Source organism: Misgurnus anguillicaudatus, chromosome 13 (assembly GCF_027580225.2).
Source record: "Misgurnus anguillicaudatus chromosome 13, ASM2758022v2, whole genome shotgun sequence".
Taxonomy (NCBI): domain Eukaryota; kingdom Metazoa; phylum Chordata; class Actinopteri; order Cypriniformes; family Cobitidae; genus Misgurnus; species Misgurnus anguillicaudatus.
The window spans coordinates 17,570,096-17,642,184 of NC_073349.2; the positions used below are offsets into that span (position 1 = coordinate 17,570,096).

The 72,089-nt window shown below is 37.3% G+C and overlaps 2 protein-coding genes and 1 long non-coding RNA gene across 11 annotated transcripts in view; 1 reads left to right on the forward strand and 2 right to left on the reverse strand.

Annotated features, from left to right (window-relative positions):
* Nucleotides 1-9,925: 9,925 nt before the first annotated feature.
* Nucleotides 9,926-11,759, reverse strand: her9 (hairy-related 9). Its single transcript, XM_055189160.2, has 4 exons — nt 11,339-11,759; nt 11,131-11,226; nt 10,929-11,016; nt 9,926-10,818 (listed from the first exon to the last, which is right to left on the reverse strand). The coding sequence occupies exons 1-4, from the start codon at nt 11,444-11,446 to the stop codon at nt 10,235-10,237; spliced, it is 876 nt and encodes a 291-aa protein (XP_055045135.1). The 5' UTR covers nt 11,447-11,759; the 3' UTR covers nt 9,926-10,234.
* Nucleotides 11,760-13,315: 1,556 nt separating this feature from the next.
* Nucleotides 13,316-37,821, reverse strand: LOC129430280 (uncharacterized). Its single transcript, XR_008639484.2, has 3 exons — nt 37,569-37,821; nt 29,306-29,389; nt 13,316-13,774 (listed from the first exon to the last, which is right to left on the reverse strand). It is a non-coding gene; the product is annotated as an uncharacterized lncRNA (long non-coding RNA).
* Nucleotides 37,822-71,366: 33,545 nt separating this feature from the next.
* agrn (agrin) overlaps nt 71,367-72,089 on the forward strand; it is a 329,502-nt gene continuing 328,779 nt past the window's right edge. For 4 of the 9 annotated variants that reach the window (XM_073875243.1, XM_073875247.1, XM_073875245.1 and 1 more), the window contains exon 1: nt 71,368-71,816. In XM_073875243.1, the coding sequence (XP_073731344.1) occupies nt 71,616-71,816 (201 nt within the window). In that variant the 5' untranslated portion in view covers nt 71,368-71,615. Of the gene's footprint in view, nt 71,817-72,089 lie in introns of all 9 variants that reach the window. The other 5 variants (XM_073875248.1, XM_073875249.1, XM_073875253.1 and 2 more) reach the window with 2 other exon arrangements.

A 72,089-nucleotide genomic window follows, 5' to 3' on the forward strand; every position in this document is an offset into this window, starting at 1 on the left:
ATGTACCTGTGGATATGACGAGATGAGAAACATTTGTAAGTAATGCTTAAAAAACTTTTTGCTAAAAAAACACTGTCCAAAGTGCTGAAACGTGAGGAGAGCCGTTTGTAATTTCTTTATCTCCTGTTTGTTACAAATAAAGTATTTTCAGAGTACAAACATTTTCTTACATACTTGTAAATTATTTTTTGATGATAGTGGATAGCCATACATTTAAAGCAATTACAAGCCTGCTTTTTACTTCCATGACTAAAAGAAAACGGGTTTTAAAGGTTTTAATAAAAAAATAACAATTTCAATACAAGTGAAAAACAACACAATTATTTAACATTAATCTTAAACTGGGGATCTTCTACCTCTGCTTAGTTTTTCAGTTTACAAAGTCCGTCATCTAAATAGGGATTAGATATAGCGCCAGCGCAACTTGCTTTTAAAGGGAATGAGAGCTGTGACTCTCATTGGTTTACTGCACGTTACGCCCAAAATACTCCAATTACAATAGGACCAACCCTTTTCGACCATGCGTTCAGCGCAAAAAACATTTTTCCCGTCGTTAAATTAGCAAAAGTGGATTCGGACACGCCCATTTAGACGTTGCGCTGTGCGCTTTAGACAATGCGCTTAGATCGTTAAAATAGGGCCCAAAGACTTGTTAATTTTTAAAACTTATTTAACTTTGAAGAGGCAAATGTCTTTATTAATAAATATAATGGTAATTTAGGTCACTTACAAAATCCTGCACATGAACAGGTGAGTTGACATTCATTATAATAAATTACTGTTTGAGTTGTGATACAGAACTTTACCCAACAACACTTTCTGTAGACACATAAAAGAAAGGAATTACAAGATCGTAATGTGCCACCACCATATGAACCAAAATGTAAATGTAAAAATGTGAAGACCAAAAAAACTTTAAAAGCGGACATTAATGACTTGAGAGCAAAACCAACATATGTATCCGCTAGCCGGACTGGTAAAGATGAATTCACCAATAAAGAAACAAGATGTGTAGAGTATCACCCAATAATGTGTTTGTGTGTGGTTGTGTGTGTGTGTGTGTGTGTGTGTGCCCAGCTGTGCTCTCATTTCGCCCTTCCTTTCACTAAGTGCCTTTGTTTGGAGGGAAGCCATTCTCTTATTGACACTTGACTCGACTGTTTCATGCATGAGAATCAACACCATAAAATCACCAAGTGGAAGGCACACCGCTCTACATTTACCATAAGAAGTGAAAGACAAATATGATGAACAAACTTTACCTTCCCGTTGGAAGAAAAGAGAGGTAGAGATAAAATAAGGAGACGGGCCCAGTGACTGTCCCTATCTAGATGGAGACCTGTCACAGTCTGACTCAAGAGCTTTAAAAAAGGGCAGATCCACATGAGGTTGCATGATAAAGAGAGGAAGAAAAACAATTTGATCTTTTGACAAGACGAGGGGAGGGAAAGTGCAGGACGTGAAAACTCCCAGGCACCTTTTCAAAAGCTGGTAACATCTGGTGAGGGGATTTGTCTTGTAGTTTCTTTTTGACTTTTCTTTGTCACATGCACCCTAGCAACCTTGTACCCGGCTAGATACCAGGACATCCTGTACGAGGACAATGAGGCACACGACTGGATAACTGGAAAGATTAGACCGCCTGTCAACGATATTTCATACACACACACACGCTAATCCAACACACAAATCATAATGTTTATAGTTGTCTCTGTAAATTAAACCGAGTAGATTACTCATTAAAAAACGTTACTCACATCACTTTTAATAAAAAATCAATCATTCCCATCAATGTACAGTATATTCAACACAAGTGTCTTCAATACTAAATTCCTTGATTTCTGATGATATTATGAAAGTAACAGAGTCAACGGAAATGCTCTATGCTGCTTTATTGTATTGTTCAAAGCTTTCCAGGGTGTGCACAAACAAGATTCTGTGTATGACACAAACACACACACACACACACATTCTCACAGATGGTTTGAAAGGACTGACATGAGTCAGAGCAGTTACTCTCAGGTGTCTATCTAGGGCATGTCTGAGCTTGTGGTAAGACAGCGGCTGATTCACCACCCATAGGGGGCAAATTTCCCACTCCCACTAACTGTGCCCTCACAGTGACCCTTGTACACATTGCCATCCTATTAAAAACATGGGAACCGCATTTATTAAAAGGATGTGAAAATGTATGGGAACATCTATAACATCCACAACTTTCAGCAGTTGAAACTAAAACTGTGCCATTCATTGCAGCAGCAAAAAATAGGTCAAGCAGAAAATAAACAGCGTCGGTTCAACTCCTCCGGTCTTCCACGGGGCACATAAACATTCAAATGTGACTCATTGCCTTTCCTTAAAGTCTACTAGTTGCCCAAATGTAGAGCTTTGTTACTGAGTTCAAAACACAGGGGAAATGCCATGCTGAGAAGAGTGATTTCACTACCTCACATCTACATCCCACAGACACCGGAGGCTTCAGTAGACTCATAGCGAAAGAACCCACAGCTCGTGCCCTCTGGTTGACTTTTCTGTTAACCAGTTTGTTATTCAACTTGTTGGACTTAATGTATTTTTCTTAATGTGTTTAATTACAGATGTTACAGTACAGAAAAAACAGTTCAGTTCACCCAAAAATAAACATTTGGTCATAAATTATTCACCCTCATGTTGTACAAAACCTGTAAATGTCTCTTTCTTCTGTGGAAATATCTTAGTGGTTTGTGTCCGTACAGTGGATGTCAAAGGGGGACAGTGTTGTTTAACGTTATCAACATTTAAAAAAAAATAGGAAAGTCATAAAGTCCTCATTACGGACATACAGTATAAGGAGCTCAGATGCAAAAGTTTCTAAATGCACCTCCCTCAAAAATGAGATATGATTAATATTTAATGTTTCATACCTTACTTATGAGGTAAATAGTCATGTAATAAGTGGGATAATGTACAGGCAGCCAGTTGTTATCGTGAAATAAGCCCCTTGTCATAGTATACATTCATCAAATAATGTTGCTTCAAATCCACTTAATCCAGGCCTCAGGCTATTCAGAGAGATTACTTTGTTGGCAGAATTTGTTAAACGGCATCATGATTTTTCAGCATAGTCCTATAGACCAGTGGTTCTCAAACTTGTTCAGCATGCGGCCCCCCTTGTGTACGATGCATTCTTTCGTGACCCCCCGAAAGAAAATTTATGACAAAAATAGTTCTAAAATGTAATATTTTAATTAAACAAAACATATTAAATTATACCTACACTCTTAGAAAGGCCGTGCTAATTTTTTACACATCTTTTTGTGTTAAGCTTCTAGCACATTATGTGTAATTTTAACACATTATGTGTCATTTTGTGTTGATTTTGTGTTAAAATAAAACACAAGTTGTGTTAAAAGTAACACAAAGTGTGTTGTTTCAATTATAACACGTAGATGTGTGGATTCTGGGACAACGCATTTAGTGTGTTGTCCCAGAATCAACACTAATTTGTTGTTTTTAACACATCCGTTCTTAGAGTGTAGTAGCGCTGTTGGTTAGTTGGCTTATTATTTTTTAGGTTTAATTACACAGAATTCATGATAAATGAATGTATTTTATAAAATGTCATAAAACTGGGGCCCCCCTGGCACCATCTCGCGGCCCCCCTGGGGGCCCCGGCCCCCAGTTTGAGAACCACTGCTATAGACGATTTCATCAGACATACGCGCGTTGTCTCGGTTACACGTCTGGATGAAACTTTGGTGTCCCCAGAGTACGTATGTGAAATTTGCTACCCAGTCCCACAAGGTTTCGTGATATAGTCATGTAAATGTTTGTTTTTCGTGATATTATCACAAATTTCCACGTTTTTCGTGATATTATCACGAATTTCCACGTTTTTCGTGATATTATCACGAATTTCCACGTTTTTCGCGATCGTATAACGAATTCCTGTTTTCGTGTGATTATCACGTATTGGTTACTCAACTGCTTTTTTTCTATTTTCAAACCATCGTCGCTTCGGTTTAGGCATAGATTTGGTGCTTGCATTAGAATGTCACTTTATGTATTGGTTTATACAATTTTTTCTGATTCATTTTTTATGCATATGTCGCCTGGCGTTAGGGTTAGAGTTGGGTTTGGGTGAGGATGTCATTTTAACATGATGTCTAACCCTAAACCGAAGCAACAATGGTAAGAAAATAGGACAAAACAGTTGAGTAACCAATAACGAGGAAATTTGTTATAATATCATGATAAAAAGAATCAAAAATGTACGTGACTATATAACAAAATTTCAAAACACCATATAAATTATTTATTATAGCATGCTAAAATTGTCATTTTTGTGAGCAAAAATGTGCTGATTTGGGTGTTGCCTTTTTAAATGCAAATGAGCTGATCTCTACACTAAATGGGAGTGCTGTGGTTCAATAGTGCAGATTAAGGAGCGGTTTTATCCCCTTCTGACATCACAAAAGGAGCCAAATTTCAATGAGCTTTTTTTTACATGAGGGGAGAAGGCAATATTGGATCATCGATATGTAAAGGGAGGATTGGCAGCAAATCTGTAGTTAACACTGTATAAATTATATAGTACACATTTTAAACAGTTAACAGTATTAAACGTTAGCTCAGTGTTTTTTTTGACATGCTTTAGCTGTAAAAGAAATGCAGCATAAAGTTAAAACAACTTGGTTTTGCAAGTCAATTATATACATACTGTAGTATTTTAAGTTTTTACCTGTGTTAAGTTTACATAAGTTGAAATGGTTTAAAGCTGCAGTGTGTAATTTTTAGAAGGATCTCTTTACAAAAATGCAATATAATATACAAACTACATTATCAGGGGTGTATAAAGACCTTTTTATAATGAACCGTTATGTTTTCATTACCTTTAGAATGAGATGTTTTTATCTACATGCACGAGGGTCCCCTTACGTGGAAGTGGGCATTTTGTGCCACCAAGTTTCTACAGAAGCCCTGAACGGACAAACTTTTTTCTCTCTGACGATGACATTTTTTTTCCGGTGGCGGCTACTGTAGCTTCTCTATGCGTTTAAAAAGTGAGCGGTGAGCAGTGGGCTGAGCCGTTGGTTGCAATTAGCAATCTTACCACTATATGCCGCTACAATTTACACACTGCACCTTTAACTTATATATGTTTATGTTACTTTAAAGGAACAGTATGTAAGAAATTTTATATCAATTAATCATAAAATGGCCCTGATATGTCACTAGACATTAAGAAATCATTTTCATTTCAAATACTTATATCACTAACAACAGTGGTCTGGCCAGGATATTGTCATTTAAAAAGTGAAGTTGCAGCCCTCAACTGTGTTGAAGTTGCAGCCACCAATTGTGTAATTGCAGTACCAGTTTTAGCCACAAGTTTTGTGATTGCAATACCAGTTTTGGCCACAATCCTACATACTGTTCCTTTAACTTAAAAAATTATGTTAATTTGACATAAATGCTGCAGTTTTTTTTTTAAGTGTTGAACTAAGGTAATCTAGTTGTTTATTTTGCTTGTTATCAGAAATAAACTTCTTTAAGGACTAGAGTTTATGATTATTTTTGGGAGTTTACCGGAAGTTACGTTTGTTCCACGAAATAAGTTTGTTTATGTTGTTACTGCTAAAACCATCTTTAAGTGCACAGAAGAAGAGTTAAATGAACGACGTCACGGTGCAAAAGTTTTTCTTACACGGTTAAAGGAGGTATATATTAGGATAGTGACTGATTTTTTATTTTATTTTACCTTTATTCAGAAAAGACAGTAAAGTGTGACTGGATTTTTGAGATTTGCTATTTTCTACATATAACCATTCTACATAATATAAAGAACGTTCTGTGAAAATATAACCTTGATATCTTTCATATTGACTGAGTAAGGTCAGGTGAAATATTTTTCAGGTGATGTCAAATACTTTATTCAGAAAGGGCAGTGAAATTACTGAACCTCAACCCATCTTGATTTAGAAAGCACTTTCAACATACAAGTGCAACTACAGATAGAGGGGTTTGAATTTCTTCAAGCTTTTCATATTTTGCCTTTTATTTATGTAAAATTATGAAAAGAACCTTACACCTTCTCAAACGCTGTAAAAATAGGGATTGTTAACACTAATAAAAATCACGAGAATGCATTGTTCACAATTTCTGCACATTTTGATCTTGGTGTTCTCCAAACGTCTGCATGTAATATAAGATCTTCACTTAAAATAGTACAACAGCTGACCAGTCAGATCCACATACTCATCTTCAGGATGAGTAAAAACATAAATAAAAAGTGTGTCCAAATTTAAAGCCGGCCTTCTTCAAGGCCACCAAGGAGATGGGATTAAAAATACTTTGAAAGACCTCCTGACTGTCAGGGGGTGGTCCTCACTTTCTCCTGTGGAATCTGTAATATTCGCAAAGGCTCCGTAGACTGCCAAGACATCACGACTTTTGAAACCATAGATTGTGCTGAAAAGCAAAACCTGGACTAAGAAATATGTCCTGCAGACAAGTGACAAGGATCTGCGGACCTTGCGGCTCCTTGAGCTGTGATATCTGATAAGGGTCGGCAGTGCGTCCATACGTGTCTCATCGGCAGATCCTCCCTCCCCTACCGTGCAACTCCTGCTACTAGGGAGATATGGCCTGTTTTGCTATTAATATCAGACCAAGTACAGATCAAAGTAATGTTTGAGAATAAATCTCCTAAAATAAAATTTCTAGCAAGTTCAGATACATTTTGTAAAATTGGCTCTGTAGCAAATGTATGATATTGTTACAAACAATAGCGCATGTGATGTCTGTTTCACACTTTGCATAAAAGCATAAACCTGTGTTTAGGGTAAACATTGCATGCTAGCTGCAAAAAAAATGGTTTACCATGCAAATGATATCTTGATTTTCCCCAGCCAATGGTTTCGCAGCAGATTCTTATATCTCACCAAAATGTGTTCATGATGTTCACAACCCTCTGTACGTTCTGAGAAGATGAACTAAGTCTGAGCACAATTTTGCTGATGACTATGTCTTTCCTAACTGCTTGGGCAACAGGTGCTGAAGGAGAAGGAAGGTGCGTCAGTCTCCTCTGGGGTTTTTTCTGGACCACAGTGCCTCTTAGCCCCCACCTTTCTCGCAAAGCTTCCCTATCCAAGCACGCAGAGCATTTCCCTCTTGTCCTCGTGAGTGACTCACTTTGAACTGGCATAAATTTAGATAGGGTTATGTGTATACTATGTGCTTCTAAAGGCAGAAAAGACAAGACTGCTCCAACAATTAAGTATATAGTGTACATATGTAAAATATGCATGTGTGAGAGAAACAAAATTATGTTGTATACCATTCGGCTGACATTCTCCCCTTTCCAAATCTTATTTTAGATAAGATTAGGTCTGTGTAGCACAAAACAAAGATGTTATGTTCCTCCTTGTGGTCAAAAAGAACACTACATTTGGCCCCTACAAATCATTTTGGTCAACACTTATCACCAACAATATTCAGTCTATACATTATACATAAACTATTTATAAGAGTTACTTTATATTTCTTTTAATTATACACCAAAGTGGTGAATCAAGAGCTTGTCTATTAATAGAATTAATAGTTTTAACAAAATCCATACTTCACAGATGAATCATTTGCTTGATGTATTTAATAGCCTGATATTAGACGTACGTATACTATTTAAAATTAAGAAGCTTTAAAATGTGTTTGAGGGCGATGCCATATTCTGGTTTTCTAAAGAAGTTTTCACTCTATGGTTTCCAAAAGAAAATGTTTACTCTATATCAAACATGTTTTCCACTATGTGCAACATAAACAGCCTGACAGAAACTTTTAGGGAACTTTTTTTTTTTTAAATGTAAGGCTTATTGAGACCATAAAACAAATTTTATCCTTTAATATGAAGATTGCAATAAAGCTAATGTTTCAAAACATACTCAAAACTAATAAAATTGGTTTGGTTTTTAAAGAATTGGATATTTTAGCTGAAGTGTAGTACATGCTCCCTTAAGCTTATTGCGGTTAATATAAAGTCAGAAGCTAATCTTCAACTCTCAAATTTCACTGGGAAGGCCAGCATGCTTTCCTTTTTTTGTGTGTGTGTGTGTGCGTGTGTTTGTGTGTGTGGTGTGTGCGTTGGCCAGTGGCTCTTGTAATTATTATACTTTGGCTTAAAACTTGTATCTTGGCGGCCACGCGTGTGCGCCTCTTCACCTCCAGAGAGAGGGGCTCTGCGGCCAACGCACGACCCGGCCTGCCAGCGGGGATTTACGGATTGGCGCTCTGCCCGGCCGCAGGCAGTCTAGTTCGCTCGGTTCTCACGACCTCAGCACCACAACGGCATCTCTGAACTATTAACTCAGACACGCAGGCAGTGAGAGAAGCCACGAAGCCCACACACTGCCAACTAGTGTTTCAACAATGCGCATGCGCGAAAACTCGATGCGATGTAGGCTAGATGAGCCCCGAGGGGTTTTAAGGAATCTTTTTTCCACATCAGGGAGATGACCAAAACTGAATTAAGTAAATCGCTTGGGACACTGATAAGCCTGAAGTCTACTATAAATTTAGTTCTAAATAAAGCATCTAAAATGAAGCACAAAATGTAGCCTAAGAATCTGACATGAAAAATACTGCAGTATAGGCCTATTTTAGTATTTATTTACTATAGTACATTTAAGTATACTACAGCAATTACTACACTTTATTAATGTATGCTACAGTATGTTACTGAACTGTACTGAAATATTTACTATAGTACACTGTAGTATAGTTTAATATATCATTTACTTAATACACTTTGTTCATGTATATAACTGTATTATGTACTGTATTAACTATAGTTAATTGTAAATACTGTAGTATAATTAATTTACTTTGTTAATGCTCCAAAACAGTATTTTATATATCACTACAGTTACTATAATATCCTACTAAAGTAGCCTATATTGCAGTATTATTGTGTGATATATTAAAATTTCTTGGAGATGACATGTTAATAAATTACTTAAAACTCTGTTCAACTAAGCATTACTGGGTTTAACATGATGAAGTGAGTTGTTAAGTGCGAAGCCCCAGGGCAGCCGGTCACTAGGGTATGAAACCTAATCCGAAAACGAAGAGAGCTGCTGACTGCAAGTGGCAGACACACGGCAAACGTCATGCCGACAATCCGCGCAACACGTCTCTCAGTTCCGGAGCTCACGCGCAAAGGGACGATACGTTTACATTTAGGGATAACATTAACGGCCTGAGAGAGGCTCGATCCCCCAGACTGCCTTCAAAATATTATGAGGTTTGTAGCCTTAAGTTTGAAATTGTGTGCTTTGGTCAGAAAAAGAAGCGCGAAAGACACCCCACACGCTATTCAGGTACAGCTAAACAATTAAAGCAACTGATATACAAAAGGAAAGGAGGAGAGGAGTCTTCCATATTCTCTTTTCACTGAGGCAATCTGTTAGTGACATTAACCCAAAGCGTATTTCCCAGGCCAGTGAATGGGGGTTTAGGACTTCTTAAAGATCCCGCTGCATACAGGATGAGACCCTTTTCAGATGTTTAATTACCTTTTTGCAAAAGAAAAGAGAAAACCTTCTCATTGCTTTTGTCATTTCAACCCGCGACACTTTAAGGGTGATTCCCGCCAGAATTGAAAACTAATAGCAAATTGGCATTACAGAAAATGTTGCTCATTAAAATCATTTTTTAAATCACATATGTGCTAACTGAACATATGAGTGTAAATAAACAAAAACATAGCTTGCCTAAATAAATGACATTTAAATTCAGTCAATATTTCAATTAAATTTGTGTGCTAGTAGAAAACAGAATTAATAATAGTTAAAATTAAGTTAAAAATACATATTCTCTTAAATAGATTGTGATTTAATCTATATGGTGTGGGTTATATAAAATTAAATAAAAAGGCTTCTCAACAAAAGCATTTAGTTATTTTGATTTATTTAGCATCAAACATAAACACTCATAAAAGTAACAAGAAAGCTTTGGCATGATACAGTCTTTTACAAACTTTGTACAAAACTAAATTCTTTCATTAAAAAAGTACTTTATAAACAATAAGTGTTATTCTGTTGAATTAACAGCATATTCATTAACAACATCCAAATTTTGGAATTAGCTAACAAACACTTGCGCCGTGTCCAACAGAAGGTTAATATAGTCCCTTAAAACGGAACTCAGTATATTTCTTCATCATGAAAAACTTTTAAAAGTTCGTATATGTTGAACAAGTCTACCAGGGTCGCCAAACAGGCTCATTGCTTTCTGCTCCAGCACTGACACCAACAGGACTGACGGCTTGTGAAACGCCTGCGAAGGAGGTCATTCCATGGACAGGAGATGCAACCGTGGGTGCTGAGCTGGCCTGGACCGGACTTGCGTTGACAGTAAGGGGTACACCTGCATTTGCGTAGAGGGGAATGACCGGAGTTGTTGAAGAAGCGAAAGCCGGGTTGGGGATAAGAAAAGCAAACTGTCCGTCAGTGGCTGGCACCAACTGGAATCCTCCAAAGACTTTAGGTGAGACGGCTTCTGAAGGACTGAGTTTGGATCCCATTGATGCGCTGTTGATGGGCAAGGTTGAAGGAAGCTGCACGTGAAGAGGCTGAGACAAATGTGCTTGCTGAACGGGGGTAGGCTGTGGGTAGTTCATGGCCATCATCTGTCCCATACAACCGGAGAGGTGGTTGAGAAGCCGTGACCTGACATCTGTATTTACCCCCTCGCAGGAGGACAGAAATCGAGTCACCTCGTTCATGCACTCGTTGAATCCCGCGCGATACTTGCTCAGGACGTTTGTGTCAGCTGACAGGGCCGCTAAAGACAAAAATGGAAATGTCTATTAAGAAAGCGTATTTAGGAAAAATAATTGCATTTTAAAATAATATTTTATTTATTGTAATTTATTGCATGGAGATGCAACTTACCAGTCATCTGAACACGCTGCAAATTACGCAAGTGCTTGACTGTCATCTCGAGAATATCAGCTTTCTCCAATTTTGAGTGTCTGGAGCTCTGTGAATGAGAAGAAACGATTAAAATTAAAAAAAAAAAACTTGCATTGCTAAATAGTTGTTGTTGTTGTTTGTTATACAAGTATATGAGTTTGTTAAGTTTATCTAAACTTACATCTTTCTTAAGAGCATCGAGAATCAGGGTCTTCAGCTGGCCAAGGCTTTCGTTGATTCTCGCTCTGCGGCGTTTCTCCATGATTGGCTTTGAAGACTGCAGATGTGAAAACATCATTAGCATCATTCACATGTGGCAAAGACAGGACATGACAATCTCGTTTTCATAATGAAAAATAACAACTGCACAAAAAGTAACACTTATTTACCTTTCTGTGCTCGCTGGCATTCTTTGGTTTATCCGGAGTATGAGATCCATTGGCAGGGGCACCCGCAATAGGCGATGCAGTCTGCTTCTCCATGTTATCGGCGGGCATGATCAAACCCAAACTGTGTCCGGTAAAAATGCCAAAAAAGTTTATATTCCGTGTGTGGTCTTTAAAAACACAGAGCTGGGCTTTTAGGATGTAAAGCGTGACCAAGATGCGGAGCGTAGCCAAGATCTTGGGACGGTCACGAGAGAGAACGCAAGTCCCTCTTATCAGCTATATGACTTATAGTCGGCGGGCTGTCATATGAGTGCACGAGCGTGTGCGGCGTAACGCTTCTGAGGGCAAATCGACTCTCCCACTGCCACACGCCAGCGGTATTTATAGATAGATCGCATGCTCCCAGTTCGTGTGAAACCCTCTCTGCATTCTTTCCCACACTCGCTTCAGCCAATAGGCGCGCGGACTCACCCATTGGGCGCGGGCAGACTGCTGATTGGACAACACCCCCGCGGGCTGTCAGTCACGCGCTGCTCAATCAGCCCTGGAGGGACAAACAACAAAGAGGCGAGTGCAGTCGGCCTGACTGTGAAGTGATAAGGGGAATTGGAGGAATACTCTTGCTGGTTGCTACCAACTTTTTTCTTTCCTGGCTAAATGATGAATTTAAAGTGGACGACAACATTCCTTTACACTTTGATATGATGTCGGAATTTTGTATTATTGCCAAATCATGTAGTATTGACATTGCAAATAAAATGCTTTTTCTTATTTCTGTATATATTTTGAATAATATCACAAATGAATTATTAATAATTGACTGATATTATTAAAAATTATTATATAAAGTAATAAGCTACTTATTTGATCTACCATTACTTTTTATATTATAAAATGCGTTTTATTTAAACTTAAGTAACTTTCCATTACAGATAATTTTTTTATTTGATTTTCCTGTATTGGAAACAAAACTTAGTGTTGACATAAAAAAATAACATACAGAAACTTTGGATATCTAGTTGCGCTTCAAAGAAGAAAACAGCTGTAGAGGCACGCGAGGCGGTTCAGAGCAGCACGCAGAAGACCAATAGAAAGCTGCCCGCTTTATGTAAATGAAGCTGAGCTTCGTCTTATTGGCTGGGTGAACATCATGCGCGTCAATCATTGCAGCAGTGCAGGAGGCAGAGAGCGCGCGGCGCGGGGGAGGTGTTGCTACATCTGTCCGCGTGCCAGCCCGTCTCCTCGCCCGCTCAGTGCACCGGTCCGTCCCCCGAGCACGTGCCGTTCCTCAGCTCGCTGGCTGTGGGCTGTAGAGTAAGTTTCGTGGCTGTTTGTTTTATTGCTGCTAAATGGTCGACTTAGTTTACAATATTTCCCTGACTGGAATGTTTAAAACTTTAATTTTATTAATGTTTTTATGAATGTTTTGACAACGTAATAAAAAATATTGTTCATGTGCATCAGATTAATAATTTGAGGTGGTTGCTTCACATTGCTTAACTTACACTTCATTGTCATGTTGCCTACAAGTGGAGTTTGTTATAAAATAACTTTTAATTTTTTTCGAGAGTTTAATAACTTTTAATTTGTATCAGTTAAAGAAAGCGGTTAAATATTGTATGTTGTGTATGCATATATTATGCACTATGCATATATTATTCAGTAATGTGCAATAAATCACTAACAAATAGTGATGCATATATTATTCATACTAATTAAGATAAAAGTACTAATACCGAAAAGAGACGATGTAATTAATAAGTGTCGTGCGCCATCTATCGAAATACTGTCTAAACAGTCACGTGTTGTACCTTATCGGGCCACCAGACGGCGCACAGCAACGGTTCAATTAACTGCAATCAAATTTACTGAGAAATTAAACAAATATTCTTACAGGATTAATAAAAATATGTTTTTATGTCCAACATATTAATGACTAAATAAAAAAACAAAGGATTATAAAGTGCAAAAAATTACTTTAATGTGTTTTATAGTCCTTTTTTACTTTTAATTCAACAGCTATTGCTACAAATAAGTAATCAAAAGAAAAGAATGACAATCATTATTATTAAAACCATCACTACTGGTTTTTGTTTAAAAATACTACCACTTCAAAATATAAATTAAATAATAGCCTACATAAAAATGTAACCAGTTGAAGTCTAAATCTTCTTTTTATTATGTATCCACCAAGGAAGAGAAATGGGAATTTATTAAGTCTTATGTTTATCCACTTGTTGTCTATTGTTTGGGATTGTCTTGTGTTGCAGAGACTAGATGGTTCATGCTGGAAGCCTGTTTGCCCAGGATCCTGAGGTCTCAGGGGCCAGCTGTGCTCTCATCCCTTCACATTGGTCCTATTTGCTCTGAGATTGAGGGATATTATTCAGCCTTAAATCCTACTTCTATACGTTTTATACCTCCATAATACTTCATCTGTAGAGGTTCAGAAACAGAAGGAATTAATAATTAGCCTACAAATTGACAACTTGTTTCCAAAAAACAGTGTTTATTTATGAATAGTTAGAAATTACAGCCAATTTCCCAAACTTACAAACTCTTGAAGACACATAGTTGTAAAGGTTGTAAACAAAACAACAAAATGCACCTCGACAAATTGTGATCCTGCACCACAAAACCAATTTAATTTAACTTTTATGCCAAAAATCTGAGGAGAGATCATGTTCCATTAACACTGAAAAAAAATGATCAATTCAATTTACTATATTTTTTTAAGGTAAGTGGTTGCAATCAATTTATCGAAGCTACATTTAATCAAACAAAAAAAACTTTGTTTAAATGTAGCTTAAATAAATTGATTGCAACCACTTACCTTAAAAAATGAAGTAAATTAATATTTTTTTAGTTAAGATATTAGTAAATTTCCTGCCGTGAATATATCAAAACTTTTTTTATGTGAGGGGATGCAGTTGCTAAGGACTTCATTTGGATCATTTTCTCAATATTTTGATTTATTGCACATTTAGATTTATGATTTTCAAATAGTGTATCTCAGTCAATTGTCCTATAACAAACCATACATCAACGAAAAGCTTATTTGTTCATGATCTCTAAATCTCAATTTAAAAAAATTGACCCTTATGAATTTGTGGTCCATGATGACCATGATTATAGACCATAGCTATTAAAATCAGTTAATTTATTAAACCATAATACACAAAAATGTGAAGAAAAGAGCCGGCTTATATTGACTGTATGAATAACACAAAGAAATGCTTTTAGTAGACCAACAGATTAAATATATATAAAGAATAAGTCTAATATGCAGTTTTTTTTTAAATGGGCTGTGACTCAAGAGATTTTAAACGCATTGTACTTAGACTTAACTGTGATCAGCACACTGTTGTCTGAGATCAGAGTGGGTTCATTGGTTTCTTTGCACTGAGGAAAAGTTCATTTGTTGTTGGGTAATGAGTCTCACTCCCTATCCAAATCTCAGCACATAATGCAAAAAACAGTCAATCCCCTTACACGCTCTTTGATCATACTCTCTTCCGGTCTTAGGCTTAAATAATTCAAGATTTGAATAATTTTGTCATGCATATTATGATTAAAGAGTCAGAGTTGAATTTGACTTAAATTAAATAAGTAAGATTATAGAACCAAGAATACAATGTGTTTTCCTTAAATGATGCAAACAATCAAAGTAAATATCATATATTGTATATTATACTTACAGACAACATCAGAGAGTGTTCTCTCTGAAGCATTTATTTGTACCATCACTGAAAAAAATTATTCATTCAATGTACTAAATTTTTTTAAGGTTAGTGGTTGCAATCAATTTATTTAAGCTACATTTAAACAAAAAAGATTAGTAAAGTAAAGTAAAATAAAAACGTTGGTTTAAATGTAGCTTAAATAAATTGATTGCAACCACTTACCTTAAAAATTTAGTAAATTGAATGAATCATTTTTTTCAGTGTAGAAAGTAATGTTAAAATTACGATCAACTTATGAAAAATAAAGAGTTTATTTTCAGAAAGTGCTCAATTTAGTAAAGGCTTTGTTATTTTGTGTGTATACAGTTCGAGAATAAGATTTTGTGCATTTTTTAGGTTTAAGAATGGAATTTGAAGTAGGCCTACTTTAGCAGATCATATCCAGAATAAAGAAAAATACTGGCATGAGATGTAAAGAGTTCATCTTGGCAGAGGAAGATAACTTACAAAATTGTTGCAAAGAATTTTGCTAAACCAAACATTATTGTATTAAAGTGCTAATGCATCTATGTGTCAGCTTTAAAATGTTTTATTTACTCATATGAGTCTTTTATCTTTTTTAACTAGCTCAATGGGGAATTTTCAAAACAGAGATATAAGCCAACATTAATTCATTAAAATATGAAGTACCTGGATGTCTACATCGAGCTTCCAAGAATTACACATTAACACCGTTGGTGTGATATATAGCATTTCATAAGCATTTTTTTCACTTCAGTCTGCTCTCATACCTGCAAAAACTTGGATCAATTGTGTTTGCGCCGCCATTCAAATGGGTCGTTGTCATTTTACCATCTGTGGACCAGCATGTCTACTACAATGTGTTGTATTCACCCAAACTCTTTGGTTAGAGCAAGTAAGAGCATCCCCCATCCCATAGCTTTTCCGACCAATTCATGGCTTTCTTCTCATTTTGAAGAGGGCCGTTGATGAGGTTAGCCTAATCAGATTAAGTCAACTCACATTGGTTGGTATAGTTTGTTTTCCCTCAGAGAGCCTGCTGATATCTCCAAATACTCTTCCTTTATCTTCTCTCTATGCACTTTTCATCGTGGCTTCCCCCCCAAAAATCTTTTGAGAGCGACTTCCAATAGACTCTTTATAAACCCCAGTTCCAGACCGATATAGGTTAGTTGGAATGGGTCACTTCACTGCAATGCCAGGACCAAATGCTTTAAAGGCTGTGCGGTGACACATTTGATCATTCTTGCTGATGTCTGTGAAAACGGATGGACTGAGACAGATTGAGGAAACACATAAAGCAAATTGAATTCGGGGAATTGCTGGAACCCTTAATTTGATTCTTAAATAAATGTTTTGAGGAGCTTACAGGGACGACAACGCTAATGTAATTTCCTCTTATTTTAAAACAATGATGTGGGATCAAACTGTTCATGGTTGCTAGTAGTCAGTTTTTAAAATTAGGACCCTAATGTTCTATTAACCAGTGAGGTGCTAATTAAAACCTCATTGAGTGAAGTTCATTAGAAACACAAAATGAATACGTTAGACCAGTGTTTCCCAATCCGGGTCCTCGAGGACCCCCTACCAGAATGTTTTATACGTCTCCGTATTTAACACACCTGATTTAAGTTATCAGCTTGTTAGGGAGACATGTTTACTATTTTGGAAGGAGGCTGATTAGTTGAATCAGGTGTTTTAAATAAGGAGACATCTAAAACTTTGGGGCCTCAACCAGGATTGGGAAGCACTGCGTTAGACAACAAACTAAGGCAATGATACTTTAAATATTGTCCAGTTCTTATTCATATCTACACATGTTTGACAATGTTTGTTCAAGACATTTCAAAAAAGATGTGTAAGTAACGCTTTTCTATAATGTCACCACCCAACAGTGCATAATTATTCACTTTAACAGGACTATCATTTTAGCGCCATTAAACCAGCTCAAGAAAAGTGTCTTAAGGAGAAGCTTATAATTATATCTCATTTCTGAATGCAACTCCTCAGTGTCTTTCACTATTGCGTCCATCTCATTGCACAAGTAAGGCAGTACAGATCTTACACCTGTGAGCTCTCTGATCTTCGGCAACTCAACTCATTTGACTCTCTGCACTAATAACAGGCTTCAATAAACACAATGAGTACAGAAGAGCCCTTTTCATAAGGTTTTAAGAAACCTCCCTTCAGGCTCGCTGCTTAAATTGGGACTACAGAGAAGATCTCCTGGCCTGCCGATATAATTACATTATGAGGTATCAGCTCTGATTTGGGTCCCGCACGTTTAGAAGCGACATACTTGTGCACTTCTTTCATATCACAGCTTTAAACTGCAAATTTGTGCTGACAGATAAGACCACCGCTGAGCAACGTGCCTGCGCTATGCAGACCCCCCTCCACTCCTCAACCAGAAAATTCCTGGAGGACGCGGAGTGACGCACTTAAAACAATACATCAAAGAGGATGGATAAACAGTCGGAAGATTGAATTATTTTTAGGGCAGGTGTGCAGTTTTGTGCATGTTTCTTTTGCTTCAGTTCAATAGATCTAAGAAATAAAAAAGTTTGGAGATAAATACTAACTGTTAAGCAAAAGAGAGCATGAGAGTGGTTTCAGTGTTTTCAGTATCCACAGATTCCCTGTTCAGACGTACACATGTATTTTTAGGGTTTTTCTATGCAGTTTGGCCGTTCTTCCAAAATCAAACACAGTATAGGTGACTGAAACCAAACTTTTATGAAAGCTCCTGCTAGGGTTAAAATTTTATAGAAACTCCAGTTGCAACGCTAGTTTTTGGTTGTGACGTCATTGGCCCTGTCCCAAATGGCACACTCCGGACTTGTGGACTTCCTCCTTGTGGAGTCCACACTTTGTTGACATCATGTAGTGTAGACTCTTGATGCAAGTCCATGAGGGTGCACCGGGTTCGTATTTTGGGGCAGACTCGAGCGTCACGTAGAAAATAGGAAGAGAAGTTACCCATCAGTTTGAACTCCTCCCTTCTGTCTTCTGATTGGTCGGATTCTTTTTCCCAAGGACTTCTGGGTCGGTAAAGTGCGCGAAGCCTGCTGCAGTGCGGGCTTCGCTGAAGACCGCATCAAGGGGGCAAAGGGGGCCCTGTTGAGCACACTTCGAAGAGTTAAAATTTAAGGACACAAGACCGAACGTCCACATGAACTGCGCCATGTAGGGCCTTTGTTCGTGCCTAGGCTTGTGATTGGCCAACGTGGATTTACGGTTAGGGATATATCTCCATCTGTTGGTTTGGCATGTTCTTGACAGCGCTTCATATTGGGTTTTTGCGCGTTCATGTGGACACATAGATTTTTTTATAACGAAGGAGGGAAAAACTCCCATGTATGTGTGGCCTAAATAAATTAGTATAAAGAATGGATGTTAGCTACACTGTAAAAAGTGAAAGTTGACTTAACTACTAAAAAAAAAAGTCAATTGGAAACACTTACACATTTTTCTCACTTTAGGTTCATTTATAGGTGTTACTAATTAAAGTCATTTAACCTTTTAAGCGTCACCCCACCCTATTGAGTTAAATCTACACTCTTGGAGCTTTCAAACAATATACAGTTTGTCATGATTAGATAAGAATTCATATGCAAACATTGAAATAAATGTAGGCGTCCTGCTGGTGGGACAGTGACATTTAGCAGAAAATAAATTTTTTGAGGCACACTCTCTTCATAAATGAATCAATTACTCTCCCTACATAATTTATTTTATAAAACACTGTTGAAATGTCTATTGGAGGATTAGACCTTTCCAACGATATATAGTTGTAGTGATTGATTAAAATTTACATCAACAATATTAATGCAAACTTAGGTGTCCCGCATTCGGGACGGCGACGCTTAAAGGAATAGTCTACTCATTTTCAATATTAAAATATGTTATTACCTTAACTAAGAATTGTTGATACATCCCTCTATCATCTGTGTGCGTGCACGTAAGCGCTGGAGTGCGCTGCGACGCTTCGATAGCATTTAGCTTAGCCCCATTCATTCAATGGTACCATTTAGAGATAAAGTTAGAAGTGACCAAACACATCAACGTTTTCCCTATTTGGGACGAGTGGTTGTACGAGCAGGTTTGGTGGTACAAAATAAAACGTAGCGCTTTTCTAAGCGTATTTAAAAGAGGAACTATATTTTATGGCGTAATAGCACTTTTGGGAGTGCTTCGACTCGCCTGAAAAGTCCGCTCCCCTTCTCACTCTCATAATGGGAGAGGGAGGGTGTTACTGCGCAGAGTCGAAGTACTCCCAAAAGTGCTATTACGCCATAAAATATAGTTCCTCTTTTAAATCCGCTTAGAAAAGCGCTACGTTTTATTTTGTACCACCAAACTTGCTCGTATAACTACTCGTCTTAAATAGGAAAAACGTTGATGTGTTTGGCCACTTCTAACTTTATCTCTAAATGGTACCATTGAATGTATGGGGCTAAGCTAAATGCTATCGAAGCGTCGCAGCGCGCTCCAGCGCTTACGTGCACACACACAGATGATAGAGGGATGTATCAACAATTCTTAGTTAAGGTAATAACATATTTTAATATTGAAAATGAGTAGACTATTCCTTTAACAGTTAAAAAAATTCACCTTAAATATTTCACATAAAGTGAGAAAAATTAACTTGATAAAACTGAATTTTTTTAAGTGTTATCAATTTAGGTAGATCCAACTTTTGTCACAGTGTATATAATGCAAAACACACACACTTTAAAAATGCTTGGTTATTTTTATGGTCAAAAAGGGACAAACCAAGCCTTTGGGTTAAGTTAACTAAGAAAATGTTTGTATTTGACTCAAAAATGGGTTAAAACAACCCAAAATTTTGGGTTGAAACAACCGTTAAATTACAGCCCAGCAATATAAAAAAATGCAACATAAAAAGATATTTAATACAACAAAATAATCTTCAATCTTTAATGTATTTTTTTTGTGCAGTATAGAAAACAAATATATTTAACATGGTTACGCTATGCCTGAAAATTGTATGTCAACTAAGTACTATTAATCCTTGTAAGACTGTGTTGAATCCATTCTGTGTCTGAATAGACAAAACAAGCAAAACAAGTATTTCCCATGCTTTGGTTAATGCATTTGGATAAGGTAAAAGCTAAAAATGGAGCAGAAAAAAGAACATTTGTCACTTCTTTAAGATTCTGAATGCTATCATCAATCCTGTGATTTCCACAGAAATCTTGCATTGTGAACCAAACAAACAAAATTATTCAAATTCGTTGGTTTTCTCTGAAGAAATCAGCGCAAACTTGGACAATGCGCAGAAATCACAAAACCAATATCTTTCAATGGAAGCGTTTCCAGGTTTTTGGTCATTGATAACCATGCTAAAAGTGCCATTGATCTTTTTGTTCCATTTGGTTGGTTGAAGAAAATGGTCTGCATTCTGGTTCTCGAGTCCATAAACCACTCTCTTTGTCAAGAAGCAAAATCGATGCAAATTAATCTTTTATCCGTTTCCCTGTGAATAATTAAATGTCTTTCTACTTTTGTCTGCGCCTACTTGCCAAAACAAAATCAAAAAGGTAGAGAATGTGGGCATTTATTAGCTGGCTGGAGCAATGAGTTGACCCTTCTCTCCAATGACAAAGAAGCCTTTATAGAGGGAGCACATTGTATGGAGTGAGTTTATTCCCTTTTGACTGACCAGCCCTGCGGGACACCCACCACGTGCTATCGGTGCCTCAGCCAAACCGGGACTACTTACCACTATGAAAGGCAGACTAAACAAACCACAAAATCCATGGCCATGACCCATTCTCATCTGAAACAAAATTGCAGACAAGATAGCACTAGCTAAAGATTTGTCAATCCATCTATTCTTAAAGAAACAAACATCTAAATCTTTACAGACAGTAACTGTTTGTTTCCCCCTACAGTGAATTTGAACGTTTCCTCGAGTCTTTCATCTTATTTTGGGCCAAACAGTGCTGAGGAGATGGGTTGTGTTCCTCAAAACACCATGAACTCACCAGATAAAATAAACTCATGTAAGATCAGAGCAACAAAAGCTCGGCTGGACAGGAGACACAAACACTCCCATTAGCTCTTTAAAAGAGAGCAAAGATCACTGCTGTAGTGTTTACAGTAGGAATACTGCAGGATTGTAAAGCCTGAGGGTGGAGATGACAAAGGATGAGACAAGACAATCACCGTTGGAGAATTTAAAGATGGCACATGTGCAAAGTAAGCAAGCCTTGAATGGTAGAGAATTACCAGTCTTTCAGTAGTCTAAGTTAAGCCTTTTTGCTGACACATCATCATCCCTCCTTCCACAGTCCCAGCATCTGTGCCAGGATCTTTTGTATACAGTAAGCATCCCAAATCGTAATGAACTCTCTGTCTGTGTCACAGTTTGGTCCCCCCAGTTCAAACACCCTGCAAGTGTCCGACCCTGCACCCCTCCTGCCCAGGGTGGTTTTGCAGCCGAGCTGGGGCCTCGGCTCATTAGTGTGCCCACCTGGAGACTAGCAGGCAGCCTACGGACACTATAGACCCTTGATCTGTGGGCTATGTGCAACATTGTGACACAAGGTCCAATTGGAGCCAGCAGACCAGCTTAGACAACATGACACAACACCGCATCGTGGGATAAAGAGACGCCTCCTCAACTATAGTGTAGCTCCACCCAATTACTTTAATTATCACTGTGGCTCACTAAGTGGGCTTTTTCTCAAATGTTTTGAGACTTTTGAGATTAACCTGTTTTAAAGATTCAGCTTTTGTATTTGTTTCCAGTTAAAGCTTCACATTTTCGTGCCGGTCTAGCAGCGGACTAAAACAACAGTGCTTTTATATACAGCGCCCTCACAAAATATTGGGACAATAAAGACAAAATTGCTCTTTTTGCCGTGGAGTCACATTTTAGCATATTTTTCAATGAACAACACGTTTGGATTTTAAAGGGGCCATGGCACAAGACTTTTTTTAAGATGTCAAATAAATCTTTAGTGTCCCCAGAGCACATATGTGAAGTCTTAGCTCAAAATACCATATAAATAATATACTATAGCATGTTAAAATTGCCACTTTGTAGGTGTGTGCAAAAATGTGCCGTTTTGGGTGTGTCCATTAAAATGCAAATGAGCTGATGAAATTCAAACACTGATCATAATGATGGTGGTTTGTTGCAATTAAAACTCAATTGTGTTTTCTCTGCACTAAATGGCAGTGCTGTGGTTGCATAGTGCAGATTAAGGGGTGGTATTATTATAATAAGAGCTCCTTATGACATCATAAGGAGAGCCAAATTTCAACGACCTGTTTTTTCATGTGCTTGTAGAGAATGGTTTACCAAAACTAAGTTACTGGGTTGATCTTTTTCACATTTTCTAGGTTGATAGAAGCACTGGAGACCCAATCATAGCACTTAAACATGGAAAAAGTCAGATTTTCATGCCATGGCCCCTTTAATACTTCTAGCTAATGTGAGCTGTGAGCATATAGAGACAATTGGTTCACACGTGTTTAGTGATGAGCTGTGTCCGGATGCATCAATGATTCGACACATCAAAAGCAGAGAATGTGTATCAGTTTGATCCATTACTTCTGCAATCTGAGTCTTGCATTTAATGAAAGCAGACATACAGTACATCAAGATGAAAGGTTTTTGCTCTTTGTTGGTAAAGCATGTATGTATGTGAAAAGGTGCAGTGTGTAAATTTTAGCGGCATCTAATGGTGAAGTTGCGAATTGCAACCAACGGCTTAGTTCACTGCTCATCCCTCGCTGTTGAAACACATAGAGAAGCTACGGTAGCCGCCACCAGACAAACATGTCATCGTCGGAGACAACTTAGTAAAAAAATGTGTCCGTTAAGGGCTTCTGCAGAAACATGGGGGCACAAAATGGCGACTTCCATGTAAGGGGACCCCCGGTGTATGTAGATAAAAAGGTCTCATTCTAATAAACACATAACGGTTCATTATGAAAGGTCTTTATACACCCCTGATACTATAGGTCTGTATATTATATTGCATTTCTGTGAAGAGATCCTTCTAAAAATTACACACTGCACCTTTAATAAAATATAACATTCTGTACTTTTACCTTATAATAATCTCACAAATTTCTTTCATTCTAAATTAGTTTATTTCTGATAACAAGCAAAATAAACAACATGTAGATTACCTTCAAGTCATGGCTAATGCAGAACAAAAACTACACTGAGCTAACGTTACTGTGTAAAATGTTTACTATATAATGTATAAAATGTTAACTACAGATCAGCTCCCAAATCTCCATTCAAATAGCATGTTCGCTGTCACCCATTAAGGAAACCAAAACATTTGTTTTTTTCCGATGAGGTATTTGTTCCAGACTTCAGTTTGGCCACTAATCAGACCATTAAACAAACAGAGACTAGAAGTTAAGCTCCGTCCAGACACGTAACCGCGACAACACACGTGTGTCCGATAAAACCATCTAGGATTTCCATTGACTACACATTAAAAGGGATCATTTACATCTTTGATTCACTTCACACATGGGGGAGTTATGGGTAAGCTGTGCAACATCTCTATAGGCAAAGGTCAACAAGTAAGGCTTAAATATATATGTCAGGAAATTAGAAGAACATTCTTCTGAATAAAAACATTACATGACAATTACAAACACTATAATGTTTAATAATAAGAGAACACGAAAAGTCACATTTTAAAGAGAAATATAAAAAGCAACACTTACAATAAGGTTGTATTTGTTAATGCATCAACACACTGTAAAAAATACTTTGCTGCCTTAAAATTTTTTGTTGAATAGACTCGGACTTGCGAGTCATTTCAACTTACTATTATTTATCTTGACTAGAGATGAGTTGTTATAACTACAGGTGAGTTGTTATAACTTATAAAATATAGTTGAGAAAAGGCAACTTAATTTTATAAGTTGTGACAACTCATTTCTGTTGATATGACTTGTGGGTCTGAGTTGATTTAACAAAAGATTGGGGCAGCAAAGTATTTTTTACAGTGCATGAACTATCAATAAACAATATTCCACAGCATTTATTAAACTTGTTTATGACATTTACGAATACATTTATAAAATCAAAAGTTAATTTTTAACATAAATTAATGCACCTTAAACTAACATGAATAACTGTATTGACATTACTAACATTAACAAGAACTAATACATGCTGAAAAAAATATTCTTCAATGTTTGTTCATGTTAGTTAATGCATTTACTAATGTTTACTAATACAACCTTATTGTAAAGTATTACCAAAAATTTTCTTTACAAATGCCCACTCCATCACGGGTCTTACTTTGTTGTCAATAATTTGCATTTGCAGCCAAATGAGCCCCAACTAAGTATTGAGTGCTGTACATGTTCATACTTTTCATGTTCATACTTTTCAGTTGGCCCAGATTTTTAAAAATCCTTTCTTTGTATTGGTCTTTATTCTGATTTTCTAAGATACTGAATTTGGGATTTTCCTTAAGTGTCATTTATAATCATCAAAATTACAAGAAATAAACATTTGAAATATATCAGTCTGTCGGTAATGCATGAATATAATATACAAGTTTCACTTTTTGAATGGAATTAGTGAAATAAACCAACTTTTTGATGATATTCTAATCATTCTAACCAGCACCTGTTTATATACACTATAACTATATTATATGCACTATTGAAACAGCATTTCTCAATGCATTTGACACACACCCACATTTTGCTTAATTAATTAATTAATTATTAATGGAAATATTTATTTATTTCTGAAATATTTATTTGCCAATTTAGCAAATAAACAAAATCAAACTTTTTAGATTTTAAGACACATCTTACCCCACCACCCAACTTTATATGGGTGATTCTCACAAAACCATTGAAACACCACGGCACTAATGATTTTAGATTTAAAATGTGTAATATAGTAACATTAAAAAGCATCAAAATTAACACAATACTGTGTTCTACCTTGCACAATGTGTGATTTCAACATAAGAATTTATAATTGTACATTTTATCTCATTTTCTGCTGAAATTCTCATTACCGCAATGTGTCCGGCTGTGTTTGAACACGCATTATGTTGTCATTTAATCAAATTAACACAAAAATATTAAGAAAAAAAATAAATGGATGTTTTGCTAGACTACTTTAGATGACAATGACAAATACTTTAGATAAAATATTTACTGAATATTCATGTATAATAATAATGAAGAAAAATTAGGAAAATGATGTGTCCATGCCTGATGTTCTCATCCTTCGCAACACTTTTTGAGAACAGTTTAAGCACACATACAGAATTTTAATAAAGTTTGATTTTGAGTGACCAAGCACATGGACCAGTTACTTCAAGATGGCTACCAGGTAAGATAATTTTTTTTAAAGTTAATTTGAAATATTGTCTTGTCAGAATGCTTACACGGCATTTTGATTATCATTACCGGAACAGATGCTTATTAAATGTTAATTTAATTAATAGAAGCATAATACTTTGATTTTAAATGCATGTGCAGAATCTTCAAATTATGTTCTTTCAGGTTTGTCATGTCATTTTGAAACTATGTCAGTGTTGATGTTTTCTGACTGTTGCGGTAATGAGATTTTTTAGGACTAATTTTTTAAATTAGTTACAAAAAGTGTTAAATGATAAGTAAAAGTTTTTAAATTAATGTTCCCATTTACTCCAGACTTTGTTTTTCAATGTCTGGTGGGAAAAAAAGTAAATCTAACCAATTTTTACATTTTCATGCTTGCCATTTTTAAAACCAAGTTTTCGTGAGAATCACCCATATAACCAGCAGTACTTATTTATTTCATCCGCTGCACTTTCAGAGGTTTAAATGAGGTCATTTAGGAGGGAAACGTCTCTGAACAGATGCTAACAGTAGTTGCACTCTCTCCTCTTCACTAACTGCATGATGACAGATTTGAATTGAAAGTAACAGCGGGGAGGAGACAATGGTGTATTAAGAGGAGCTCATCAAGCTCACTGGTCTGTTTGATGACTAAGCACGGCCTCAGGTGAGACTCCCTGTCGACACCTCTGGGCCGTGAAGCTCTCCCCGCTGAGAGGAGAGCACAGTGACCAACTAGCAATTATTAGCCACTCATAATCCTTCAAAGCCCAGCACAGAGCTATAACTTTAAACAATAGCCTATTATGTAAGATATTTACTGAAATATTTTGATTTTCCCTTTAAATATTTATCATTCAGTCATGTCATTTAAAGCATGCGGAAAAGCCATGCTAATCAAAATTATAATGAGAGGAAAGCCTTCTTATTCGGCTAAGCCAGTGTTCAAAGGAATTTAGCAGAATTTACCTTTAGGCACCTGTCTCTGCCCAGCGGGTGACAAAGTGCTTCATCAAAAATCTCTGTGACATCACTCTTTTAGTATGAGAAAGAGAATATTTGTAAAACAAATAATGCATAACTTATATATATATATATATATATATATATATATATATACACACAGTCAGGTCCATAAATATTGGAACAGAGACACATTTTGTGTTATTTTAGCTGTTTACCAAAATGTACACTGAAAAAAAATGATTAATTGAATTTAATCAATTTTTTAAGGTAAGTGGTTGCAATCAATTTATTTAAGCTACATTTAAACAAAAGTTTTATATTTTATTTTACTTTACTAATACTTTTTGTTTAAATGTAGCATAAATAAATTGATTGCAACCACTTACCTTAAAAAAATTGATTAAATTCAATTAATCATTTTTTTCAGTGTATTCCAGTTACAGTCATATTATGAATATTTTGGTATTCAGCTTTATTTTGGTATTCACATCCAAATTGGCTGAAGGATTTAGGAATTACAGCCGTTTAATATGTAGCTCCCCCTTTTTAAAGAGGGCAAAAGTAATGGGACAGTTGACTTAAAAGCTGTTTTATGGACAGGTATTGTCTATTTTTAAATAATTCCTCATGAATGGCAGATGTTATGGAGTTGATTTTAAGTGTGGCAATTGCATTTGAAAGCTGTGGCTGTGAACCCAAATCATTCGATTCAGGGACATTTCCATGCAAGTGATACAGACCATATTTAGGTTTCAAAAACACAACAAATCCATCAGAGAGATAGCAGAAACATTAAGAGTGACCAGATAAACAATTTGGTACATCCTGACAAAACAAACAACACACTGGTGAGCTCAGCAACATAAAAATCTTGTATAAAAACAAACTGTATATTCTATTCCCCTTACCTACCCAATTCCCTATAACCCCAACCTTCACAGAAACCCTTTAGATTTTCAAGAAACATCATTTTGTTTGATTTATAACCTTGTTTCCTCATGGTCACAAAAATACTGGTATTCCTATCTTTGTGGGGACAATTGGTCCCCACAACGTGATAATTACCAGGTACACACACACACACACACACACACACACACATGATTATATATGCATATGATTACAGACCAATTTTGTGGTTTTAAACCATGCAGCTGCTCAGCTAAGAGGTGAAGAAGCATCTCTCTCTCAATGGGTCATCATAGTTCAGTGAATTCCTCCATTGTTTCAGAAAGGCTAAAGAAGCCTTCAGGGCAATTGAGGCTTCATGCTCTTTTTACTAGATTAAGTCTAATAATCTTTAAATAATGAGAAATCTCCCATCTGCATATTCAGTGGTTTAATGTTTGTTCCAAAAAAGTCCCAAATGGTCACTATAAGCTGCTGATGACTTGTTCCTTTTGTGTCTTTATTATGGGTTTATTGAGAAAATGATTATAATGTAATGATAAATAAATCATTAAAGTCCACATGGACATTTTTTTTCCAGAAACAGCACAAAACCAATCAGTATCCATCTGCCAGTTAATGATAAGAATATTACACAGTTTATACTGTGCCTTGGGCTGTGGCTGTTCAGGAAGACTCAGTGATATTGTTGGATGAGAAGAGTGTCTCGTATCTGAATGAATATAACAGTGTGCGGTTTGACAGCAGTTCTGAGCACAGCAGGTTTTCGGGTTTCTATCGGCTCCACTCCTAATTGAACTCAGTCAAATTCCTGACTAAGCCTTCATCATCCTGGGTAATCATTTCCTCTGGGACACACGGCTAAAAAGATTGGATGTTTATCACGCTGCGTTTCTCTGCATTTACAAGACAACACAAATACAAACTGTGTTTCTGTGGACATTATGATCTGTTGTTATAACAAAATACAATATATATTTTATATGCAGTTTTGCTGTATTTTTAACTGTGTCCTATTGTATTGTAAAACAGCGGTCTCCTACGTGGTGCCCGCACGGAGTCTGTGAGTTGCCCGCCAAAGCACATTCTATTAATAGCCTCAATTTTAATATTTATTTATAACATATATTTAATATTAGCTTGGCTTTTTTATTTATGTTAACATTTAAACAATGACAAAACATATCAACAAGTAAAACAAAATAAAATCAACAAGTAAAACAAAAAGGTTTTGAGTAGATTATATAAAAACGTAGCGCTCCAGATTGTTTTATCCATTGTGGTAGCCCTTGCTCACAAAAAGGTTGTATACCCCTGGTGTAAAATATGTTGCTGACAATGCCAATTTTATAGCCTATAACAGTGGTTCCCAAACTTTTTCAGTGTGCGGCCCCCCTTGTGTACGGTGCATTCTTTCGCGGCCCCCCAAATAAAATTTGTGAAAAAAAACAGTTCTAAAACTAAACATTTTAATTTAAATAAACCATTAAATTATACAAAAAAGTAGTGCTTTTGGTTAGTAGCCTTATTTTTTTAGGTTTAATTGCACAGAGTTCATGATAAATTAATGTATTACATAAAATGTCATAAAACTGGTTTGAAAACCACTGGCCTATAATACTGTGAGTAAATTTGGATAAAAGTATTTGGCTAATGCATACTTGCAATGTTATAAGTTTTAAACTGTAGAAAACATTTTGGTTCAACTTAAAAATAAGCGTGTCAACTAATATTTTTAAGTTGAAACGTTGCCTTAAAATTTTAAGTTGAACCAACTTTTTTTACAGTGTATCAAGAACAACAGACAACATAAAAGGCTTTAAACAGCTGTATTTAGGAAACCTAAATGCAGTGCAATTCACAAAATAAAAAGTACAGCTCTTAACTGTCAGCGTGGGCATATTTAATTAAAAAGAAGAGAGAGTTACACTACTGTGGCAGGCTTAGATCCCTGTTGTCGAGTATATTAAAGTAAAGGGTAGGAGACCTGCCTACCTTCCTGGGAAAGTGTACAAGCCAATAATGTGTTGCTTACCTCCTGCTGTATGAGTGATTTGAGAGATTCCTGCGCTAGAGCAGCACGTCAAGACCCTAGTGTGCTTTATGGCCTCTGGTTGCTCTGTAACACAACAATACAACACACACATCATCATGCTCGCACAGGCATCATCTCTCATATCTACCTCTGTGTTGTTTTATTCGTTTCAGTGCTGTGGCAGCTGTGACAGTAGGCAGTGCGGAGGTGAAGAATTTACTTTTGAGAACTCAAAAGTGCCATGATGAAATATGAACTTTTGGAACAAACAAACAATTTATAACAAACACAAGATGTGTGCAAAGATACCAAAACCTGTAGTCAAACATCTTAGATTTTGCATTAATGTTTCTCATCAAATTCTTTCAAGCTCGAACAATCTGAGGTACGTATAGCTTATGTACACAATTTCCTAATTTGCATCCAGCTTGATTTCTCCTATAAAGAATTAAGTTGTATTACCATTCTCACTCTAGTACAAAAAGCATTTACTTGCTATATGTTTTAAGGTCACGTTTTTCCTAACCCCTTTTTTCAAACTTTAGTTAGTGTGTCATGTTGCTATAATAGCATAAATAATACCTGTAAAATGATAAAGCTCAAAGTTCACTGCCAGGCAATATATTTTCTTTAACAGATTTCCCCTTTCAAAGCCTACAGCGAATGGCCGGTTTGGACTACAGCCCTTTACTTCCTGCTTTAATGACGTCACTAGAACAGTTTTCTGACTAAACTCCGCCCACAGGAATACGTCAGTCGCCAGCTAAGCTGACGGCAAGGTAGGCAGCTATCGAATCACAACATACTAAACAAGCTCGGAACTCGATACGTATTTCTGAAAGAGGGACTTCATAAAACAAGAAAGACATCAGCCTGTTTTGAGAACTATGAAAACAGCGCTATACAGATCAGTAAATTGAGTGAAAAATACCGTGCTTTTTACACTTTAAATTTTTTGTTTTTTACACCTGAAACATGAACACTGTAAACACAATCAAAGCTTTAAAAACACAGAAAGAATGGGACCTTTAAGTGATAAAGTACGAGAGAGTGTTCTACGGATTCATTGGACGCATGTGCGGTGACGCGATACGCGTTTGGTCCGAACTTTTACTTCCAGTTTCCGTTTTTTAATGGTCTGAGCTAAACTGAACTCTTGAACAAATGCCTCATCGAAAATAACAAATGTTTTGGTTTCCTAGGTAATCTACGTATTGTTTATTTTGCTTGTTATATAAATAAACTACGTTTAAAGTACTTTGTTGTTATTTATTCTTAGCAGAATTTACTGGAAGTTACACGTTGACCACGAAAGCTGCTTGTTTATGTTGTTACTGCTGAAACCGTCTATATGGTGAATTAGTATTACAATAAGAATATAGAACTAGTCTTGAGAATCTTATTGCTTTTATAAAACAGTTACTACACAATACCAAATATTACAGCAAAAAATAGCATTGCAGTAAAATCACTGAAAGCCTAATATTACACTGTAAAAAGTAAAAAGTTGGTTCAACTTAAAAAACTAATTGGTAACACAACAAAAATAAGTTTATTCAACTTAAAATGTAACTTTTTAGGTGTTACCAATTGAAGTACTTTTTTAAGTTGAGGAGCTCAGATGCAAAAGCTACTAAACGTGACCTCCGTCAAAAATTAGATAAAGATTTTAACTGAATGCTCTCAGTTCATAGTATGCGTTCGTTCATTAAATAGTTTTGTTTCAAATCCGCTTAATCTCCACCTCAGGTCATTCAGATATACCGGTTTGTTGGGAGAATGCATTAAGAGTGATAAAAAAACTAATTTAAAAGAAAACATATCAGACGCAGTTTAAAGGATTTTGCATCTGACCTCTTCGTATGTTGACAGTGCAGTGATATAATTGTTGGGTGCGGCGGTCATAGTTTTTTATCGTAAATAAAACTTGCACTGCAAAAAATGACTTTCTTACTTACTTTTTTTGTTTCAGTAATAATATCTAAAAATGCTTAAATCAAGATGTAATTTTTGATGAGCAAAATGACCTAGGAAAACAAGTCTAGTTTTTAGACAAAAAAATATAAAATTTAAGTAAATTTGTGCTTAAAACAAACAAAACAAGCAAAAAAAACTGCCAATGGAATAAGAAAAAAATTCTTGAATTAAATGTTTATGAAAAAAGTAAACTTATTTCCAGAAAATTGTTCTTATTCCATTGGCAGATTTTATTTATTTTTTGCTTGTTTTAAGCACTAATTTACTTAAAGTTAGTATTTTTTTGTATAAAAACTAGACTTATTTTCCTAGGTTTTTGCTCATCAAGAAAATACAACTTAATTTAAGAATTTTTAGATATTTTTACTTAAAACAAAGACAAAAATACTAAGAAAGTAAGTATTTTTTTTGCAGTGTGACTATTGACCAATCAGAATCAACTGGAACTAACTGTTTTTAAGTAATATTATAAGCATCTATTTAATATGCATGTGTCAAAACATTACCTCAGATTATGTGTCTGTGTGGGAAAAAGAGGAAGAGAAAAACAGACTGTTGGAGGTTGTGTGAAAAAAGGCTGATCTCACCGTGACCCCACAGGGCATCAGAATAGTGTGAGTAGAATTCACACCAGCTAAACAGCAAACACAGGCTGTGAGAACCAACTTCTCACTGTACAGGACAAATTCTTCACCTGCAGTATATACCAGCGGCTGTCAACTCAAACATTGCCCCAACATTCCTCTCAATAAGTTTACACCATACTAGCAACATTATTTATTGGATTCATGGAAAACTGAGAAAGGGTAAATCGGTGTTATACAAAGTATCTTTGGACTCAATGAGGGTTTCTATTCAAAAACAACCTACGATTCTTTTTACAATAACACATTATAAGAAATACAGAGCTGAATAAAACAGTTTAAACCAGTTTAAGTTGGTTGCTGGGCTACACTGTATATGCTGGGTTATTTTTTTAAATCCAATGTTGGGTCAAAAAGTGTCGAGGCCAGACATTTAAATAAATGCACAAAATGTTCATATTTGACAACAATGGGTTAAAAAGACCCAGCATTTTGGGTTAAAACCCAGCATAGGTTAAATTACAACCCAACCGGTTGGGTTCATTTCTTTTTGACCCAGTGTTTGGTTGAAAATAACCTAGCATTTTTAGAGTGAAGTAGTGTTCTGCCAGCCTGACTAGCTGAAAATGGGCCAAGCGGCCAAAAGTCCATCCAAATTAGGTGAGAACCAAGTAAACCAGCCTGAGCTGGTTAAAGATGCTTTTTCAGCAGAGTACCAATAAGGTTGTTGGATGTTATTAAAAAAACCCAATAAGAGGAACAGGTCAGAAGAAACAATGACATTCCATTTAAGGTCGCACATGTGCTTCACGGCAGGAAAAACATCCAAACACAATCATTGATGAGTACACCAGTTTTTCATGCCTGATGCAACACAGACGACTGGAAATGTTAGGAATGCTAGACTCCCGCCCCATGGGAGTCCATGTTCCACTTATTGGCTACCAGTGTCCACATCCACAAGAACAATGTCCAAGATGAGTTCCCACACAATAGGAAACAGGACATTTATGATGCCGGTGTAATGGAAAAATAAAAGAACTCTCATTCCCGAGCCATAGAGCCCCGCGTATCTCTGTGGCACTCCGCAGGACCGGGCTGCTCAGACAGACACCTTCACATTTTTGAGAGGTGGACATGGAGAAGGTTTAAAGGGAGACTCCTTCTGTCCCATTTATTTGATTTAAATGGTATGTTATTAGCTTTCCCAGGCATTGTCTCACATGTGGTCACTTTCTCGGCATGATCGCCAACATCATTACTGACCAGGCTGATGAAAACAAGTATGTTAAGGGAATTCCTATGTGGTAATATAATGACTATAATCCTTCAGGAAAATTGGCCATTGACAATAATCTGTCATCTTTAAATCTATAATTTTGAGACATTAGGGCCTGGTTTCACAGACAAGGCTTAGTTAAAGCCAAGACTAGGTCTTAGTTAAATTAAGGTGTTTAAGCATCTTTTGAAAACATGCCTTAGAAAAAGATGTTCCTAGTTTGTATCTTGAGACAAATCAATGCCACTGGCATATTTTAAAATCTGTCAGTGCAAGTAATTTTTAGTTTAGACATACAATCTTGTGTTTAAATCTAGGACTTGGCTTAAAGGGACACTCCACTTTAAAAAAAAAAAATGCTCATTTTCTAGCTCCCCTAGATTTAAACATTTGAGTTTTACCGTTTTGGAATCCATTTAGCTGATCTCCGGGTCTGGCGATACCACTTTTAGCATAGCTTAGCATAATCTATTGAATCTGATTAGACCATTAGCATCGCACTCAAAAATGACCAAAGAGTTTATTTTTCCTATTTAAAACTTGACTCTACTGTAGTTACATTGTGTACTAAGACCGAAGAAAAATTAAAAGTTGCAATTTTCTATGCAGATAGCTAGGACTAAACTCCCATTCTGACGTAATAATCAAGGACTTTGCTTCCGTAACATGGCTGGAGCAGGCTCAATGTTTTTACGCAGTGCCCAAAAATGGCCCCCTTGGTAAATTTTAAGAGCTGGAGACTATTTTCGGGCACTGCGTAATATCAGTTGTGCAAAGTTATGCTTAAAGTGATACCGCCAAACCCGGAGATCAGCTGAATGGATTCCAAAAAGGTAAAACTCAAAGTTTTAACTCTGTGGGAGCTGGAAAATGAGCATATTTTCAAAAACAGTGGAGTGTCCCTTTAAGCCTTGTCTGTGAAACTGGGGGTATATCAGTTTTTGGTAGCTTTGGACTACCAGTGCAAAAAGTCACAGGTTCGATTCCCAGAGAACATGCATACTGATATAAAGTATAGGTTAAATGCACTGTAAGTCGCTTTGGATAAAAGCATCTCCAAATGCATATGTTTCGTATGATATGCAGTGCAAACCAATTCTACTTGAGAAATACTGAATCTAGATTTTTGACATTTTATAAAATACAATAATTTATCATGAATTCTGTGTAACAAAATTTTTTTAAGAAACCACTGCTGTAGAGAACCGTCTGCATTAAACTATGAATGCTTTGGTCTAGACTGCCACCTTCTGGTTGCTATTTGCTGCCATCTGGTAGTGTTGAAGTACAAGCGGGCCAAGCAGTCATTCAAAGCTTCAAAGCACAGACCAGTTTTAAATACTCAAACGCCAGAAAAATTTGTGAAAGAAAGCTAAAACCTCTACTGAATAAGGAAACAGTTGTACATAAACTGTTTTTTTAAAATAAAATGTTTGATATCATTTCTTGAATTAGCAGGAAATAATTCTCTTTTATTGCTCAGTTTAAACAGTGTTATTTTAGTCTTCATTTTGTTAGGCGATGATCCCTGCTAATTAATTGTGCAAAGTTTTCCTTTTATAGACCTCCTTTGATACTAATCATTCATTCAAACCACTAGTTAGCACCAGCAACTCTAAACAGCTGAATATATCTGTCCTCTTGGTATAGCCTTTGTGCGGGTGCTATTTGAACCCCACATTATAAGATGTCTTCCAATTAGAACCATCTTCCACTTCTCTTTGGAGTTGTCTTTTAATAAGGAGGAGAAAACAGCCATTTAACAAGTGTGCAGCATTCTCCAGATCTCTGGAAGTTTACCCACATCTGCACCGCTCCATAACCCTTGCAATAGAACAGGTCAGTGGCAGGGTTAAGGGTCACCACTTATCCTATTGTGCGGCAGAGCCAACATGAACCCAAGTCCGACACCGTCTGAGCAGGGTGTTCAGGTTCAGGAATGAGAAATGAACAAGAGCCGTTCCTCGACATGCTTTGCCGCTTAGGACGCTCAAAGGATCGCATGGGTTTTCCAATTAGGAAGAAAACGAATAGCCAGGAAGCTCTGTCGTGCTTTTATGCGTCATCAATGACAGAGAACAAAACAGAAAACAAGCAGAGGGTGAGACTTTGCAGGTGCGCAAAGACGAATGTGAGACTAGATAAAAGGTGCTCTGAAGATCACTGATGGAGCCAGCGGGAAGAGATCCTCGTACGAACAGATCTGTAGGGAACATCACAACAGGGCTGGTTAAACAAGGAGAAGGTCGGGCCAAGGGTCCACAGCGGGGCCAGCAAGATGCTGCTCGATTATCTTAAAACGGCAACCTCGCCCCCTCCTCCTCCCTTTCCTGTACTTTCTGTTTCCCTCTCTCATCAGTGAACACTCTGTCCTCTCTAATTAACCTGATTCCCACAATCCACTGCCCTGTGACCACCCTTACTGCTGAAAAATGGGCAGCATAGGTGACAGAACATTGCCCGAGCCAAAGGAGTGCCAAAGAATGTATTCTTCTAATGGCTCTGAATAGCAGGAGAACAGGGAGATCAACATAATGGTCATGCACCCCTCCCACACATTCAGTCACACACTCTCTCCCCTCCTTCTCCTCTCCTCATCCAAACCTTGATTAACCTCCTCTTTCCCTCCCATGCACATTCACACAGGCACAATGTCCCTCAGAGGCCCTGACAGATGGGGCCAGGGCAGTTTCGTGGGGGTTTCTCTGTGTAAACGGCAGCATGGTTTGGTACTGTGTTGTCAGGCCAATGAATTGATTCCGAGCACTATAGAAGATTCTCTCTGCCAGAGCATCACAATGGCAGTGAGTGTGGGGAGCTGGGAGCAAGCTTGTGGAGGCATGGAGCCCTCACTCATGAATGATGGCCCAGCAAATGGTATTCCTTTTATTGGCGTTCACCAAAGCTCATACCTCACTCGCTCTCATGCTGCCCATCCAAATACATAAAGAGCAATAGTCCAATAGTATTAGCAATAGAAACGGTGAGAGCAATAAAGCAAATCCTAGCAACAAGTGTTTACCTACACATTTAACCTAAATCAGTTACTCACATGGTTTTACATAATACAATTATAGACGATATAAAGTTATAAGATGAGGGTAGAATTATATTACATTTAGGTCTACATTTACGGATTTGGCAAACACTTTTTACACAGTAATTTACAGTGCATAGAAAGTAGGTAAGGTAAAAACTTTAAAAACTATGGAAAACTATAATTGTATAAATTTGGTATATGTTAAAGACATATATTAATTACAGTATAAACAGATATTAAGATTAATTATTATTAAACACAATTCTTAATTAAAGATTTTTTTTAAAGACTCTTGACTGCTCATCCGAGGGCCGCAAATTCAAAATATGTGTTCGGAGTGTCAATCAAACCCGTTTATGATAAAAGAGACGCTCACGTTCACAAAATACACGCAAGACACTCCCTTAACAGTAAACTCTGATTATGCATGAGATTATGCGAGTATCTGGCAAACGTGAGCGTCTCTTTTATCATAAACCATTTAGACGTGTCTGCAGCAGGCACTTATTTTGACAAGACACGTGATGCACATAGGATAACTCGATGCGTCGAACACATATTTTGAAATTACGAAACACACACATGACGGGCTACATACATGTTGTGACGAACTTCGCATCGAGCGCCCTCGAAAAAAAGAAGTCACAGGCCGCCACTGATTACCCTGCTAAAAAAACAATAGACACCATCACAGAAATTCTATTGGTTTTATTGGGCATTGTATTGGTTCTAATGGAATAGGGCCCAAAACACACTTGTTCTTTGCTGGTCTCTAATTGTATGTATTGGTTCTATTGGTTCTAATGGAATATGGCCCAAAACACAATACAGTGTAGTGTTTTTAATGGTAAAAGCTAATGGTTCCTATTGGTATTTTAATGGAAACCATTAGAATTTTCTGTAATGGTTTTATTGTTTTTTTTTCAGCAGGAAATATCAGCAGTTATTAGTGACCTTTAACTAACGCCTTCCTACCTTTCACCATACTATCCCAGTTACTTTTAAAAATGTAAGTTTGTATTAAATTATTGTATTTACAAACAAACCGTACAACTCAAAATCTTTCTCGTGGGTTAAAAATAGGCTTGTTCGACTTCATACGGCGCCGCAACGACCGACCTTCGAATGACGTCAAGGTGCCGCGAGAGCGATTCGAGAAATCATACGGAAAAATGTAATGACGAATCGCTCTCGCGGTACTTTGACGACATCCGGCTTTCAGTTCTGGCGGCGCTGCATAAAGTTGAACATGCCTAATGTGCAGGTGCACGTGACAAGCTTGTCATAACGCGATGTCGAGATCTGGGTTTTAAAACTAAATAATACTAACTTACATCGGTAATAAATTACATTTTCGTTGTTTATACTTAACTGAAAAATTACCGATGATTTTGACGATCAGCCGAGCAGCGGTGGGTTTCGGGTCCCTTTTCCTCTCACATGGAGTTACCTCAGGGAAGACCGCTAACTTACTTTATGTTGTCATGACAATCGCAGATTCTTACTCCCTGCCAGATAGCGTTTACGTCAGTGATCAGCGGTACAAACCACGTCAGGTGGATAAACGCAACTTAACAACACTTGTATGGTCCACAGTGACCATGGCTGGTTCCCAGTTTGCCTACTTTTACAGTTTATGATGGGTAAGTATATACAACTTACATAGCACATAGCAAACGTTATTAACAAAAACACAAATTAATCTAAATACAACTCCTTGCATTTTGGCTTTCTTCATGTATTTTTTATGTAAAGTTTACAATTAATTAATTAATTCACTACAGAATAACTTATTTATTATTTCGTTAAGCGTCACTAAGCTCCTCCGTCTCAGCAATATCAGCTGTTAAAGTGTGCATGGATCTGCACTTTGAATTTTCAATGGAAACAGTTCAGCATACTACAATTTGGTGACATTAATTGCAAAAACAATTTTGGATGGACAGTATGTGAATCGGGATGCAGGCCATACATTTATTCAGGACATAGGGTCACTTACTTTTTTTTTAAAATTACCAATATAATAAGTTACTTTTTATAAAGTGTTCCAATGTTGTAACTAGTTGCTTTAAAAAATAATGTCCTTCAACAACACTGACTGCAAATGACAGTCCTTCTGTTGACATCAAAAACCAAAGTTTTGGCAGTCACTTTCTCCATGCCCATCCCAAATGGGCATTAATCTGGGCGTTACGCCCACACTGACCTTTCGGCTGACCTCAGACAACAGAGACTGGGCTGAAAACAGTCTTTACCTCAGGGTGGACAACAGGTCCATCACACTCCTGTCTCATTCCATCAGTGTCAGCCAACACAACCTGGTTAATGTTTCACCAGCCCTCCATTTTGTTCCCTTAGCCAGAAAAAGAAAAGAGAAGAGAGCAGGGGAGGATTGGTTAATCACAGGGAAAATGGAAGGCAATCGATCCACAAACAAACAGGGTAGAGGGACAATGCAAAGAGACTGAGGAGATTCCTTTCTCTGTGTATCTGCAGCACATTAATTTATCACAGTCCATTAGAACTTCAGCAAATCACAGAGGCCACACTGACAGCGCACTTGCCTAAATGTTTGGTGCTAAGTTTGGACCCACACTTATTCATTAAGACCACTTTGTATTCAGATAAGTTATGCCACTGTAAAATGTTTTATATAATTCAATTCCATTTTAGCAAGGTCTTGAAGTTGAAAACCCAGCTAAAGTCCTTTTTTTAGTGAATTACTGTTTTCTACATAAATCATCCTACATTATGGACATTCATCCTACAAAGAAGTAGAGTAAGGTCATGGGAAAGATTGAAATTAAAGTGATATCAGTGGTCGAAATCAAATTCTGATGCTCCTAATCTCAAAACTAGATCATAAGACTTTAGTCTGGATTTCACAGACACATACAGATATGCAGATATTGGTCTTAAAGAACATGAGATTTAATGTAGTTAGGTTCATTTAAAGGGACATTCCACTTTTTTGAAAATATGGTAATTTCCCAGCTCCCCTAGAGTTAAACATTTGAGTTTTAGCGTTTTGGAATCCATTCAGCTGATCTCTCCCTGAGTCAAGACGTTGCTGCCGTCACATGGCTGCAGCAGGTGCAATGATATTACGCACTGCCCCATGTTACAGCAGCAAAGTCCTTGATTATTACGCCAGAATAAGAGTATAGTTCCTAGCCATATCTGCCTAGAAAATAGCAACTTTTCATTTTCTGTCGGTCTTAGTATACGATGTAACTACAGAAGAGTCAAGTTTAAAAAATAGGAAAAATATTGAAACTCTTTGGTCATTTTTGAGTGCGATGCTAATGGTCCCATCAAATTCAATGGATTATGCTAAACTATGCTAAAAGTGGTACCGCCAGACCCGGAGATCAGCTGAATGGGTAAAACGGTAAAACTCAAAATGTTTAACTCTAGGGGAGCTGGAAAATGAGCATATTTTTAAAAAAAAGTGGAGTGTCCCTTTTAGTATTGACTTTCAGGTTTATTTCTCTTAAAATAGCATAGGAATAATAGACTAAGACATGTGAGCCTATGACATGTAGACTATTTGTGACATACAGTAAGATTAATGAGCCAGAAAATGAATGTGGAGTTTAGATAGCAAACATCATGGGTATCCCCAGGTTCATTCCCACTCACTTCGAATTAAACCGTCTGCCAATGTGTAAATGTAAAGAGATCTCTGGTGATTTTTCTTTTCCCATGGGACATTGTATGAGATGGGAAGGAGATCTGTTCAAACGTTCAGTACAGGCCTTAGCCCTATTGGTGCAAAGACGTAATTGTAATCCTTTATACGTGGCTGCAATTTCTCATCAGTGTGACTGCAAATGATTCATAGACATAACGGAATTTGTTTTTGTTTCACAGTTATCCATATTAAGTGGTCCCATCAGGACGCCACGGTCTGGGCATTGTGACTGAAGGCCGACCCACAGAGTATCACCTTCCATCACCCAGTACTGTACGCCTCTCAGCGTGTTAGTCTACACAAAAGGGAATTTGAAGAACCTACAGGTAGGGCATCGCAAACCAAAGGGCAACATGCTCACACATACATAACTAACTGACAAGTCGTTGTATTTGGTCGGGCCGCTGTCTTTTGTACCACCGGAGTCTGCATTCCAATAGCAAGTACATTTCCATGTGTTAGAATGCGTGGGGGACAAGGCCGCAGTGTGTATTGTTGAGTGGCCAGGTCCAAAAAGAAAGAGCACACGGTGGAGAAAACAGGGAGCTCACAAAGGACTTGAATGAGAATCAATTAATTTTCATTTAGCGCAACAATCAAAGGGTAGGCATTAGCATGTGTGAGGCTCATTTGATGGTGGCAGGAGGCAAGGCGGGAGAGCCCATGCTCACATTAAGGTAATGACAGGGTCAGGACTGCCCAGCCTCTCTTCCATTAGCACCCCAGTGTTCTCAAGCATAATCACAAAACCCCAGTGTGGCAGGGCAGATGATTAACCATTAGCAGATTCCAGTGCCACCGACGTCATTGTGTGCACGACAGGGGAAATAAATATACGGTTAAGATTTTGAGGGATTACATACTACTTAGCTTTTGTTGTTAGGAAATGAGTTGTTTATATTACAGAACAGTGGGTTTGTTTCTTGTTTGTGTTTATGGGATAAAGTGTGTCCTAAGATCCATTGAGTTGGAATGGTTGTACAAATTTAGAGTGATGTCATTGAAACTCTTCGAATAGAACCAAAATTTTATGTTTTTGCTACTCACTTTTATATAAATCTTTAAAAGTAGTACATTGGTCTGAGAAAATAAGGTAAAGAGGAATTTATGGAGAAATGAGGGAAGATTATTTAAAACTCATGCTTTACCTACTGTAATGTTACCAAGTTACCAATATTTATTGATAAGTGATGAACAACCATGTCTTCCCTGTTAAACTTTCATGAATGTGAAAGTTTTATTGGACGGCACTGCTTTTAACACAGCAGATAATATTTTTTTATTCTAGCTTTTAGCGCTAAGCGCCCAGAGTTGAAAAAATGTGTAACTTCAGGTAAAAGTGCAATGTCACTTTTCACTCAGACGTCCAATCACAGTGGAGGAGGGGTGGGACAAATACCACAACAACCAACCGGCGCATTGTAGAACGACTGACAAACAAAACAGAGATATTATAGCAACCAAAGCGCTTAGCTGAAGAAACCAAAGTCGTGTCACTGCGCCGCCATACTTTATAAAACAATACTGCACGAACTCCCTCCCCCAGAGGATCTAATTTTTTTAACGGTTGACGATTGGTTCTTCTTACTGGAAGGCGGGCCTAGAGTGACCATACTGACTGTTGCAATCATAGACATTATATACATAGACGCCTCATAGACTGACACTTCCAATTGGAACTGACGTATCAGCGCGGCCGCCATCTTGGATGGGTCCAAGATGCGCTACCCTGCATTTATTTCTACTGAGAAAGGTGTATCCCCAACTACAATAATTATAACTCCCCGAATATTTACAGGATTTTCACACGTAAGTAATGTTAGTTACGATGACATATTATTATAAAGGGTAATCCCATGCGATCTGGTATCAATATTGAGGCGGTTATTGCAACCATAAGCTGCACAAAATACGGGCATAGTTGCTCGCTCTCCGTTGACTCCGATTGACTCTGGTGCTAGCGTAGAGTGAGGAGACCCAAACAGTATGGCGACGACACTGGATTACGTTCCAGCACGTCATGAGGCGTCTACGTATATATTGTCTATGGTTGCAATCCCCTATTTATATCAATACCAGTAATGCATCTTGTTAATTTTAAATATCTTTAGAAGAAATGCTGCCAAGCGCCCACAGTTGGCATCCGCCTGCCGTTTTTAGCTGCGTTTTAAAGGACAAGTTCGGTATTTTACACTTAAAGCCCTGTTTTCAGATTGTTTATGATGAAATAGAACGGTTTTGACTGAAATTTTGACATGTGCGGCTGCCCCGAGAATTTTCGGATGTTTGTTGTTTCACCTCCCACCTCTACAATGGGTATATAGGTGCACTGGAACAATCCTTCCTAAAATGCATTAAACTTTCGTTTACAAAGACGTGGAACTCACCGAGTGGTCAGGGGTGTTCACTGATATGCTCACATAAAAATCGCTGCAAAATACACATTCCAACAGATGTTTTATCGTAGATTTTGGCCAACTCCATTGACTTATATTAGATGTGCTGTGAGGTATGGTATTACTCCGCGCCGGGAACGTTGTTTGTGTTCTTGCAATTGGCAAAGGTGGATTATCACCACCAACTGGGCTGGAGTGTTTATTATTCAAGCTCTCAACGGAAGAATATACGAGTGTGTGGCGTTTGGAAAAATAGGTCCACAAGTTTACAACAAATGCTAAAACACCTGTTGGAAAGCATCTTTTCCAGCGATTTTTGTGTGAGCATATCAGTGAACACCCTGACCACTCGGTGAGTTTCACGTCTTTGTAAACGAAAGTTTTTAGGAAGGATTGTTCCAGTGCACCTATACACCCATTGTAGAGATGGGAGGTGAAACAACAAATACCCGAAAATTCTCGAGGCAGCCGCATATGTCGAAATTTCAGTCAAAACCGTTCTATTTCATCATAAACAATCTGAAAACAGGGCTTTAAGTGTAAACTACCGAACTTGTCCTTTAACGCTTTGTTGTACACCCCCTTAAGTGTGTTACCTGTAGACTGTTTCCTTTATTTTAAAACAGGGATTAAAATTGTTAGAATGTTGCATTTTCTTCTTTGTTCGGTTTGCTTTTACGTCGCAAGGTTTTAAATGGACCAAAATTTGTTAATAAAACTCATGTGAGATTAAAGTGTCCTCTTATTGGTTAGAATACATTACAAGGGCAAAAGACCTTAACTTGCTAAAGTGTGGAACTGAGAAAAATAACTTTTTAGTTTAGAGTTTTTAGAGATTTTTGTTGTCAGTTTTGTTCTTGTTTGTATTTATTTTCTCGAAAAAACAACGAAATTGACTTCACAAGATGTTATCCACATGATAAAGGAGGTCTAGAATTTCCCCAAAATATCAATAACTCATTTTCGATCAAAAACAAATACTGCCTTTTGCCCTTGTATAGGGCAGAGCTGTCATCTGATCATTAATAAACATCTGCGGGTTTTTTGTAGGTTTCTTTGTAGCTGTCCTTATATTATTGAATCATTTTTATTGCAGTACTGTTCCACTGGGTAATTAAACCCCATCCTTTTTTTGGGATAAACTTTGGGGTACATTTTAGTTTATTTATGCGATTTGGACACTTGTTTGTCTGACCCTATTTGCAAAACAGTTTTATTTGCTTTCTCACCAGAAGCTAATTACTAATAGCAAAGTTTGTTTGCAGTCGGGCCGAGACCACCACATTCAGGCGGTCTCGGACAGATTGTTTTGATGCAGATCCAAGTCCAATTTCCTTGTTCACATAAGCCTAAACCATCCGAACTAAGCGAGAAAATCAGGTGTTTAAATGCTATGCATAAAAATAAAATTTAAATTGCATGGTTGTTCTAAATAAGTTCAATTGTTTTAATCTAAAGCACAAAGAGGCAAACCCTGAAACCTGGGGTCGGTCATTGCCCCAATTTGTGCATTTATCCACGTGTGTGTGTGTGTGTGTGGCTAAAGGGTGTGTCACAGACAGTTGAAATGAGCCGGAAAGTATTCGGAAAGAAAAGAGTGTAAAGAACAGTGAAGTTACGACTGCAAAAAAGGGTCACATCTGTGACACTCCGACACAAAACTATAAAGAGGTAAAAGTGTGTAGACATGCCATATTGTGAAAAGCAGTCAGCCAGCTGTTTTGGATATCTGTCAATTAAATGGGAATGTATTTCATTCCTCATAGGGGTAAGGACAGCTTTATAGGGCCAACAAGACAGGAAGCTATTAAAGAGATGGGTCACCTCACGTTCAGTAGTAAATCAGCATCCCCTTATAATATTTGTTATCCCTTCATACAACGAAACTCTTTGTAATATAATAAATGACAAGGTTCTAATGAGCTTTGTGCATTTAAAATGCAAATAGCTGTTTAATTGTAAAGAAGATACTTTACATGAATATTGTACCATTTGGTGGCCCATGATATTTTTTTAAAGCTTTATAGAGGCACCAATCACATGCTTTTTTGGTTGCTAGTATTAAAGATAGACAAAGACTAACCGAAAGTCAGACATGGAGAGACAAACTGTTTATTTGATTAATTGTCAATTCACAATTTTTGCAGTACAATAATTAAAATAATAATTTTGGCATACTTTTTTAATTTATATTCTATAATCGTAGTAACTTTTTTGTAATTTTAATGCAAGCACATTTTATTTATTTATTTATTTATTTTTTACAGATATTGCTGTGTGAATGGCATAGACATACAGTAACATTTTAACTTAGTTACCCAAGCATTTATTCAGTGCAATTTTCAGACCTATACTGTAGTTGCATTTTCGATATGTGGCTATTTATACTAATATACTTTAATAATTTATAGAAAAATGGATTTCTGTGGAATACTTGGAATATCATCCTAGTGTAGCTATGCAACCTTAATAGGCCATCATAAATATAAGAGTGATTTTGGGCTGGGAAATGTGATTGTCTAAAAAGCTCTCTGACAGATTATGGGGTATATGGGGCTATACCACCACTCTAAAGACACATGTCTAAAACAAAGCAGACAGAAGAAATGGGCTCATTTGGTTTTTCTCGGGTCATCAGTCAAGCGAACATTTCAGACTGGACAAAAAGGCCAAAAGGAAGCAGAGAGGTGATTTGAGGAAAAAGAATGGGTTAAAAAGAAGCACTAAAACACCTACTGAGCAAAAGAAAGTGAGAGAGAAGACAGAAGAGGGTCTCTTTTCATGGCTGTGCACAGACTAAAGACAGGCAGCACTTGACAATACTGTATAATGCTGTTTTGCACTATTAAGTGGTGTGGAGGGCAGGGCTGGAAACAAAGCCTCCTATGGTCCCTGGAGCTGCCAGCCCCAGTTGGTCTTCTGTTACAGCCCATATGTTTCTGCCCACTCACGGGCCGCTCACAGCCTGTTTCTGCTGTACAACCTCATGCTCAGCATCTGGACACACATGAGCCCTCTGGTCACCTCGACAACAAGTCCTCTTGGGTTTTTAGAAATGTTTTCAGTAATAAAGTACAATAGGGTTCCAATTGTCAGAGGCCATATTGAAAATTTACTAAAGCATGGAAATCTGACAGTGTTTTATAGCAAAGAGAAGTGATAATGTAAAATTAAGGTATATTTAGGACCTTTTAAGCATAACAAATACTGTATTGGCACAAAACTGGCACACAGGGGTACCATGGACCATCAGGTTTTGAGCATAAATGCCAGCTGAAGAGCTATCATTGAAGCAAAACGGGAACAATCCAAATACTTAGAAATTCCAAAATTGATAACATCTTTAACATTTAATTTGAAAAAAGTGATCTATAATTTAGAAAGACTCAAGCAAAAAAGCAACATGGCATTCAGTGTTTGTGTCATAAATGTATAGAGTTACTGTCTGTGGACTAAGTCTGTGTGTTCTTTGACTGATGGACATTGTTTGTGTGACAGTGATGGACTGTCAGGATGCTGCTAGTAGAGAGGACCTGCCTTAACTTCTTTAACACATGGACACAAAAGAACCAAGGCGAGCGAAAGAGGAGAGAGAAAGAACAAGGGATGGGGGTAGTGTAAGGTTGAAGGAGAAGAAGAATCGCTTCTTAACAAGTGTTTACTCTCACTCTGTTCCTGAGCTGCGGAGCAGTAACCAACCATGAAAAAAGGCAGCTCCTGATCCAGGAAGAAATCTCAAAGCCTTTTAGGTCAGGGGTCACTAACTCTGCCATTGTCCCTGACAGGGCAAGCACACTCCAGCTTTTCTCCATCTTTTAAAGGCCTGGGCTGGGGGAGGAAAGATATGCCAGGAACAACTGGGTCAGGACCAGGGGCTTTGTGGCTACCAAGGAAGAAAGAATCAGTCAGAAAAGGTTAAATGAAGAGCGAAAGGACCCTTCTGTCCAATTATGGAGGGACAAACGCTCTCTGTGACCCTGCAGGGTCAAAGTTCACTACAGCCTTTGGCAGTGGCACACTCGGACCTTTTGTGGCTCAGATGAAATGAACCTCTGCTGTGTTTATTTATGTCACTCATTGGCCAGTTTTTGATGATATAAATATTCCAAACATAAGCGGCCACTTAGCTGTATCATTTTATTGATCACCAGTCTGGTTGGGTCAGCCATTTCAGAATGTCCACCCTCAATTGAAATGCTTTGCAGCCGATGCCTTTTTCATTTGATGGCTTGCTGAACAAAAAAGTGAACAAGAACATCTTGACTTTCAAACAGTGTTTCCAAACTTGAGCAAATCTGGCTTTGAGAAAAAAGGCTTTATTGAGAAACAGAACAGCAAACAGTCTGGCCACTCGGATTCAGATGTTGTCTGATAAAAAAGGAACACAAAAGCCACTCTGAGACCCAGACTCTTTCATGTCCACTGCAAACCAATAGAAACTGCAAGCCAAGCAAATATAAAGAGAAGAAACCCTTGAGAAGAGTGGCCTCTTTCTGCCCCTCCCACTTTGGGCTCTTTGGGGAAGGCCTCCTCTCAAGCCTGTAACTATTGCAGGTCAGACCTGCACTTGTCGGTTAATACCTGTCCAACACAAAGGCCTTGGCTAAATAGCACAGTGAGTGTCTCGGGCCTGTCCTGGGTGGATTAGGCCACCGGAGGTATTTCCGCCTAGACCTGGGTAGCACAGGATTAGCTCCTAGAATTAACCACCTGCTTGTTAGGTTAACAAGCAAGGTGCAATCATGTTACTGCGCTTGAACCTGCCTTACTTCATCTCTGTACTGGGCTTTTGACTCTTAAGAGTACCTATAAAGTTATTGCAAAATTGAGCTGGATAGGCTGTCTGAGTGTTGTGCCTTTGTCATTAGCCCGGTAGTGATGGGGGGCAGAGTGGACTAGTGGTTATATATTAAGCTCTGGCATGGATTTAATCGCTCTCTAGATCAAGGCAATGGTTTTGAAGTCACATTCCTAAGACTCTTTTAAGTTCTCAGACATTGCATTCTTGTAGTTCATAAGAAATACTGGATTAGACATACAAAAAAGGTTGCCACTTAGGTTGTTTTTGCACCGGACATTCTATAGGCAAAGCAAACTCACTAACTTTAATTCTGTTAAGTTTGGGCTAGCCTCTTTCTGGATTTCCCTATTTCCAATCAAATAAATGTAAAATATCCATCTGAACATTTCCTATTTGAGAAAGGAGACACTGTTAAAGTGCACCTATTTCATTGCTAAAAAACAACGTTATTTTGTGTATTTGGTATAATACAATGTGTTCGCGTGGTTTATGGTTAAAAAACACATTATTTTCCATGTACGGTACATTGGTAGCTCCCTATACTGTATACTGCTTTCCTCAAACGCATTGATTTTGTACAAAACTCATTGATCTGAAAAGATGTTAGCCGGAAATTTGACGCTTCTTACCATGTTTGAAAGATTCGCTCACAATGCAATGCTGACAGGAGTTAACTTAATGTCGGTCTTGTCTACGCCAACAGGCCCAGGAAGTAAACTGTTGTCTACAATCTGTAAGTTTGTTGTAGTCCAAGAAAAGAGATTTACGTTGATGTACCTTTTGAATATCGTTAACATGTACTAATACACACTTACACACCAAAGGAAATGTGAAATTGTGAATCGGACCATAGTTGATCTTTAACGTGCTGTAAGATAACTTATGCATGTTTTTCCTGATCACAAATTGATGCATTTTAATGCAGAGGCAAGGAACTTAAACCATGAAGTCCCTCAGGCATGCCTTGAGAAATCCATTTTCCATGCCTGTGCCTCTGAGCTCATTGCATCGGAGCCCAGAGGCAAGCCAGACATAGTGGGGAAGTAAAGACTGATGGAAGGGGGTGGTTGTGGAGGATTTTCTTCTCCCTTGGACACCTCTCCACAGGCATCCTCCATCCCTCATGAGCTGCTCTAAGCCTGTTGGACACACATCAGGGCAGTGTGAGCGTGCCCCGCTGAAGCATGCCAGGCTCAGCTTTTCTTACATTCCTATAGAAATAACCGGTTGACCTTTAAACAGGGGATCAAGAGCCATGCCTGCAGCTGGACACTTCAAGAATCGTGGTAACATCCAGACCAAGGTCACACTTGGTCACGTTATATGGGGCCAAGTTTGACTTGTGTTATGCAGTGTGCCACGCAGACAGAATCCCATATAAGCCTGTGTGAGGAGCAGCCATGAATGTCACCATGGTTTGAGCCCATTGCTCTTTACATTCCACAGTATTGTTACTCTTAACTCAGTCTTATTTTACTGACTCTTATTCACATGCCTACCAACAATTCACCAATGTGAGACCTTGGCTGGTCTGCAAGATTCCCTTTGAAGTCTGTTGTTTTATCAATGAAACTCTGTCTCGCTTGAGAACAGGTGCAACAAGTGTAAAAGTTACTTTACTGTTGTCTCCATTCAAGACGTAAAGCATAAGAGAGGGGACTCGCTGTGTGGTAAATAAACAGTTGATCTAACAAACACTTGAAAAGATCAAAAAGGTGCTCAGTTCTCTTCAGCATCTTGAGATTCCCAGCATGGTGTCCGTACGGCACACAAACGACTGATTAGCACAGCGGCATCTATCTTGCGGCTGTTTTAAGCCATGGTGTGGGCTGACACCGGACTATGCAGAGCTCCCAGGGTGCGAATGGGGGATTTCTCGGAGGTGCTGTCATCCGTGCTGAAAGGCTTCTCTGTCAGCCATGGGCAGCGGGGAGCCTTAATGTGTTGACCGAATCATCGCTCAGCTCAGTGGCCTCACTCTGAACAGCAGTTTGTCTTGTGCTGGCACGGATTGGCTCTCTCAGGGCACGGGAGAGACTTTTGTGGCCTGTAGGGTTCCTTAGTCATCTAGCCTGGCGTAGGCGCCTTGCATAGACCAGGGATTACAAACCCTCAACCCAAGCACAAAAAGAAAACAATTCTCCAGCTTTTCCAACTCACATACGCCTTCACCTTATTTTTTCTTACCGTTTCTCATCCACCACCCTCCCAGGCCCCAGCCCACCCTCTTACTCATACCACCAGCAAGGCGTGCCCTCGTTTCTATTTCCCACTCTTGGGCAGAAGAGGAGGAGGATGAAGAGCCAGGGTCTTTTTATCAGGAACAATCTGCCAGGGAGCTGGAAAATGAGCGGGCACTCAATTAAGAGCTGCCCATTGAGGCAGTAGAGTGAGCTTGAATGAGGGCCCCATCCAAAGGAATGAAGTCCAATGAATAGATTGTGGGGCTTCATGAAATATTAAAGAGTGGACGGATTTCCCACAATATTTGTACACCTCTCTTTGTGGGGATTTCTCCCTCCATTGAGCCTGAAACTGTTAACACATCCGCTCAGAAACACGGTTCAGCCACTGTGCTAAAGTGCCTTGGGGGCCCGGCATCAAACGCTAGCCTTCTCTGTCTCTCTGCAGTATTGCTCATGCATAGCTTTTCTCACAGTGAGAGAAACCGTGATCTATTCATAGAAGGGATTACAGCAGTTTTAATGACCACCTGGCCTTTCTGCTGCTCCACATTGAGTGTAAAACTCCACAACTTCCTAGACCGCTTTGCTCACCGCACATATGGGTCATGCTACCCAACCATGAAACCAATATTACTGTTATCTCATAATTGCAATCATATATGCAGTGCTTGACCGCTATGAATAAAGGCAAAGCAAAGAAACAAACCTCAACCTGTGCTTTGACAATAACAGTTTACACACTCCACTTTTAGTCGCTCTCACTCTCTCTCTCTCTCTCTTTCTCTCTCTCTCTCTTTTATGTGTCTCACATTCTCTACTCTTTTTTCCCAGCAGATCAAGTTGAACAGAGGCTCAGACATTGTGGATAAGGAGCTGGTTAAATCTGCTATTAGCATTAGAATGGCTGCATATTCCTGCAGTGAACCAACATTAGTTAATGTCAGAACTGAAGGGCTGAGGGCAGGCCAAGAAGCACAACTCTCCTGAGTAAAGTGTGCTTGGTTCGTACAGATTGCACCTCTTGTGTTGGGACGGCGTGTGTGGCCCGTTTTGTGGAGCTATTACTGATGCATTACAGTTACAGTGAGTTTCTTCAAAGAAACACTTAAAAGTCGAGTTTAGAGGCAGCTGTTGACTGCAATTACACAAAGGCATTTTGAGTGTCCCTAAATTCTGACTGGATCTCTAAAAAGCGCCCCCACTTTGTACCATATCACCCATGGTAATTTGCAATGATTTTACATCAAGGTAAATTTGTAAGACCTTGTTAAATGTGTATAGCACGTTTCTCTGTTAATGTGCCGACAGAAAGGAGGGGTAGGGAAATCTATTTAATATACTGTATATTTAAATCACTTGTAAAACACTTGTTACCTTTTCTCGCTCCCTAAACAAGTAGGCCTGGTTTCACAGACAGGGATTAGATTAAGCCAAAAATAAGCATTAGTTCAATTGGGACATGTAAATAGTTTTTAGAAACGCCTGGAATTTGAGACAAAACAATTGTGCTAGTATATTTTAACATACAGTACTGTGCAAAAGTCTTAGGCCACCATCACCAGCTTTGGTGTTTTATCAAAGTTTTAATGTCTATTCATATTTATTTTTCACTCTTTTTTAAGACACAAACAGAAAATACGTGAAATATGTACACAAAATTAAAAACAAAACAGTTTTCAGAACTAAATGTCTTCTTCAGGCGTCAGTCAGTATTTAGTGTGGCCTCTCTTGCCAATTAGGAGAAATAAGGATTTCATTTCATTTAGGTTTAAGAGATCCTGCAGCTACCTGCTTAAACTTTTATACTGTTTTTAAAACTGTACATACACATTTCCTGCATTTTCTGGCTGTATTCTAATAAAGAGACTAAGAAATAAATATATATGCAGGTGTAACTAGGGGAGAGCGGGGTATGTTGTCACACTTTTCACACTGTCTAACATTTACTGAGCACCATACATCAAAATGGTATAAATCTCATACCAAATGAAAGAAGGAAGTCTTGGGCACATATGTTGTATTCATAACATCTTTATATCTTATCTCATTACAGAGTTGTAGACTGTTGAATAGTGACTGTGCACTTGTGACAATTTGCCCCATCGGAGGGTAAGTTGTCACACTAGGGCGGGTAAGTTGTCACACTAGATTATCTAAAAATAAGAACACAACTACTTAATTGTGAATATTGATTTTAATTTTTAAACTCAAACCAAACTGGAAATATAAACATCCGTGCCTGGAGAATCTGGAAAAACAATTATTTCAATCCAAATAATGCACATTTCAATTAAGTGGCAAGACCACTTTACTTTGAACTTTGGTTCAAATGTTCTATGGCTTTCACATAAAACCAGATAACTGAATGGAACGCTGCAGATAACTTGCTTAACTTAACATGTTTAACCTCTGAACAAAACAGATGCCCTGTATGACTAATAGGACTCATCTCCAGAATCACAATTCTGACACACATAAATTGCCTGGCCTGAGGTGCAAGCATCATGGGCCCAATTGTTGCATTTTACACATTTTACCCAGGTCTCCTTTGGACGACTCTTTGAAAATGGCTCTACACAGACGAGGCAGAAGCACTCTTCATCATCTGATGATGACTCTTGCATGATTTTTCTTCTTTTAGCTGCCTTGTTTTTCATAGGTCCAGATTTCTGCTTCCCTTTCTTTTGAAACAGCTTTTTGCTAGATTGAGGCTTATTCTTTTATATATCATGTTTTCTGAGCATGTTCGATGTGTTTGTTTGTACAGGGGCAAGTTGTCAGATGTGTCGACTTGCCCCAAAGTCATTGAGACAACTTGCCCCATACTTACTTGTGTGCTAATGTTGTCTAAATCTCAAGTTTAGCTCATCATATCACTTTAGCTAAAGTATCAAAAGACACTTTACGGTCTCCTCTATTTTGTGCAAAATAATCATTTTAAACATTCACACCTAACAAAGTTGTATTGCATAAAATGTAAAGTGATTTTTTTTTACTTTTTAAGCAGAAAAATAAGAAAATTGTGCTAACCTCAGATTACAGTGATCTTGACCACATGTGAACAGGAAGTTCACTATAGAAGAAGAAGTCACATAAAGTGGCTATTTGATTTTTGAGATAGAGCCTCTAGTGTTGGAGTTATTAACAGTGTGACAACTTACCCGTGTGACAACTTACCCCGCTCTCCCCTACTGTAGCATGTAAATAATGCACATAAATAATGTGAGCAAGAGCGCTCAACAATTATATCAAATCAACAGGCAAGGCAGGCAAGGCAAGTTTATTTGTATAGCACATTTCATACACAAAGGTCATTCAAAGTGCTTTACATAGAAATGAGAAAGCAAAAATCAAAGATACATGAATTTAAAATATCAATTAAAAGAAAATAAATGTGATTTTAAGAAAAACTGTTTAAATGTATGAAAAAGAATAAAACAGGAATACAAGTATAAAACAGTTAAAAATAAGAATAAAAACAAGAGAAATAGAAAAGGCACGTGCAACCTAGCTAGCAGGTTGCTCAAACAACAAAATCACCTGCTAACTTACTTTAAATTTGCAAGAACTATAGACTAATACAATAACAGGCTTAAATAAACCCAAAACATAAGTCCACTTACAGTTCTCATGGACACGTGTTTTATCAACTGGCCATCCTCCAGACAGTGACGGACCATTTCGGCTGTGTGGCGTGCGTGCACGCTCGCGGTGTGAAGCGCGTCTGCGCTATTCTCAGAGATGTTTTATCAACTGGCTAGTTATCCTCCAGACAGTGACAGTCCGGACCACGTCTGTTTCATTTCGGCCATGTGGCACGCGTGCCCGCTCACGGTGTGAAACGCGTCTGCGTTATTCTCCGAGATGCACTTGACGGCCTTTTGTGCAGCGAAATTTGTTTTGGACGACCTAGTTAAGGCAGTAGGGTTTCCCAGCTTAGGCGGGCCGCCCGAACTGCAAAGTGCTGCGGGATATAATTAGTGCTGTGTTCAAAATATCGATACGACGATACATCGTCATGGACGGCTGACGATGCGCGCATCGATACAGCACCTTCCGTATCGATTCGAATGCACTGTTGAAAATAACGTGACGAATCGCTGTTGATCCGTGATCCATATGAAAAGGAAGCATGTATCCCGCGGAGTAGGCTACGCAGAGTTAAAGGTTGCGGGGTATACTTTCACTTTGCGTGTCTGTCTCGCTGGCGCACGTGTCTGCATAGCGAGCCGCGTACTCGCGCTCTCTCTCTCTCTCGCACGCGCGTATTTAAAATCAATGAGTTCAGTATGAACGCGCAGATATCTTAGCCTATATTACTGCAAAGCGCTTTATTAGCCACTTTCTTAAAAAACAGCACTAACGCATTTGAGGAGAAACACGTAAAAGATTTGTATGTAAAAAGTGTACGTCTGTAGAATAGATACAGAGCTTCTTCAAACTATAGCTGTCACATTAATAATCTGATTTCTATTAAATATTATTAAGTCTGACTGCATGTTTGTAGATATATTCATAGATATAGAATAATGAGAGACAAATATAATGCCTAGAGTAAGGCACCATCTTTGTAAAACTGCTTTTAAAAAAACATAAGTTAAGTACTAACTCTGGGATTTTAAGTATTTCTATGAGTTACCCCAGAACCTAATAAATTAATGGCAAAAACACAACTGTTAAAACACTGCTTATTCAATGTACAATAAACAGGATGATAATAATAATAATAATAATAATGTTACTAAATTCTGAACAAAAATGTAATTCAAAATAGTATTGTATCGTGATGCGCATCGTATCGGAGCCCTTGTATCGGGATACGTATCGTATCGGGAAATTGTTGGCGATACACAGCCCTAGATATAATCACAACAAATCTGATGGTAGCATGGTGGCCAAGACTTTTGCACATCACTGTATGTCAGTGGCTCATTGTAAGATGTTTTCAACTAAGCCAGTTCAAACTAACATGCATTTTAATCTAGTTTAAGCTTACCTTTTGTCTGTGAAGCCAGGCCGCAGTTGTAATGTTGTAATGCTACCTACACACCAAACACGGGGCATCGGGTTACTCGCTTTAGATTTCTCACGGGATTTAACTTCGTGTCATGCAAATTTTTAGTTCGAGTTGAATATTTTCAATTTGGGCGAAGACGCGTTTGAGACGATTAGCGCATGTTTTCACGGCAAACGCGCCACCCATATCACGTCATTTGCATCTTTTGATCGCGTTTTTGCATTATCTTTGTATGTAATCTACTCGCGCAAATCGTTGAACTCACGTCTGGTGTGAACCCACGGTCACTTTGTAAGCTAAAAGTATTATTGTATAGCAAAATGTTACTTTCAGCTTACATCAATCACTTTATTGTTATTTTTCACTTTTGTAAGTCAATTTGGAAAAAAACTGTTGGCTAAATGTAAGAGTTTCATTTACACAAAGAATCTGTAATATTGGTTCAGCTTTCTGGGTAAATTTTGGGAATAATAGAGAATATGAAATAATGGGGAATATGAAATCACAAAATGTGTTTTAGCAGGTCAGCGTACTTTCAATTGTTTAAGTTTATTAAAATTCAGCCTCAGTAATACATAAGAATATAAATCTTCCAAAATTAAACGTAGGGGAAAGTGACATGTGAGTAAAAGATCACAATGAATCAATATTGTGATCAATAGCAGAGATCAATACATCATTATTTTGAATATACATAAAGAATCACAACATTATTGAATCCCGAATCATATAACTTATTGTCACCTGATTTCCATCTGTAGCTTAAAGTAAATCTCTGGAGATCTTTGGCAACAAATTATGATAAAAAAAATTATGTGTTTTGGTCCAAATCTGAAATCCAAATTATTGTATATTGTAAAACCAGACACAAGTAAAACTTAAGTATGACTTTGAAAACCCAATAGACATTGTTTGTCCAATGGAAAAGCCTCCGTCCAGTGAAAGTACTCCATCATGTCCACATTTCCCTTGACTTTTTAATTCACATCAGGAGCTGGTCTTAATAACAAGTAGGGGGTCAATTGGATGGTGTAAATACAAACAGTTTGACGTTTGGAACCAGACCCCCGGTCTTTGGTAAAACCAGAGCCGAATATATTTCATGTTTCTTTCACTCTTCACGCTGTCTTTCACAACAGTTTTAGTGCGCCCTTGCCGTAAAGTGTCGACCCTTGCAGTAAGATCTCATGTCCGGCGCTCTGGGAATAGGCTCCACACTGCTGCTAGACAGTGTAGCTGCTGCTGGGGGGCCACAGTGGAAAGCAACCCCCTCAGTCTGGCCTCCATATGCTGGGGCTCTGGAGCCAGGCTGGGAATGTTCTCCCAGTGTAGCAAGGGCAGTCAGGGGGCAGGGGGCCTTGGCGGGCCCCGCATTGTGATGGCGGACAGGAGCCGAGCTGGGCCCAGCAGGAGAGTGGAGGCTTTTTCTATAGATGAGCCAACCGGAGAGCTTTCTCACAACCTGCTTTCTCTTCCTCACCCTCTCACGTCATTCAGACCTATGCACTCCCTCTTTCTTGTGCTGCTTACTGGCAGATTGATACATTCGCTGAAATGTGCTCTTTTTGTTATTCTCTGTGAACTGACTTTTTATGAAACTTTGCCCCTCCCTCAAATCTCAACCATTTTCAACCGTTCTTTGGCTAATTAAATCAAACCATGCCTTCTATCTCTCAATCATCTTGTGTCTTTTGCAGAGGAATGAAAAGCACTTCTTTTGAAAGTTTTCTTGCCTGAAATGTTCAGCTTTTCATAAAATAGGCCTGATTGATATGAAGATGAATATATATATATATATTAGTAGTTATGACTGATCTCTGAACCAGTGCTGATTTTACTAGACTGTTTATATTGCGATATATAGATGTGTTCAGCTTATTGTAAATGTGCAATATTGGGTCAGAAGATTTGATCTGTACATTTGGTCCCCTACTTGAATCTGATCACTCTGACGGATGGAGACCCTAAAGAAGTTGCATTACTTATAGGTGACCCTGAACCACAAAACCAGTCATAAGGGTCAATTTTTTTTAAATATTTAGATTTAAACATCATCTAAAAGCTGAATAAATAAGCTTTCCATTAATGGTTTGTTATGATCAGACAATAATAGTACTATTTAAAAATTTGAAATGTGAGGGTTAAAAAAAAATCGAAATATTGACAAAATCGCCTTTAAAGTTGTCCAACTAAAGTCCTTAGCACTGCATCCCCTCACAAAAATAAAAGTTTTGATATATTTGTCGTAGCGACTTAAAATATCTTCAAAATATCTTCATGGAACAATGATCTTTACATAATATCCTAATAGTTTTTTTAAAAGGGGACATATAACAAAAATCTGACTTTGCAGTGCTATAATTGGGTCCCCAGTGCTTCTGTCAACCTAAAAAATGTGAAAAAGATCAACACATTAACGTAGTTTTGGGAAACAAATCTCTGCAAGCATGTGAAAAAATAGCTCATTGAAATTTTACTCCCCTTGTGAAGTCAGAAGGGGATAATACTGGCCCTTAATCTGCACTATCCAACACTGCCAATTAGTGCAGAGATCAACTCATTTGCATTTAAAAGGACACACCCAAATACAGCACATTTTTGCTCAAACCTACAAAGTGGCAATTTTAATATAATAAATTATCTATATGGTATTTTGAACTAAAACTTCACATACGTACTCTGGGGACACCAAAGACTTATTTGACATCTTAAAAAAGTCTTGTGAAATGTTCCCTTTACAGAAAAATCTATAATTTTGACTTATACAATTAATTTTTGGCTTTATATCCATATACCTGTGCTACTTGTGATTGCTTTCCAGGGTCACAAGGGAATCCATAAATTCCATAAGGTCTAATACGATGATTGCATTTGTCTCTCCACCACTGAAGTAATCGTCCACATGTTCAAAAAAGGGCCTGTATAGATTACCACGATGAAGAACATGTTACAAAATGCAATATATCATTGTAGCATTTTAGGAATGTTGAAGTGAACAGTTACTTATTCAAAGTAAAGCATTCAAGGTTTCATTAATTTAATAATGAAGAGAATGTTCACAGTTATCAATAATAAAGTCAAAATAGCAATTATCTAATTGAAAAATGTAGCATGACATCAATATGCAACTTAAAATTGCAGTAACTAAAAAAGTGAAGTTACAGCTCAGTTTCTTTAAAGCGCTATGGTTTGCATTTGGCATTTTATCAGCCATTATTGAGTGTTAAGATCATACATTTCTTATTGCACACGAAAGGCCAAATACTCTTTTTGCTTTTCTAAGTCTATGCGTTTTAAAGGGGAATTTTGTGTGTTAATGCCACACTTTGTGAATTTGAAATTCTGTTACAGCCACATTATAAGAACCATTTAGAGAAATGTTTATTGTTACTTACAAGTCTCCATTTGACATTTAAAAAAAGCTTTGCTTTTGAATGAGCTTCATTACCCTACTTATTCCTTCATGACGAGATTGTTATACTTTAATTTGGAATGTAAGTTAAAACCTATTACGGAGTTCAGAAAATGCTAAATGGGATTTTAAGTGAAATGTAAAAAGTTGAAAATGTTTACTTCAGTGGCATCTTCTCATTGTAATGTCACATGGATAACCATGCATTATTATTTTTATTATAATTATTATTATTTTGCTGTATGTATTTGTAAGTGGTTATTTTGTCAGCTGTGGTCAAGCTGGCCTGCACTTTTTATAAACATGCATCTCTGCTGCCCTCTTGTGATAACCTTAAAAGGATAGTTCACTTTAAAATGAAAACTCTGTCATCATTTACTCATCCTCATGTTGTTCTAAACGTTTTTCTGATGAACACAAAAGAAGATATTTTGAGAAATGATGGTATACACACAGCTGACAGTGACCATTGACTTCCATAGTAGTAAAAAAATTCTAGTATTGTGATAAATGATGCAGAAAATATTTTGATAAATGATGGTAAGCACACAGTTGACGGTACCCAATAAATTCCATCAGATTCTTTTATTCCTACTATGGAAGTCTATGGTCACTATCTGCTGTGTTTATCACCATTTATCAAAATATCTTCTTTTGTGTTCATCAGAAAAATAAATTCATACAGGTTTAGAACAACATGAGGATGAGTAAATGATGACAGAATTTTCATTTTAAAGTGAACTATCCTTTTAAATGGAAATTAGAAACAGACAAGCAGGAAGAGTAACTAACAGGATTTTTCTGTAACAAATGACTTTCTTTTATTACTACATTTTATGTTAATTCACATACTGATCCAATAAAAAGTGAACAGTTTGGATTTTGTTGGTGTATTTGCTTTTATCCTACATGGAAACCACAATTCCAGGATTTGGTTGATCATAGCAACCCGATAGATACAGACTTTTCCTTTTCATGTGTTTTATCTGCACTGGTGTCAGTCACATCAACTCAAACATTTTGTCATTGAACTCTGACACTTTGAACATCTAGCTGCTAGACTACACAGACTACAGCTCTTCCTTAGGGCTTTTAAAGGAGCCGTTTAGTATGCACAGAGCGTTCAACCAGGCAGACAAATCAAAACCACAACGTGAAAAGGATTTTTGAAGGGCTTGTCTTTTTTTCCCGCTTTCTCTTTTTTCATTTAGGTCACTGTTTTTGGCACCCTGCCATCGGTTGTCATCTTTGCCTGCACCTGAACATTTTACTCCTTTAATGTTAAGTGACATCAGTTTGATATAGAGCTTCTATTTAATTTGAGTCTGCTGCCAAGATTAGAGGACATTTATTCAATCCATCATGCGCACGAGCCACATAGTTAAGATATTGTGAGAATGAACTCACAGACTCTTGAAGATTTGTGATGTGGCGAGAGGTGTTGAATATTTCATGAGTCCACTGAACAGAACCAGACAATAATTGTATCTATTTTTATGTGAAGAACACAGTAATTCAACAAATTTGAAATGCATTCAATTTCAAAAATACAAATTTACATTTTAGCTGTTTTTTTAACAAAACAGGATTATTATTATCATCTTTCACATTGTCAAAATAAAATACTTATTTGATTCATTAGCATTAATAATTTATCAAAAATTATAGGATTTTATTTTGTAATTTTCGCGAAATTAGACTTATGAGGTGTCATGAAACATTTTGATAAAAAAAAAAGTAAATGCAAAGTAAGAGTATCAAAATAAGAAGCATACGGTTATATACATCTTTTCATGAACTATTTTGCACATGATTTCAAATGACATAATACAAACCGATTTTGTTGTTTTTTCCACATTTAAGGGAAAAAGTTTCATTACCGCAACGTGTCCATGACTGGATTTGGGTTCTTTCTTTGAATTTGGGACACTCAAGATGGCTACCAGGTAAGCAGTTCTTATTTTTTCTCTCTAGATAAAAGTTGAAATTTTGTTTGTTATTGTACCTAGACAACTTTTAAGTTCTCATTACCAAAACATGAGCTTGTAAAAGCATATATTTAATGTAATATCATGTTGCGGTAATGATAATTTTTTATAATGATAATCTAAAAATGTAATAATTCTAAAGGAAAATGTTTTAAATCCTCTAAAAATAATGGTTATAGTAAGTTCAGACCTTAATCTTATATGTGCAAAAAAATTGGCTTCAAGGGCTTTTTAAAAAATCTGATGCTGGACACCTTCAAGTCTGGATTCCGTGAGAATTACCCTATTGCAGGGGTGGGCAACTCCTGGTCCTGAGGGCCAGTGTCCCTGCAGAGTTTAGCTCCAACCCTAATCAAACACAGCTGAAAAATCTAATTGAAGTCTTCAGGACTGTTTGGAAATTACATTCAGGTGTGTTCGATTAAGGTTAAAGCTAAACTCTGCAGGACTGTGGCCCTCGATGCCCACCCCTGCCCTATTGGGTCTAACTGACCCAGAATGGCAGTGTGAGGCATCAGGGATGACACTCGCAAACTGCAATGAATGTATTTCACCAATAGGTGGAAGCAAAGATTTTAAAGTGAATAATTGTCTGTACAAATAATTGAAATGTTATATTCAAAGTGCTATTAAGCAAGTATATGGGTCTTAATGGTCAGATTAATTGGGCATATTCATACTAGCCAAGTGTCAAGTGTTTGCTGTCAGGATCATTTTAGGTTTGTTTAGCTTTGATAAAGGGCAGGGTCACATTAACATGTTCGTTATTCATGCCACAGTCAATTAGTCCCCATCCCTTTTGCTTTCATTCGATTTCTTAATAAAAATGGTAGGTATTGAATTTCAGTATGCATGCTTTTCATTACAATATTTTAGTCAACACAAAAGCAAATTATTTACCTAGGAGTATTGACTGGAATTTACAAGAACTTTCCATTAAATCCTCTTGATGTTTTGTTTAGTGGTCATTGATTCCCATAAATTTACTGTAGTTGTGAAATGATGGCACTGCAGTGCACAGCACCACCATTCCAACGGATTCTTAGATACTCAGGCCAAGAATGTGACTTCTTTGCTTCGCCTTAAGGGACAGAAACCTAAGAAATAATTGCATCACTCACACAGATAGTTTATGATTGTACAAGACTTAAAGGAAAACACCACCGTTTTTCAATATTTTACTATGTACTTACCTCCACATAGATGAATTAATACATACCTATCTTTTTTTAATGCATGCACCTTTCATCTTTATACAGCACTTTGTGAATGTGTTAGCATTTAGCCTAGCCCCATTCATTCCTATGGCTACAAACAAAAGTTTTATTTTGTGCCACCATACTTACTCATGTAACTACTCATGTAACAGTCTTTAAATAGAGGAAACATGGAAGTGTTTGGTGGCTTCTAAATTCATTCCTGTTTGGAGCCATAGAAATGAATGGGGCTAGGCTAAATGCTAACACATTCATGATGTGCTGTGCAAAGAGTTTAAGTGCATCCATTGAAAAGATATTAATTCATCTAAGTTGAGGTAAGAACATAGTAAAATATTGAAAAACTGTGGTGTTTTCCTTTAACAGCCACTCTTTCCAATTTTGATGATATCACCATCAATGACAATCTTCGATTTTTTGGATCCAGTTCTTAGTGGGAAAACATTTAAATGAGGTGGTGCCCCCTGATGAGTACCATATCTGTTAAGATATTACAATAAATCATCAAAAATCATTTCTACCACTATAATACATATTTATCCCATTTACACACCTCATTACATTCTAACACATTGTAATGTACTCATCATTAATTTACATTTTTATGTTCTCTAGGTTTTCATTTAATTTATATATACTTATGTCAAAGTGTCAGTCTTATAAAGGTGTGCCTGAGCAATGTCTACAACATCTGAATGGATGTGCCGATTGACGGATTATAGGTTAGATGCACCAGAGCTGATGTATGGAAGAAGGTATAAAAACGAGTCAAGGGTGATTATTAGAGGGAGTTTCTCTTCTAGACCTCTGTGTCACAGTGCTGAGAGGAATAGCTGGCAGCTCACTGACGCTCGCTGAGGAAATTAGAAGGCAAATGCAAGAAGTGTACAGTAACAGCCGCTTTTGAGCGTCGGCCATGCTGTGGCATAGGCCCGGATACATTTTTTACCACTGAGACATCAGGGCTGCAGGCGTTGCGGTCTGAGCGCGATGTGTTATTCAGTAAGCACTGCAGATGTAGAGAAAGGAGCGTGCAGTGAACATGCCATAACTGGCTGCTACTGCTGTGGTAGAGACAGACAGGTTGACAAATAATTTATTAGTGGAGAGTCAGATTTTTTCTTGTAACCCCAGCTGTCACTGAAAAATGGTTTTACTCATGACTCCAGACCAGCAGGGGGCGCTGATGACCTGCAAAAACAGTTTTATATTCACTAAACTTTTTTTTTTAAATAAATGTTTTATTATCATTATGTCAGTAACAATTGACATTTGAGAACATAGTAACAATAAAAATAACAAACATTCTGTTATGAGGGATTTATAATAATAAAAAATTATAAAAGTAAATAATAATTAGGGATGCATCGATAGGATTTTTTTGGGCCGATGCCGATACCGATTTAAACAGACAAATACTGGCCGATACCGATACCGATATTAAACACTTGTATACAATACTATACAGTTGGTCTATTAGCTAGTTTATTTCTGCATCAAATCATTTTTACTGAACATGGATTGGATCTAATTAACATTCAACTGACCAACATAATAAGAGAGGCACAAATTAAGCTAAAACAAATATAATAAGACAGCATGACAACCTTCAAAGGTGGTTTTTGCTATTCAGCATTTCTTTTATTAACATCATTAACTCCTTTTTTACATATAATGGATTTCTTTAATAAACATAAATAATGCCAGTGCTATTGCAACTTCAAAAAAAGTTGGACTTCTTTTCCCCCACTAAAGTGCAGTCTGTTTCTTTTATTGTCCAAGACATTTGAGCCAGCTCAACAAAGGTTTTCTGTTGGTGCTTAAGTATAGTGCACACCAAAACATTAAATCATTTTAATTTAACAACAGACATGCAACTCATTGCTTTTATGTGGTTAATTAAAAAACAATCGGTATCGGCCTTTCTCGTGCTATTACCGATATGCCGATGGTTTCAAATTCATCAAATATCGGCCGATAAATATCGGTGGCCGATACATCGGTGCATCACTAATAATAATAATAAAAAATAAAGGAAAATAATAATAATAATAATAAATAAATAAAATAAAGAAAGAAAAAACATACATAGACATAAAATAATTGTTAAATTTTTACTCAAGTAGGGGGTAGGAAAGTTCATCTAAATATTTGATCTCAAATTATGGGTGAATTCAAAACCTTATTTAAAATCTGGTATGATTTTACCGCTTTTTTGTTTTTCTTTAATTTACATAGGGATTCAGTTAAACTTTTTAATTCTGAGCAATATTCACTAAACATGCAGAAACAGTTTTATATTCACTTTTGCCTGTTTTAAATTAAATAATATTTATGCCAATAACAGAGTAATTTTAAACACTATATAGACGTTTTCATCGGACGCACTTGATACACGTCTGTATCCGAACCTTACTTCCGGTTTCGTTTTTTTAATGGTCTGACTAGTTGCTAAACTGATCTCTTGAACAAAATCCTATAGTCGAAAATAGCACATGTTTTGGTTTCCTATGTAATCTATGTGTTGTTTTTTGCTATATAATTAAACTACACTTAAAGTACTTTGTTGTTATTTTTTTTCTTAGCGGAGTTTACCGGAAGTTCATGCGGACTGTGACAGCCGCTTGTTTATGTTGTTACTGCTGAAACGGTCTATACCACTTTTCTTTGTTTATTTGCCAGATAAAGTTTTCCTGGAGCTCTGTGGTAGACCATTGTGCACAAAAGATCATGGTTTTAATCCTAAAAAACACACATACTGATAAAATGTGTACCTTGCTTTGGATTAAAGCATCTGCCAAATGCATAAATGTAAACATTCCCAGCATTTATTTTAGGGCATTGCAACTTCATAATTTGTCCCTAAATCTTTGGTTTTCAGAAACATAATTTCCATTTGGAGAGCTGGGATGCAAAACTCTTTGTGTTGTCGTATTTGTTTCTTGTAAATTAATATTTTATATCACACTCTACTTTTTTTTTTAAATATGCTAATTTTACAGCTCTCCTAGAGTTAATTATTTGATTTCTACAGTTTTGGAATCCATTCAGGTGATCTCCAGGTCTGGTGATACCACTTTTAGCATATCTTAGCATAATCCATTGAATCTGATTAGACCATTAGCATCACACTTAAAATAACCAAAAATAGTCTCCTGCTATTGAAAGTTACCAAGGGGACTATTTTTAGGCGCTGCATAATATCATTGCGCCTCCTGCAGCCATGTTACGACAGCAAAGTCCTTGATTATTACGCCAGAAAGAGAGTATAGTTACAATTGGCCTAAAAAATCATAACTTTTAATTTTCCGTCTGTCTTGGTACACGATGTAACTACAGAAGAGTCAAGTTTTAAAAAATATCCAAACTCTTTGGTTGTTTTTGAGCAAACAAAGAGTTTTGGTTTGCGCCTCTGCAGCCATGTTACGACAGCAAATTATGCTAAGCTATGCTAAAAGTGGTAGCCCCAGACCCGGAGATCAGCTGAATGGATTCCAAAACTTAACTCAATTAACTCTAGGGGAGCTGGAAAATTAGCATATTTTCAAAAAAAAATGGATTGTCCTTTTAATAGATTCTGCAAAAAAGAAAAACAGTATTTATCCAAATGAGGCTGGGATTAAGTGGATTTGAAGGGAAAGTATTTTATAAACATAATAATACATGCAGAGAGCATTCGGTTAATAACATTATCCCATTTTTATCTGACGTGGCATTTAGTGGATTTTGCATTAGAGCTTCTTATTCATTTTCATCAGCGAGAAAGTATAGGTCATTGAGAGGTGCGTGCCTGTACGATGTGGTAAGACAACGTCCCGACTTGAACGTGCATTGCAACAGCTGTTTCTCTGTTATAGGGGGCGGTACCCACCGTAACATATACTTGAGTTCTCCATACCATGACCCCTCGATTCCAGCACACCACATTTACCCATAGATTTTTTTTTTGACTTTGCAGATTGTCTCTGCCCACCACAATAGACATCTTGGAAGGACGTCCACTTCATCACAGGGCCCATCACTGGACCAGACTCAATCAGTCAGAGAATTCATTTCCAGCAGGCGGCATCTCTGCAGCGTCTGCAATCACCTAATGAAGCGGCACAGGCCATTAGCAGAATGAGCTGTCTGGAGCTTTCAGGTTCCCAGCGACTTCATTGCTTTTTTAAGTTTGAGAATAAGTGATCTGTTTTTGTTGACTTAAAAATTATTTAAAGGGATAGTTCACCCCCGAAAATGAAGATTATCAACATTTATTACTATGGAAGTCAATGGTGCATCTTATCGGTTTGGTTACAAACATTCCTCAAAATATATTCTTTTATGTTCATCAGAATTAAGAAGTGTATACAGGTTTGTAACAACATGAGAGTGAGTACTATCCCTTTAAGATTTAAAACTTAAAATTTGCTACATTGGTGTGCTTTGCGTATCAAACTCAAAAATGGAATTGAAACGTACAAGACGTTTTTCAATTCGTGCACAACCCTGAAAATAAGTGCTTGTCTTCAATCACGTTCATTTCTACAAACCTGCTGTGTTTCTGCTTTTATGTTTCTGAAAGGGCACCATTTGTCAGCCTACAATCAGCGGGGGCAGACGTTTTGATTAGAGCTAATTTACAGTGGCGTGAGGGAGCGAAGTGACCCCGGCGGACTCATTACCTAATTGAGCGCATGCGGTCCCTCTGCTCCAGCGTCCTGTTAATAAATTGCCTCATAAAACTGATCTAAGCTCTAAATCATGTCCTTGTGCTTTCTGCATACCTTAATGTATATTCACTGCAGCCAGTGAGTCAGTAGAAAAAAACATTTACATTTAACTTGGACAGCGGCTACCTTTACAATATGTAGTGTAGTGATTTAAATCATGTATTACATTGATAGACTGAGTCAACTACAGATTCAGTATAGACAATGTTGCTTGGCCATAGTTGATCCATATGTCCCCTTTGACCAGAAACTAGTTAAGTACTGCCCTTACGAGCCCAATAAATTAGTTTAATGTCCTGCTGTTTCTTCTGTGCCACAGGATAGCCCTCACAACAGGAAAACAAGCAATTTGGTGGAACTTAATTTTAACTTATTTTGTAATCATTGGTTAATGCAAACCAGCACACTGAGTTTTTTTTTTTGGGGGGGGTACAGTGAAATCCTGAATTTTTTTTTTGTGTTAAACAAATGTTTTGCATGTTCAGCATTATCACCTGAACTGCTTTTTATTGCATTGCCCCAAAATCATACAATTGCAGAGGTTAATTTACTTTCACTTTCAAACTGTAGTTTATACTGCATGAGTTAAGAAAAGATCACTGAAGGTACATCTAGTATTGAAGAACTCTATCAAAGGATGATGTTGTGCCCAGCAGGCATTTCTCCATCTAGGTTAACTATGCATTTAGTCTTGCCGAATAACCCACTTAAAGGGAAAGTTCACCCAAAAATGAAAATAATGTCATTAATGACTCACCGTCGTTCCAAACGCAAGATCTCAGTTCATCTTCAGAACACAGTTTAAGATTTAAGTTTTATATTTAGTCCGAGAGCTTGTTGACCCTTCATTTAAAATCTATGGTATCCTGTCCATGTTCAGAAAGGTAATAAAAACATCATCAAAGTAGTCTATGTGACATCAGTGGGTCAGTTAGAATGTGTTGAAGCATCGAAAATACATTTTGGTCCAAAAAAAATAAAGATTACGACTTTATTCAGCCTTGTCTTCTCTTCAGCGTCTGTTGTGAAGCGCATGCCCGAGACTAAAATCACGTGACTGCAGTGACATGGCTGACGTGTTATCAGGTGCGCCCCAGCTGTTTTTTTTTTGTGTGCCTGGGTCTCATTTACAGTTTGAGGGAGACGCATGCTGTAAGTTTAAAAAAATAACTTCACAAACATGTCTGAGGATAACATGTCAGCTACGTCACTGCAGTCACGTGACTTTAGTCTTGCGCATGCGCTTCACAACAGACGTGGAAGTGAAGACGATGCTGAATAAAGTCGTAATTCTGTTATTTATAGACCAAAATGTATTTTCGATGCTTCAACACATTCTAACTGACCCACTGATGTCACATGAGCGACTTTGATGATGTTTTTATTACCTTTCTGGGCATGGACAGTAAACTGTACGTAGATTTTCAATAAGGGGTCAACAAGCTCTCGGACTAAATCTAAAACATCTTAAACTGTGTTCTGAAGATGAACGGAGGTCTTACGAGTTTGGAACGACATGAGGGTGAGTCATTAATGACATTATTTTCATTTTTGGGTGAACTATCCCTTTAACCCGCCAAAATAAAATTCAATTTAGAATAGTTTTTGAAATGCATGAAATATCATGTAAGCAAAATCTTCCATATCCAATCGAATAAATCAAACACATAAGATTTCACTTAAATGCAGTAATGTTCTGGAAAAAGAAAGTAAAGATAGCTGAGGGAGAAATGTTTGCCAAGAAAACAGTCTACCACACCAGGTGTGAAAAACAGTCTCCTGTTTAGACCTGACACCACAACACAGAACAACATCTGGCCATAAGCTGCTAGCATTGTCTGTCTGCTTCATTCCTTCTTAATATTTGGCTTGCAGTACTTTGCTGTGTGTGAGATAATGAAGGATGCAAACAAACAGCCATCTTCTTAATGATTGGTGGCTTCACTTATCGCAATAAAGAGCCAACTCTGGCCCCCTGCTTCGATTCCCATTATGTATATTACGTCTGAGGCCTCCAGCATTGCTAAGCACTTTTCTTCTTCATGGTTTTGTAATTTGTTTCTTTAACTCTGTGAACTCTGATATCCGATCTCTCTTAGTCATTCTGCTGATGCAGTCCAAGTCACCTGCACTTTTATAAAAAGCAGTCCATCACAAGAGTCATCCACATTTGGCTTTTGTTCCGTGTACCGGCCATTACATTATCTGGCATATATTGCTGTGATACAAAATCATACGTCTTTTGTGAAAGTTAATAGGTGCTTTTTAAATGCACAAAGCTGTATGTTTTTTTGGTAGCACAGCAAAGGATTCTGGGTGAACAGCATAAATAAGACAGCCAGCTAGTTGGACAAATGATCATGTTTCACTCATGTTTCAACTTACAGGTGTTGCTGAGATATTGTGTCATGCTTAGGAAATTTTAAAGGAAACTGATGAATCGAAATGAATTATAAGAATGTGATTTTATTGTTCGCTAGGAATAATGGAAGATCTGTATAGGATGGTTCAACACTATCTCACGAGAATTCATTCATATTTTACAAGTTGGCTAATTTGTATGATTTGTAAGTTTTGGTACAATTTGCCTTGACCCCTGTGACGTGGGCGGGTTAGGGGTTCGGTTTTGTTGTTGTTTTTTCATGAGAATCGTACGATTTTGCACCATTAACTTTGTATGAATTCATATGAATTAGCCAACTCGTAAAATATGTACGATTTCTCGTGAGATCAGGCTGGTTGCTTGCAGAAAGAGAGAGAGAGAGTGCAAGTTAAGAAACAGAATCAGAGATTATAAAGACATGGTAGCAATACTACGTTTAGCAAAATCTTTATGCTGTCCTTACAAAAATAAAAAAAATTTTTTGCACAAAATCTATTGAGACCCTTCTGACCACAGCGAAAATAAAATATTGTGCAAAAGCAATAACATACACATGCTATTAAAAGAACCAAAGATCTTTAAAAAAAGCACAAAACCAGTCATAAGTCACACAAGTATATTTGTAGCAAAATGTAGCAAACATCTATTTATCATTAGTAATATGTGTTGCTAAGGACTTCATTTGTACAACTTTAAAGTTGATTTTCTGAAAAATTAACCCTATGCACCCTCACATTTAAGATTTTTGTATCCAAAACATCAATGGAAAGCTTATTTATTCACATAATGTATAAATCTAAAAATATTACCCTTATGAGTTGTGGTCCAGGGTCACAAATGTGCATTTGTTTATATTTCAGTTTTTGTTTCCAAAAAAAGGTATAATAGATACCAAAACAACAAAAGCAATGCAAACAGCCTTTTAGTGTATGTCTGTTTTATAAGTAATGTGACAAGATTGTTTGGATTGTTTGAAACCTGGGTTTACAGAATATACTGTATGTATTATTTTGCTTTATATATGTCAGGGAAGATTTGCTGTCCATTTACAGTATTTATACATGATATCATATTATATTATAAAAACTCCACATTATAAAGTAAAGAGAATAAAACAGGACAGTGATTCTTGTTAGTACCTGTTTCGTTTTTTCTTTTGTGGTAAAATATATGTGGGCAGGTAAAAATTATTGTTGAAAGCTCTCAAATTGCAGATGATGACAGTTTATGTAATCTGAGCGTGTCAAGTTTATAACACATGCCGTCTTTTTAAAGCAATTCAAGCTATATTAATTTTTCATATTCTGAAGTGCAACGAGTTTTCAGAAATAATAAACTCCCACACTTGTTTCAAAGCAGAATGAGTTTTACTGCAGTGATAGATCTGAATATGAGTGATATTTCTCAAAGAGATTGACTGGCTTTATGTGGGCTCTCTATATTATGTGTATTTAGTAGAGAAAAGGGGAGTCAGAAAAGGTGGGCTGCTGAAACAAGATTGGGTGGGTAAGATTCCAGGATGAGATTGGTCTATTTGGTTAAGAATGAACCTTATAGGGTTTTAAGCAGCAGTTTCTGAGACCATGTGTCTAACATACAGTGGACATTAGTTTTTAAAAACTTTTAAATGCTTGTAAAGTCAATCTTGTAAAGACAGGTCAAAGTGTTTTGTTATTGGCTAAACTATCTGAGGGTTTATTCTGTACTGGCAGACAGAAGCTGATGAGTAAATTTGCCCGATAACAGTTTTTTGAAGATAATGAGCATATTGAGTAATTTTAACACATTTTCAGAAAGGGGGATTTTATCTATTCGTATATTGTACAATGAAATTGGGGCTAGTACACGGTGCTATTAAAATGAGTGTATTTCTACGTATATATATCAGTGCAACCACTGATTCCACACCCTGTCATTTTCCAGGAATAGACCGGTTGTTAAATTACAGCTTTTGTAAGAGTGGAAATTTATGCACAGTCAGTTTATAACTGGCAAAAGAGTTTCATCTGTCATGTGTGTCAGAATAATGTTTAAATTAATATTGTCATCATTACTAATGACATTACTGTCTTAAGATACTGTCAAAAAACAGTTAGATAAGCTAATGCTAACAAGTTGCGTCAATAACATTAACTGTCTCGTATTTATTGGGTCACTTTACAGTCTTCATGTTAAAGTAGGCTACTAAGTAATTTCAATGAACGACATGTTCTTAAAATATCATTATTGTGTGGAAGTGCTTGTTTTTTACAGTCTTTATTAATTTTTGTTAATGTTAATAGAATTAAAGCTTTTAGTTGTTTGTTCATGTTAGTTCATGGTGCATTATTAACAAGATTTTTAATAATTAGTATTAGTAGTTGTTTAAATTAATTTTAACAAAGATTAATAAATGCTGTATAAGTGCAGTTCATTATTAGTTCATGTTAACTAATGTTGTTAACTAATGAACCTTATTGTAAAGTGTTACCAGCACTTTTATGTATGTATGTATGTATGTATGTATGTATGTATGTATGTGTATGTATGTATGTGTATGTATGTATGTATGTGTATGTATGTATGTATGTGTGTGTGTGTGTGTGTGTGTGTGTGTGTGTGTGTGTGTGTGTGTGTGTGTGTGTGTGTGTGTGTGTGTGTGTGTATGTGTGTATGTATGTATATGTATATATGTGTGTGTGTGTATATATGTGTGTGTGTGTGTGTGTGTGTGTGTGTGTGTGTGTGTGTGTGTGTGTGTGTGTGTGTGTGTGTGTGTGTGTGTGTGTGTATATATATATATATATATATATATATATTCTAGAAGTGGTCTTTGTCTGGCTACAAACCTTTATTTTTAAGGGTGATTTATACTTTTTAATAAAATTAAAAATCCATTATCAACATTATTTGTTAAATAGTAATATCTGCATAATAAATTGCGACTGATCTTTGTCAAACATTAGGATTTCATATTGCTTATGAAAAAGAGTAGACTGAAAGTTATTCAAATATTTATATTTACTTCGTGCACATGTTGATACTTTAACATCATCTCACCCTCAATTGTATTCTTTTACAAGCACTTATGTTTCCATTAAGTAATCCTAATTAAATTACAGCCTCGATTATTAAATGTATCATAATTATAATGAAGTACTAATGGATGCACTTTAATCATTAGAGTGAGCTTCGTGTTTCTAAACTGAAGATGAAAAGATTAAGTGGGTTAAAAGTTTTCTCTCTATATTCTACTGGACCGGTTTAGTTGTCCGAATTTGCGCAGTCTGTCCAAGGGGTGGCGTTTTACACCCGTTTGTCTCTCTCCTGCACTCGAATCACCTCCTCAGTCTCTCTTATCAGCAATTCAGATTGCATGCAAATACTCCGTGAAAGGAGCGTCACTCTGAAAGGACGGAGTACGTGGGGGCGAGCAGCCGCTGACGCGCATTCCGCACTCTATTCTTTTTCTTCCAGCCGGGCGGGAGCGCTCCGCGGACCTCAGTGCAGATATGACCGCAGATCGCAGTGAAGTTTGAGGAGCACGCAGAGAGCATCGCGCGGTCGGATTGTTATTCGCATCAAACTTGCGGCAGAACTCAACATTTAGTTTGTAACTTTCTCTTTCTTTGCGTTTTGTTGACCATGGGCTGCCTGCGCCGAAAGACGTTTTATTGGCCCATTTGGTCACTTCTTGTTGTTTTTGCGCTTTTGAGTCAGCGTTGTCATGGAAGTTGTTCAGAGAAAGAGCTGGAAAAGAGAGAAGAAGAGGCGAATGTGGTTTTAACCGGGACGGTAGAGGAAATATTGAACATGGATCCCGTGCACAACACTTATTCTTGTAAGGTAAGGAGACACTTTAGCGCACCGGCTATGGTTTAAATGCGTTAAAGTGAGAGTCAACATGGTGAATATGTACATCACAGCCACGTATATGATACGTTTTAGCTTGAAATGTAATAAATGTGGTGCAACTGTGTTGTATGTAAGCTATTAATCATCACCTGTTTGCCATGCACCCGCCCGTTACTAAACATTACATACGCGCTACACTTAACTTTTTTCATAGCGTGGGACTCTATGGTGCCCCAGAAATTCGCTTTTTTTTTAAACAAATTT

Excerpts from the sequence above, each read along its gene's own strand:
- her9 (XM_055189160.2), bottom strand. The coding sequence starts at position 11,446 with ATGCCCGCCGATAACATGGAGAAGCAGACTGCATCGCCTATTGCGGGT. Across the intron at positions 11,017-11,130 it reads TCGATGCTCTTAAGAAAGAT|AGCTCCAGACACTCAAAATT; the intron begins GTAAGTTTAGAT and ends TCTCATTCACAG. Across the intron at positions 10,819-10,928 it reads GCAGCGTGTTCAGATGACTG|CGGCCCTGTCAGCTGACACA; the intron begins GTAAGTTGCATC and ends TTTTGTCTTTAG.